We start from the raw sequence: 72089 nt of genomic DNA, 5'->3' as shown, positions 1-72089 counted from the left end.
TGGTCATTGTAGGCCACACTTGTACAAATGTAATATCGTGCCCCAAAATGTTATATCCACGTATATTTTTGAGGACGCCAGGTCTCAATTATTATTATTATTATTTTTTATATTTATTTTTAATTTAAAATAAAACAAAAAAGAAAAATGAATGAACATTTTAAATGAATAAATAGAATATTTGGGAACCACGGACAAGAGACTTGTAGTTCTTAAAAGATAAATGTTAGTATGAGTTATAATTAAAGATGTCCCGATCAATCGATTGGGTCCGTGGTCCGATCATGTCATTTTTAAAGTATCGGAATCGGCAAAAAAATATCGAACATGCCTTTTTAAAATATATATATATATATATATATATATAGATATATATATTTTTTTAAATTTATTTAAATCGTCTTCTAATTGTATTTAACGTTACAGACAAAATGTCTTACACTCATCCAGAGTAGATTTGGCTTAAAGTAGGGCTATCAAATTTATTGCGTTAACAGCGGTAATTAATTTTTTAAAATTAATCACGTTAAGTAATTAACGTATGCGCTGCACGACCCACTCACGCATTGTAGCGTTCAATCTATAAAGACGCCGTTTTACCTATAGATAGCGCTAAAAGGCAGCGTATAATGAGTAAAGAGAATTTTGACAGCCTTTAGAGCCCTTTTTTATGTCGCTAAAGCCTTACAATACCTCTCTCAGCAAATAAAAATAACATGGGAGGCAATGTGGGGAAGAAAGGTTGTAGTTGATCATTTTCTTGACACCCTATGTTCTTTCCCAACACAGAGAAGATATATCAATTGGTGCCCCTACGCACAGTCATGGTTGCACTTCCCATCATGCATTTGGGCAGAAGTTAAATGGCTGCAGTATCATTTACTGAAAGCTCAACAAATACACTAGATGGCAATATTTAGTTGCAATATACAAAGTCACATTTATCCTTTAAGAATTACCAGTCTTTCTATCCATGGATCCCTCTCACAGAAATAATGTTAATAATGTAAATGCCATCTTGAGGATTTATTGTCATAATAAACAAATACAGTACTTATGTACTGTACAGTATGTTGAATGTATATATTCGTCCGAGTTTTATTCATTTTTTTCTTAATGCATTGCCAAAATGTATATGATCGGGAAAAATTATCGGGAATGATTGGAATTGAATCGGGAGAAAAAAAAAAAAGCAATCGGATCGGGAAATATCGGGATCGGCAGATACTCAAACTAAAACGATCGGGATCGGATTGGGAGCATAAAAGCATGATCGGAACAACCCTAGTTATAATAATTTGATAGTCAAACCCCTCTTAATGTTTTCATTTTTATAAAATTAGAAAAATTTCTTTAACTAGTAGGTTGCCATTGTTGTTGACGACGCAATGCATTTTGGGCGGTGACATCACTGAGCAGCGTTGCCGTACTTCCATAGTGTCACTCCTTAGCTACATAAACATGTCGTCGGTTCTGCCCTTCCAATTTGAACTCGAGTGGAAAAGGGATGAGCAGGACAGCACTGTCGAAATTTCACAAAACGAGGAGCAACAGCAATTAAATTAAGGTCTCCTGTGGGGTTCAAACCCGTGTTTCCCGTGCGATATACGAGCGCATAGACCAAAGGTGTATACTTTCGCGTGACTTCATAGTCATAATTATCCTTATCAAGCAATCGCAACCCACATGCGTTGTGTTGCCGTGCGGTAAAACCTGAAAAGGAAACACAACTGAAAAGAAAGTACGGCTGGCTTGACCACAGAATTAGAAAATGTGGCTCACTTCAGACAGCAAGCTGACAACAATAACATAGGGATTGTTTAAAAGGGTTTTACTGAACACCTCTCCGAGAGTTTTGGAGTTTTTCCTTGCCGACATGGAGGGTCGAAGGATGGGGGATGCCCAGGACTTGACCTTTATTTATTTGATCTCTATTTATTTCATCTGCTGTTTCTGACTGTGTATCATATTGCCTCTGCAAAGCCCTTTGAGACAACCTTGTTGTGATTTAGGGCTATACAAATTAATTGAACACACAAAAAAAAAACATGTGACTGCGAAAAGGTAGACAAAAAAAGGGTCCGTGACAGTAGGTCGGGACCCCCCCCCCCCCCCCCGAAAAAAAAAAAAAAAAAAAAAAAAAAACAAGGGAAAACTGCGGTGAGAGGCAGACAAACGGAAAAAAACAACAAGGTAACCATACAACTAGCAACGAAGGTATATACAAACTGTCAAATGGCAGCAAGTCAATATCTAGGCAAGCCGCCTAGCATCGGTTTCAAGAAACTGCTGATGAGCTGGAATTGGATGCAAGTACGACGTTGGGAACTCATCCCACAGCTCTGGAACAAAACAATCTGACCAGCAGCAGAATGTAACAAAATCAAGCCAGTCGTCATATTAGCTTCGCTTGCTAGCTAGCAGAGCTATTCTCCCAGTCCAGCCCAACCGTGTCATAACCCCCAACGTGCCCTACGTAGGTTAAAACAAGTACTAAATATTATAGATTTTTAAATCAATGGCAATAATATATGTTTTTAATAACATATTTTATAAAGTAAAAGAGAACAATTGTGGCTTATTAAAGCCTACAAGTCTTTCAGTCCGAGCTTCCCTTTCGATGAATAAATATTTGCTGCTTTATCTTATCTATTGAAGCTAGTTAAAAAATATGAAATATTATAAAATAATATTTTCTATTATCCCATTGCCTGCATATGACAGTGATAGACATTTAATTCATTTAAATTGGGAGTACTGGCTTTGAATTAGGGCTAAAGTTATCCATTATTTTAGTAGTCAATTAATCTATCACCTAGTTAGTTCAAATATTCGAGTAATCGGTTTAGGGACATTTAATGCGTTGCAGAATAAATTTTAGGAGATGTAAAACAAAGGCTTGCTCAGAAAATGATCATTAAATGCGAGTACAAAATAAAATTCCCGAGTTTTATTAAACTACGCAGAATTGCAGATATCAAATCGTTCAAACACATAGTCCTACAAAAAAATAAAAAATAATGGCTAAATATACCCATAAACTAAGTGATGAATGCATAAATAAAACATATTAGCTCAAACGAAAATTAACCATATGTTGGTCTTAACAGGGAGCAGCTGGATTCAGCCATGTTAAATCAGTTATGTCGTATTCACTGCTGCCACTAGAAGTCAGTGTATCCACCCAAATCAATAAAACTAAATGCAAACACTTTCAAAACAAACCATTACAACGTCACTCTAAAACCCGAAAAACCAACATTTGATTCAAAGCTTATTTCTAATCAAATTACTCAGGTTAATCCATAAATCATTGCAGCACTATTTTGAATGTGATTTTTTTTTCAGTGCCATTGCAAAACGTCCAGTCCATTTTGACTGGGATAGTTGGCAGCAGTCATTCACCGCCACATCGTCGATGAAAGCCATTGAGCTGAATGATTAAAGATACAATGTAGTATGTGTTAAATATCCCGTTATATCATTTGATAAAGAAATGCATGGTATGATGAGCATTTGGTGCCTCAATATGGCGCCTCAGCACATGTGTGCGCGCGCTCTCGCCCTTCTGTCACACACCCGATGCAACCACGGTTTGTTCAACACCAAGGCTTTGTAGACTCATGTTTCTCCATTAATTACACAATAACGTGTTTGTCAGGCCTGAGAGGAGTCAACAGTGCGGCCGATGCTTCAGACACATTCCACGTGTTTAAGATGGTGCTGATAATTTGTAGGAACTCACACGTACAGTGTTGGTTCATAGGGGCGATTACATGCTGGAATGACCAGGACAGGAAAAAATGATATGGTTAAATGCCATGAGAATGCGACTTTGTCATCCACATGTTTCAGTGGAATAGATGAAGCGAGAGGCGATACAGTAGAAGTAGATGACCACTATTATAATGCTAACGTTTACAACAATTAGCCATCTTGCATAGCAAAATCCGCTATGCATGTTTATTTCATAATACATGCGGTATTTTATGCTCCTGAATGAAACGGACCGCTTGGATGTGTGTGGAAGCGATCGCTAGGGCTGCAGCTATCGAATATTTTCGTAATTGAGTAATCGACTGAAAATTCTATCGATTAATCGAGTAATCGGATAATACAAATATATTTTTAGGTGAAGAGCAATTATAAATATACATGAGAAAACAAGACATTTCATCTAATCTTGAACCATTTTCAGTCAATCAATGTCTTTATCTTCGATGTATATTGTTGAAAACAGCCAACAATTGCATCTCAGATGTAACTAGAATTAAAAAAAAAAAAGACTAATTCACTGCTTTCACTCAAAAAACTTTTAGATCTTAAGAAAACAAAACAAACAAACAAACAAACAAACAAACAAAAAAAATATATATATATATCTTACCTAAAAATGCCGTTACGCTTGATAACACACATCACTTAAAAGTTAGGATTTTTTCCCCATGTGTTTCAATTGAATTTCGATTTGTGTCAAGCCATTTTTAAGTTCTAGTTAAGTTTTAAGTTAGTCTAAACTGTAAGTCCTGATAGGATTTCGAGTTTTTGCAGTGTTCAAAAATAAATGTATGATACAGACTGTATTGGAGCACATTAGGGACCAGTGCTACTTGGTGTTTTATCCAGTAATGACTACTGAGCTAAAATTGATAGTTAGCATTATTAAGTTTTTATTTTACACCCTCATCACTCCACAACTCTATTTTATGTTAAAGCTAGGGCTGTCAAACGATTAAAATTTTTAATCAAGTTAATTACAGCTTAAAATTTAATTAATCGTAATTAATCGCAATTAATCGCAATTCAAACCATCTATAAAATATGCCATATTTTTCTGTAAATTATATATATATTCTGTAAAATAAATTGTTGGAATGGAAAGATAAGACACAAGATGGATATATACATTCAACATACGGTACATAAGGCGTGTATTTGTTTATTATAACAATAAATCAACAAGATGGCATTAACATTATTAACATTCTGTTAAAGCGATCCATGGATAGAAAAACTTGTAGTTCTTAAAAGATAAATGTTAGTACAAATTATAGAAATTTTATATTAAAACCCCTTTTAATGTTTTAGTTTTAATAAAATTTTTCAAAACATAAACTAGTAGCCCGCCATTGTTGATGTCAATAATTACTTACACAATGCTCATGGGTGCTGAAGCCTATAAAATCAGTCGCACCCAAGCGCCAGCAGAGGGCGGCAAAACTCCATAAAACACAATTAACAAGTGGGCATTTCACTCTACTGTCATTTAAATCTGTCTGAGCGGGACATGTGCGTTAATTGCATCAAATATTTTAACGTGATTAATTAAAAAAATTAATTACCGCCGGTTAACGCGATAATTTTGCCAGCCCTAGTTAAAGCATCTATGTAAGACACGTTAGCCACGCATCGACAGTGGTCATAATTAATAGAAACCTAGCCCTCCGCAGGGCTAACGTTACGTGAGCTAGTGACAGTAACGTCAATCTTATTTATTAGCGCTTAGCGCTCTACTGCTTTAAGATGGTGGCTGTTTACCAACGCCGCTGACTGTCATTTCGCGTCTAGTTCGACATACATGTGATCTCTATGAGACGCATCAGACACTACCTGCTACCAACGTAGCATCGTGCGGGCTAGTATTTAGCAACGTCGGCGTCGTTTGTAGCGGCTGTCGGCTGCAGTAAGTTTTTTTTTCTTTGCTTCTTCCTCTACGCACGTGACATCAAGGCGCTGTCCCGCATTAAAAGTAGTCCGTGCAAAACATGATGCTTAGAGCTGGCAAAATAAACGATTACTCGTGGTAAATAAAATTACTCAGATCAGTTTTTAAATTCAAGTTACGCGAGTTGCTCGAGTATTCGTTTCAGCTCTACTATATTTATACAGTTTTTTTAATCCCGCGCCATGAAAATGAGTGACTTCCGCCAACAGTCTCGAGTTGAGAAAGAGGGCGCTGTGACGTGTACAGAGGAAGGAGTCCTCTTCACTATACAGCCCTACTGTTGTATAAGAAGGACTAAGGATTCCTCTGATTTTGCGGATTAATACGTTTATTTTTCGCATCACGCCAGCCAAACGGCTGCAGAAAAATCTTGCTGTAGGAGGGAGAGGCGTGTGCGCCTTTTGGGGGTTTCAAAAGGTTCCCATTCACCAATGGATATTGGCCAAAACAAGCCCTACTACTGTGGGACCATGGGACTTACGAGGAAGTGAGTAAACATCGTGTTTTGTATCATGTCAAATACTGGGATCATTTTAATATGTAGGTGGCTTGCATTTCGTGACATGCTCCTTGTCCCCTTGGCCAAAGACCGGCGGCTTGTCGCCATCCCCCCGCCGGGAGAGCACTACTAGTATATTTGGCTTATTCCCCTCTGCAAGTGCCCGGTGTTCTGTCAAATTTTCCGACCGATCAGAAATTGCAACTTTGAGTTAAAAATAGCCGTGAATACAGCGATTACAAAGCAAACACTGCAAACTTTCTTTAAATAAAGGACCACTCACGTTTGATCATAGGTTGGCATGTAAATGTTTAACGGTCATTGTCCAGCTGCTTCCCCGATGAGCTCTCCTGTCTGTATTAGCAGGGGAACGAGCTGTAAATTGCTCTCCGCCGGGCGGTTTGCCGATCGGCGAAGACAATCGACAACCCAGTCGTCATGTGAAATGATCCGGGCTAGTTATGTGTGATTTTCCGCTTCGAAGACTTTGAAACATCACTCGGTTCGGGTTAGCATGTCGGCTAGCTGTCACGCCTCTTGGTTTGTTTACATTCTCCGAAGCCAGGGAAGGGAAATGACATAAGCCCGATTTAGGTGGCATAAAATATCGTTCGGGAGAAGCGACAGTAAAGGTGAAATCGACAGTTTTGACCATAATGGAGTAATTTTGCCATGTCGTCTTGAATAAATGCATTTTTATTATTTCATATTCCATTTAGCGCAAGACTGTTATTTGTCATGACCATGCCATTTATTTAGCTATTGGGGAAGAATACTTGGATAAAAAAAAGAATATCCTGTAAAAATATTGGAGTAGAGACACTGAAACAGTGACATTTTGCATCTCTCTTCGTCATGTTTTCCTCGTTCTCTGAATAATTACCCCCCCAACAGGTTGACTGGTCCTTCTCAAGCCATTTATTTAGCTATTGGGGAAAATACTTGGAAAAAATGAATATCCTGTAAAAATATTGGAGTAGAGCAGTGCTTCAATTATTTTCTGTTATGCCCACCCCCAGGAAGACGTAGACGTTCCGCGCCCCCCCAATTCTGCCGCCACTGTAAACATACTGTAGCATCATTTGTATATAAAATTCCTATTATTTAAAGTACACCTCTGCATAACACTGTGTTCTTTTTAATATTAAAGAAAAAAGTAATATAGATGAACTTACAAAAGAGTAAAAAAAAACAAAAAAACATCCATACTGTAAAAATACACTCAAGATATTTTTTTGACCGTTTTATACTAAAAAATAAAATTTAATAAAATCAAAAAAATAATTATTTCAAATTGATTAGCAACATTAGCTCAAATAATTAGACCGAAAAAACAAAAAATTAATAGAACAAAAACGGCAATGTCATTGGGCAGTGGGACAGTTTTTTATTTTTGCTGCAGGCAGTATCAGCTCCTTTCCTTTGCACTGAGCAACTTGGTATGCAACCTTATATGACGTTGATAGTGCTCGCTAGCTTACTGATGTAACACTGACAAAGCGGGAGGATTGTTGGCAATATTCAGCACGTTTTCACAGAAAAAATAATCCCTGCTGTCCGCTGCAAACATTTTTAGACAAAGTAAACAGACTGGCCTTTCGTCGTCTCCCACTGTACTAAAAGTCAAAGCCAAATGCTACATACGCTTCGACATATTTCCTTGTCCTAGCTTTTCATGTCTCCATTGCTCTTTGCTGTGTGCTTTTGTTTGGTTAAAAAATATTGCACACACGCTGAAAATGAGGGCGGCACAGCCACCCACTGAGTGGATGTGCAATTACACTTTATTCTAGTACGATAAAAAAGTATGTTCCCCAAGGTCACATGTGCCACCCCCAGCATCGCTCTGTGCCCCCCTGGGGGGGCCCGCCCCACCATTTGGGAAGTACTGGAGTAGAGAGACTGAAACAATGACATTTTGCGGCTCTCTTCGTCGTCTCGTTTTCCTCGTTGTGAATAATTCCCCCTCAATGGGCTGCATACTAAATCAGATGGAATCGTGACTCCGCTGACGTCATCTACCTGTTGGGGACGCTAGAGCCCTATAATGGTAGGCGTGGCTAACCGGCAGATTAAAAGACTAATTTCTCATCATCTGCGCTTTGCTAAATTGTTGTATATAGTCAAATCTTCGCAAAATATGATTCTAATTCACATAATAATCCTATTTAAGACTTTTTTTCTCGTGTCGTACGCACTTTAAATGCTATATGCTAATCTCTAAACAGTTGGCTAACGTGCAAAGCAAAAGTCTGCTATCTTAAATGCGAAAGAGGCATTAAATTCGGTTCTTCATTCATTCATTCAGTTTCATCATTATCTTTTTAAAAAATCATTACTGTCGTTACCCTGTCTGCATATTTTACGTATTTCCTGTGGGAATAACAGAACCTTCTTTCTTTATTCTTTTGTTAAAAATCTCCCACAGGTTCAGCCTAGTCTTTAAAGTGCGTTGCATTCAGTTTGACATCGAGTGGTATTTACAGCCTCTAATGTGTCAGTAGGTTAAATAAGTGTGCGTGCCAGATCTAATGAAGGATGGCAGCCAGGGGCTCAATCAGAGGTCAGAGCCGCAAAGCTGTGTTAGTTCAACCTCGTCGATCCCCGGACCGGCGGTCCTCGTCTCCCCACGGCGGAGACGTGGGTGTCCTTTGTTTGTCTTCCCCGGCTACAAAGCCTTCACCGGTGACTGATCATCACAGGGAGTCCTCCTCGAGTGCGGAAAGGTAGAATTACACCTTTGCCAAACATGGCTGGATTTTAACTGCATGCTTCATCAAGTATTTAATCAATCAAGTCATCAATCAGGGGTCAGAATAGATCGAAATCTTAGCTGTTAAAGCGACACTTCCTCTAGTTCAGTGGTTTTCAAAGTGTGGCTTGAGTACTAAGGATGCAACGATACAGTTAAGTCACGGTTCGGTACGATTTTCGATACGAGGGACACATTTTACATTGAATACCCATTTTACATTTAATGCTGTGATACAAAAAATACAAGTTTTTTTTAATTTTTTTTATTTTGCTAACAAGCTAAAATAACAATGCCATCATATAAACATACATTATAGTGCATAATGTTTATGTGCTTACTTCTTACTGATATGAAGAAATTTTGTATCAAAGTGCTGAGAACAATCTTTACTGTTTGTAAAGTGAGGCGGGGCACTGTATATTGCTATTACTCTCTTATGAGAAAAACATCCCATTTGTGGTCCGAGTCCATCTGTGTTACGTACTGAATTAACAATATTTGCAGCATTATCTATAATCACTGGTATGGATTGATTTGGCCTGCTTAACTTCCATTCAGTCATGGCGGTTTTTAATTCATCCATATACAGTGCCCTCCATAATTATTGGCACCCCTGGTTAAGATGTGTTTTTTAGCTTCTAATAATTTTTTTTTAATTCAAATAATATGTGACCTTAATGGGAAAAAATGATAATCCAACCTTCAATACAAGTGCATTTATTCAGTGGGGGAAAAAATCCCACATAAAGAAATAATTATTTGACATCAAATAATGTGTGTCACAATTATTAGCACCCCTGGTGTTAATACTTTGTACAACTCCCTTTTGCCAACAAAACAGCTCCTAATCTTCTCCTATAATGTTTCACAAGCTTGATTTTGTGTCTGGTGAACCATTTCTGTGTAGATTTGGCCATATGTTTAGGGTCATTGTCTTGCTGAAAGACCCAGTGACGGCCCATCTTCAGCTTTCAGCCAGAGGGCAAGAGATTTTGATTTAAAATGTCCTGGTATTTCAAAGCATTCATGATGCCATGCACCCTAACAAGGTTCCCAGGGCCTTTCGAAGCGAAACAGCCCCACAGCATCACTGACCCACCCCCATACTTCACAGTGGGTATGAGGTGCTTTTCAGCATGCGCATCTTTCGTGTCACGCCAGACCCACTTAGAGTGTTTGTTGCCAAAACGCTCAATCTTGGTCTCATCTGACCAAAAGCGCACTTCAACTGGTCCCAGGCTTCAACTGGTCTTGGTCACCAAGAACAATTGGCAAACTTGCATAGCAAAAGTCCGTTAGCTTAAATGCTATAAAATGCTAAAGTTTTTTTTTTATTTATTTATTTTTTTATTATTTTTTTTACAGTGCTCGAAATGAATCGTTCAAAAACATATTCCCACCAAAAATGACTGAATATACTAAAATAAGAATACATTAAAAAAAACATTATCTTAAAAAAAAACTGACCTTATGTTGGTCTTAGCTGAGAGAAGCTAGATTCAGCAATGTTAAATGAGTTATGTCATATTCACTGCTGCCACTGGAGGGCAGTGTATCCACCCAAAAGAAATAAAAGTAAATGCAAACACTTTCGAAACAATAGATTTCAACGCCACTCTAATAAAACGAATCCTCGAAGCAGCAAAATTTGATTTGGAGCATTTTTCTTATCAAATCACTCAAGTTAATCGATTAATTGATTAATCGTTGCAGCACTAGTCTTGAGCAACTGCCACTGACTGGTAGGCAAAAGACTGACTGAATGAAATGTTAACCAATTAATAATGTGCAGTTGACTTCTAGTCAACCACAACTGAATACTCATGTTTCTAAGCCATTATTGACGATCGACGTCAAATCAGTCGAATTGAATTGGCCGTCTCGTTTTGTCAATGGCAGCCAATGAATTGACTAACTTCAGATGAATTTTATTAACATCACCAAATTTCACATTGACTCAGTAAATTGAGACATGAGCGTCATTATCAGAACACAGTATGCAATTTCTATATGTCCAAGATCTCTTTTTAATTGTTTCAGTGTCCCAAAGATGTTTTTTTTCCATAAAAGACATCTCTGGGTTCTGATTCAACTGAGCTCCAAAGCACAAAGCTGAAAATCCATTTTAAAGCAATAAAACTGGCCACTGGAGGGCAGTAGCGTATTTGGTAAGACCTGCAACCCGATTCAACGGCAACGAACGACCGGGCCGCACGGCCGGGGCGCCGCCGGAAGGATGCCAGGCGGCGGAGGACCGAGCAGAACAACTGAAAGGACGCCCGGGATGCCAGGCGCTGGACAACCGAGCAGAACGACCGGGACCACCAGTGCGGCGGACAATGTCTTTGAGTCCGTGCTGCTCGCCGAGCAGACCCCGCAGAGACAAAAAAAAATCCATCTTTATGAGACAGGTGGTGATGGAGGAAAAGTTTACCTGGCTGTCGCGGCCACAACAGCGTCATCTCTCAGTTAGTTTTGTGTAAATAAATTGTTACTTTGCTATCAAAATCTCTATTTGTCTTGTTGTTTATGTTATTTTGGAAAAGGAAAACATTATTTAGATGTTTGGGATGTAACTAAAGCAAAAAATAGCTGTGTTAAAATAAACGTTATGTTTGAAATGTATACTTTCACAAAAAGCTCAATTTCTCTGTTTTTTCATCAGAAATTGGAAAATTGCTCAAACTAAGCTATTTTCGAATGCTGATTTCTAAAGAATGGAAAAAGATATGAACTAACTTTTTTTCCTGCTGAAAGAAGAGTCTAATCTTTCTTTTGGTGGGTTCCACGTCTATATAGCAATAGAACAGAATTTTCTGTGGGCCTTGCGAAATCAGTCAAAATCCAGTAAAACGGCCGGGAGCGAATGAGTTAACTCTTATATTGACCGCAAACTCGTAAATTGGTTCCTTCGTGATTCGAGATACCATTAAAAAAAGTTGGTCAGTGAATGTGAGAATTGAACGCAAGAAAATGTTTGCAGATTCCTGCGCATGGCGGGGGTCCAAGGCAGACACAAGTAGCTGGATTTAACAGCAGGGGAGACGGGTCAAAGGTGCCTTCAGGTTCCACATGTGTGACTCTGCCCGGATCCTGTCGCCGCTGCCGTCAAAGTGGGCAGCGGCCCGCGCGCTAATGTGTATTAGCAAGACAAAAAGAGCGGCGAGGGCTGGCCGGGAGACGGGCTTTGATTCAACCCCAGATTTATAGGCGTGATGAAATCAGCGTTGAATAAAGCGGGGCCCGCCCTTTTTCTCAATCGTTTAGCCACTTGTGAAGTCCTCCGGGTCGGTTCCGGGGGAGAGACGGACTCCCTCAAAACCAACAAAGACAACAAATCTGAAGAGAACACAAGGGAAGGCGAGACGAGGGCGTGAGTTTTCTCTGAAGTCCTCACATGTCACATTCAGGGGAACCATCAGCTGGCGCCATTGTGTGCTCGGCCGTACCTTCACCACTGGAACCAATTCGGCCGACGCATCGATTGGCTAGGCAAGCATAAAAAAATACTACGGCCAAAATGATACTGCATTTTAAAAATTGATAGAGGATTTTTCTCCGCCTCGGGGAATCATTTAATTTCACCAGCTCTAAGCATGACATTTTGCCCGGTGCCTTTCTCTTCGCTCTTGTTGGCTACTTTGTCATTATGTTACTTCTACTGTATATTAATGCATGGTTGAAATCAAATATATCCGCCGCCTCTGTCTTCTTCCTGTACGTAAATTGTATCACAAAAGTGAGTACACCCCTCGCATTTCTGCAGATATTGAAGTATATCTTTTCATGGGACAACACTGACAAAATTACACTTTGAAGACATGAAAAGTAGTCAGTGCGCAGCTTACATAATAGAGTTCATTTATTTCCCCCCCAAAGTAACTCAAAATATAGCCATTAATATCTAAACCCCTGGCAACAAAAGAGAGTACACCGCATGGGAATTACGTACATCCCTAAATGCCCAAATTGAGTACTGCTTGTCACTTTCCCTCCAAAATGTCATGTGACTCGTTACAGGAGTGCTGTCAGCATTGCTGCAGAGATTGAAGAGGTGGGGGGTCAGCCTGTTAGGGCTCAGACCATACACCGCACTCTAATCAAATTGGTGTGCATGGCTATCACCCCAGGAAGAAGCCTTTTCTGAAGACGGTACACAAGAGGCGCTTTCGCACTGTTGTAACTATACGCAGTTCCTCGACCCTTTTGGGGGTGGATGACGTCATTTTGTGTGTTCGGATATGTAGGAACCTAGGACGCGGACCTCGTCTTCCGAGCTACATTTTAGCGCCGACTCTGAAGTGAGTACTTTCCGCGGGGCCGCAGGAACGATATTACGTAGCTCTTTGGTGATTCGCTGAAATCAGCGCAAACACGCCCCTTACTTTTCGCGCATCACGTGAACACTTACATCCTTAGTAAACACGTCAAATACATTGTTTTACACTTACCCGTAGCCTCCTTTGTCTTCTACGGTCGTCTGCTACCCTTTCGGTCTCCATGAAACGAAGAAACATTGCTTGCCTTTGGCTCTGTTGTCTTTTAATGTGCGCTACCAGTCTCGTCGTTAGACGCTGGGATTGCTCGCTGATGGAAACGATTCCCTTCAAACATGCAAGAATTGCTGCGGTGTCTTCAACGGTCTCCATTTCGTTGTCTTCCGTTTAGCTTATGCGCCGCTGCTTGGTGTGGCGACTGGCGAGTAAATAATGCGTCACTGGCGCAGACTAAAACGTCACAGCAGGTCAAATTGGGTGTAGTACCCCATGTGCGAACATGACTGCTTCGCAAAGGATAGCTCCTCGAACTACAGGAGGGCGGGATAGTTAAAGGAGCCAAGTACTCAAATTCCTACAGTGCGAAAGCGCCTAAGAAAGCCCACAAACAGTTATTGGAACCATGCCCTATGACGAAGATTAATTTATTTGGTTCCGATGGTCTCAAGCATGAGTGGTGGCGACCAGGTGAGTAGTACAAAGATAAGTGTGTCATGCCTACAGTCAAGCATGGTGTTGGAAAATGACCCCCACCTCTTCAATCTCTGCAGCAATGCTGAAAGCACTCCTGTAGCGAGTCACATGACATTTTGGAGGGAAAATAACAAGCAGTACTCAATTTGAACATGAAGGGATGTAGTTTCTAAGGGGTGTACTCACTTTTGTTGCCAGGGGTTTAGATATAAATGGCTATGTTTTGAGTTATTTTGAGGGGAAAATAAATGAACTCTATTACCGTATTGGCCCGAATATAAGGCGGTGTTTTTTGCATTGAAATAAGACTGAAACAAGTGTGAGTCTTCTTTTTTTCAGGATCTAGACCAGGGGTGTCCAAACTTTTTGCAAAGGGGGCCAGATTTGTTGTGGTAAAAATGTGGGGGGCCGACCTTGGTTGACGTCGTTTACGTAGAACGATATATTTGAGCAAATTTTAGCAATGTTATGACCCTGTGGTCATTCTGTGTGTCACATTTGCTTTATTATTGTTTTTAATTAATAATATCAACAATCTCGCAACTAGCCTTTGTGGTATTCTCTTTCGATTCTCAGGTTCTTGCGAAATACTGCTGCTGTGAAATTAAACTAGCTTCAAGTTGCTTTAATTTCTCGCTATGTATCTTCCCTGTAATCTTGTTGTACATGTCGGCGTCTCTTGTTTGGTAATATCGCCTCACATTGAACTCTTTAAAAACAGCGACTGTCTGTTTGCAAATGAGGCAGACACAGTTGTTGCGTATTTTAGTGAAGAAATAGTCCAATTTCCACCTATCCCTGAAGCGTCGGCCGTCACAGTCAACTTTCTTTTTTGTGTTGATTGTCACCATTTTAGAAAATTGGGAGTTAAGGGTCACATGGGGTAACGTGGTTGAAAGTGCTGCTGCCTTTTAGTGGGTAAATGAGGAGCAGCATTTAGTGTGTAAGCTACTTCATATGATGGTAGCAGTACTGCTGATTTTATGACAGAGGCTGGGGGCCGGATGAAATTTGACCAGGGGCCGCGTTTGGCCCCCGGGCCGGACTTTGGACATGCCTGATCTAGACATTATACCCATTCACGAAGCTAGATGGCGCCAGATGTCATTGAAACGAATGCTGAACTTGAGTAATGTTCTGTCATGACAGATCTCAGCTACTCTCAAGTTGACCCAGTTTGCATTATTTTGTTGCAATGTTTTTCCTTATTCAGATTTGTTTCGAGACTACAGTTAAAGTTAGACCTCACTTTGATGGTTAGTGCAGTTATTGCAATTTTGTTGTTTTATCACAATAGATTTAGGTTTATTTACATTTCAAAAACTAGAAGCCATTCATTTACAAATGTGATTGCACTTTAGTTTACATATTTAAATGTTCAGATATTAGGATTTGAATGAGGCAAAATAACATGCTTTTTCTCTCAAATATATTGTTATAAACATTTGTTTCAGATGTACTGTAATTATTTTCAGTATAAAAAATAATTTGGTGTTCAAAAAGTCTTTTTTCAAACTTGAGTCTTGAAAAAGAGGGGGTCGTCTTATAATCAGGGTCGTCTTATATCCGGGCCATAGCGTACTCGAATTATTTGAGTAATTGTTTCAGCTCTAAAAATAACTATCGTTATGAATTGTAGCTAACCAAGCAGCCTCTCCATCTCTTCGCCGCGCACCCCCATTGTGCACGTCCCAGCAGTAAATGCTGAGTGCCCCCCGGTGACCCTCCAAGTGATAAATAACTCTTAAGGTTAACTACGTTTGAAATGGAGCCGTGAGGCCATTATGGTTCTCTAGAGTTTTCCTGACACAGCCAATATGTTATGGGCTGCTCCTTTTAGGTGTGCACGCAAGAGAGGTGAGGCGTGCAAGCAGCCTACAGTGAGCTTGTGGAAAACGCAGCATCGTGTGTGCACAGATGGCTGATGGGAAGTCGCCGTGTTTATCTTGCTTCTCTCCGATTTTATTTATTTATCTCGTGACTGTCGGAGACAGAAAAAGGGGATAGTTCTGCTTTGGATGCAGGGGAGGAAACTACTATTTGTTTGAATGAAAACACTGACTGCCATTGACGGCGATAGACGTCCAATTGGATGGAGCGTTTATCGCCATCAATGGCCTTGCAACATCATCATGGTTACCTTCAATGTATTCCTATTTCTTCACACTTAATTCAGCCTTGCATCTAATTTTGTTCCATAGCTCAAAACTCTCCAAGTTTGTCTGTGATGCTCAAAAGTGTAACACATCTAAAAAGTGCTTTTGATCACAGGCAGAATCCTCTTTCAATAATCCACGCTGATGCCAACTTGTGAGCGCCAGAGAGAGGAGATTAATGTCATTTTACTTCAGTGTTATTGTGCGTTTTCAACAGGAAACCCGTTGTGGGAATATGTAAAATGTTTTAGAATGGATATGGATATGAGAGTTGAAAACTTGTAAAACCTGTTTTTTTCTTTAAAATATTTGGTTAATCAAGTTTCAAAAATAGCTCAGGGTTAATTATGAGTAAATATAAGTTGTTGGCACTCTCTAGTGGCTAAAACGCCTCATTACGTGTAAAAAGGAGGATTATAAAGCAAGGTCCTCGGTTCACGATGGATTTCCGTCTTTAACTCGGATTTTGCAACTAGTTTCAAACTGATTTAAAGCGGGGGTTTTTTTTGTTTGTTTTGTTTGTTTTTTATTCAAACGAAATAAAAACAACATAGGTTTAAGGATGACGATTTAAAAAAAAAAAAAAAAAAAAGTTCTTTTACTACTTACCAGTTGCCCAGTTCCTTTAAAACTTCTAAAAACGTCTATAAATCGAGGCCGCTCTGCTTTAAATCCAACTGTTGTCGTCCAATCAACACTATAAAAAAAAACAAAAACAAAAAAAAACGATGTTTGTACACTTAAAAAGGTAAACATACCAGCGATAATCATCGATTTTGGACAATAATTGCTAACAGGACGCCTCTGCTCTTCTTCATGTTTTTCTTTGATGGCACCTGTCTTCTGTGAAAACAGCGACATCAAGTGTCAAAAGTAAGAACTACGCCAAGGTGAACTACATGTTTACGTCAGTCACAAATATGAACAATTATAATCAGATGTGGGTGGAGTAGCCAAAAATTTTACTCAAGTAAGAGTAACGTTACTTCAATATAATTTTACTCAAGTAAAAGTCGTCGTCGAAAAATTTACTTGTAGAAGTAAAAAAAAAAAAAAAAAAAATTGACAAGGATAATCACGTAATGAGTAACATTGTGAGTAACTGCTTACATTGCCTGACGGTTTATATATATATATATATATATATATATATACATATACACATACATATATATATATATATATATATATATATATATATATATATATATATATATTTACCCCTTTAAACGTTTTTTTTCTTCCAATTTTTCTTTGTTTGTATTGATTATTTATCATCTAACATATCGGAGAAAGTACGACAGTAACAAAAAAATACAATTAAGCGATAGTTAAGAGGTAGATATCGGTGACTTTTTTACAGACGCCATTTTTTTCATTGGTACGTCATTTGTTTAAAAGTTTAAAATATGTGAGAGAATGATTTTTTTCTCTTTAAACTAAATATTAGACATCAATTAATGATTCTCAGCTATATATATATATATATATTTTTTTTTTTTTTTCTTTCTCAGCTTTCCTCATCTTATGAACTGTTATTATTAAACAGTGCTATAACCTAATAGATGACCATATTTTCCCAAAACGATGACACAAAAACTAACCCTAAAAAATTTCAATTCAGACCACAATAACACTATGATAAAATACCGAGATACATGACGCCTTCTTATCCCGGAAGCCCAACGCGTGCGTCATGCAAATGACGGACCAAGATTGACGCTGACAAGCCCATGTCTGCAATCAGTTAACCCGGAAGCATTTATTCACAAGAATTTTCAATGGAAAAAGCTCTTTGTTAACATATGGCGGCCGCTAATTTCCTTACTGACTAGCTTCATAGTTCGCAATATTTACGTAAAATAAATGCTACCTGCACGTTTTTTTGCTTTTAACCATGAATCAAGAATGTTTTATGTCCATTTCTATAAAGAATTCAGGGATTTAAGCATTTATACACAAGAATTTTCAACGGAAAAAGCTCTTTGTCTGTGTTTCCACTGTGTCAGCTTTGACGGAGATAGGCCCCCCTGTGAATCTACATTATGAAGTCTATGGTTAAGGTTTAAGTTGATTTTTCTTAAATTTACTAAAACATTTAAGACAGCATCACTCTTTGAACCAAGAAGAATGTGTGTTTCTAATCAAGTGAATGTTTATTAAGAAGAATACTGACAAGACTTGAAACTTCGTGCTTACACGGAGCGAATAAATCGCGTGTCATGACACATTTGCAAAGTAGCTACACCGACACGAAAGAGACTATACATTTTTAAGAATAGTAACAATAAAAAGCACCGTTTTATCAAAACTAACACAAAAAAAAAAAAATAAACAAGACACTTCATGATGTAATTGCTATGCGTTCCTTCGGGAAGTACACTTTTTCAAAGCTAAGGCACATTATTCAAAGCATTTAAAAAAAAAAACACACAAAAAAGATTAAGCTGAATATCTTGGCGGACAAAGCGAAACTTCTTTGGCACAGCTGCATGACGTGTGAAAAACACACACACTCCGGGAAGACAATGTTAAAAACACTATGTACAACACGTAATGTAAAAATGCTATAAATATGTCTAAAAACCACAGACGCTATGTACATCTTTGTACTCTGGAAAGCGAAGCCAAGTTCTCATTGCGCTTCGGTGATGTCAGTCTGTTTGTTGTTGGTCTGTGGGCAGTAGGCACAGTGCGACGCCTCCTCTTCTACCTCCTCCTCGCTTCCTCTTCCGCATTCCTCTCCTCCGCCGCCATTATTCCTTCTTCCTCAGCACGATGTAAATGAGACCACTAATGAGGCTGAGAGGGAACGCCACCCAGGCCAGCACGTAGGCGTAGCCGAACTGCGACTCGGGCACGTCGTCCGTTCTCATCACCGTGTAGATGATGGCGCCGCACATCACGAACAGACCTGGGGATTGTCGGGAAAGGTGACTTAATCTGCGAGATTCCTCAGCGCACGCCGCCCGTACTCACTGGCCAAAATCTGGAAGATGGCGGTGAAGAAGAAGCGTCCGCCTTTCACTAGTTTGAACAACTGGAACACGAACGCCACCAGCGAGAAGAAGCAGAAGAGCACGGCCAGGATCATCAGGGCCTGCACTGCCTGGATCCAATCTACATAGAAAGATAATGACATCATCAAGATGTACCGTAATTTTTGCACTATAAGGCAGACCTGAATATAAGCCACCATCCACCAAATGTGACATGAAAATGGGATTTGTTCAGAGATTAGCCGCACTGGACTATAAGCCGCAGCTGTCCTCACTGTATTATAGGATATTTAAACCAAAATATATTAACCGGTAACTAGAGATGTCCCGATCGATCGGGATCCGATCACGTCATTTTCAAAGTATCGGAATCGGCAAAAAAATATCGGACATGCCTTTTTTTAATATATATATATTCTTTTTAATTAAATCGTTTTCTAATTGTATTTAACGTTACAGACATAATATGCTACACTCATCCAGAGTCTTTAGTTTAGGCCTAAGGTAGGGTTATCTAATTTATCCCGATAACGGCGGTAATTAATATTTTTAAAAATGTATCACGTTAAAATTAGGGCTGTCAAAATGATCGCGTTAACGGGTGTTAATTAATTTTTAAAATTAATCACAAAATATTTGACGCAATTAACGCACTCCCCCCGCTCAGATAGAGTTAAATGACAGTACAGTGAACTGCTTGTTAATTGTGTTTTATGGAGTTTTGCCACCCTCTGCTGGCGCTTGGGTGCGACTGATTTTATAGGCTTCAGCACCCAGGAGCATTGTGTAAGTAATTATTGACATCAACAATGGCGGGCTGCTAGTTTATTTTTTTGATTGAAAATTTTACAAATTTTATTAAAACAAAAACATTAAGAGGGGCTTTAATATAAAATTTCTGTAACTTGTACTAACATTTTTCTTTTGAGAACTACAAGTCTTTCTATCCATGGATCGCTTTAACAGAACGTTAATGTTAATGCCATCTTGTTGATTTATTGTTATAATAAACAAATAGTCCTTATGTACTGTATTTTGAATGTATACATCCATCGTGTGTCTTATTTTTCCATTCCAACAATACTTTACAGAAAAATATGGCATATTTTATAGATGGTTTGAATTGCGATTAATTGCGATTAGTTACGATTAATTAATTTTTAAGCTGTAATTAACTTGATTAAAATTTTCAATCGTTTGACAGCCCTAGTTTAAATATTTAACTCTATTATTGCATGCGCTGCACGACCCACTCACGCGTTGACGCGTTCAATCTGTAATGGCGCCGTTTTACCTATATAGAGAGCTAAAAGGCAGCGTAAAATGAGTAGAGTGAATTTTGGCAGCCTCTGGAGCCTTTTTTTAATTGGCTAAAGCCTTACAATCCCTCTCACTACGATTACAAATTTTGTGGGAAGCAATGTGGGGAAGAAAGTTTGTAACTGATCTTTTTCTTAACACCCTATGTTACTTCCCAACGCAGAGAAGATTTATCAATTGGTAGCATAACGCAGAGTCATGGTTGCACTTCCCATCATGCATTTGGGCAGAAGTTAATTGGCTGCAGTATCATTTACTGAAAGCTCAACAAATACCCTAGATGGCAATATTTAGTCACAATATACAAAGTCACATTTAACCTTTAAGAATTACAAGTCTTTCTATCGGTGGATCCCTCTCACAGAAAGAATATGAATAATGTAAATGCCATCTTGAGGATTTATTGTCATAATAAACAAATACAGTACTTATGTACTGTATGTTGAATGTATAAATTCGTCCGAGTTTTAGTCATTTTTTTCTTAATGCATTGCCAAAATGTATATGATCGGGAAAAATTATCGGGAATGATTGGAATTGAATCGGGAGCAAAAAAAAAGCAATCGGATCGGGAAATATCGCGATCGGCAGATACTCAAACTAAAACGATCGGGATCGGATCGGTAGCAAAAAAACATGATCGGAACAACACTAATCGTAATTAATTGCAGTTCAAACCATCTTTAAAATATGCCATATTTTTCTGTAAATTATTGTTGGAATGGAAAGATAAGACACAAGACGGATATATATATTCAACATATGGTACATACTGTAAGTACTGTATTTGTTTATTATAACAATAAATCAACAAGATGGCATTACCATAATTAACATTCTCTTAAAGCGATCCATGGATAGAAAGACTTGTAGTTCTAAAAAGATAAATGTTAGTACAAGTTATAGAAATTTAATGTTGAAACCCCTCTTAATGTTTTCGTTTTATTCAAATTTATAAAATTTTCAATCAAAAAATAAACTAGTAGCTCGCCATTGTTGATATCAATAATTACACCATGCTCACTCATTGTGCTGAAGCCCATAAAATCATTTGGGCCCAAGCGCCAGCAGAGGGCGCCAAACACCAAAAAACGAGTAACAAGCGGACATTACACTGCTGTCATTTTATTCTGTTTGAGCGGAGCATGTTCGTTAACTGCGTCAAATATTTTCACGTGGTTAATTAAAAAAATTAATTACCGCCCGTTAACGCGATAATTTTGACAGCCCTATATTATAGGATATTTAAACCAAAATATATAAACCGGTAACGCTTTATTTGACAGCGGCATCATACGACTGTCATGAGACCAAATGAACCAATATGAAGCTTTGAACCAATTGGCTGCAAAGCTTTACTTGAAGAAGCTTCATTTGCCCATCGCTGCTCCCTTGGGGGAGACGGTCAACCTCTTCTGCCACCTGCTGTCAACACTGTTGTTTTCCAACATGCCTCCTAGCATGCATTGCAGCGCTACAGATGTAAATAACAATTATTTATAATTATTTATTCAGTTACTGTTCCAGTTGTTTCATTAATTGCTAATTAATTACACTTTATTTGACAGTGGCACCATAAGACAGTCATTAGACAATCGTTACTATGACATGACACGGTCAGGAGGATTAATGAATGCTTATAACAGATGTCATTTAGTAGGGGTGTAACAGTACACAAAAATCTCGGTCCGGTACATACCTCGGTTTTGAGGTCACGGTTCGGTTCATTTTCGGTACAGTAAGAAAACAAAATGTAAAATATAAATGTGCTAGTTGTTTATTACACACATCTGTGCTTTCAACAATCGGAACATTCGCCTATACAAAGCTAGAATTCTGTTCAAAAAGTAGCGAGTATTTAAAGATAATAATCCAACAACAATTTGCCATTCAGACCCCGCGTATTGGTCAGCTTTCTTTCTGAAGGAAAGAAGAAAAAAGAAGTCCTGTGCTAAAGAGAAAAGCAATCCCAATGACAAAGATTTTAACATGTATTTTACAAATGAAATGCCTCAATGAATCATTTTTTCCCCTTATGAACGGTTTTCAAAAGCTTTATTGGTGGATTTTCTCAAGTTGAAGCGCCACACAGAAATCAATCAATTTAATTGTGTAAGCAGGATCTATTATTCTATTATAATTATAGGGTGTATTATTCTTATTATTTAATTACAGGTGTTTTAGCTCATTTATATTTATTTTATTTAAATGGGCTATCATTTTTTAATGTTGTGTTTATATTGCAATTAGGGCTGTCAAAATTATCGCGTTAACGCGTGGTAATTAATTTTTGTAATTAATCACGTTAAAATATTTGACGCAATTAACGCACATGTCCCGCTCAGACAGTATTCTGCCTTTTGGTAAGTTTTACAGCAAGGCTTTTTGTGCTAACAGCGAACTCTTGTGGTCGCTTTGCGACATGGTTAATTTTTTTCTTGCCAGTTCAATATGGCAGCACGACGTCTCGGGCTGACGCCTACGTTGTAATGTTGTGCTTATATAATCCTTGGACAAGATTTGTCCATAAGTATGGTTGTTGTAAAGAATGTACATATTATATTTGTAAGCGAAATGTTCTATTTTTTGTATGAGACGCTTTTTGTTTATGTTTAGTGAACCTGTATAGCGTGCTAAGCTAACGTTGTTGCTAATGCAATGCTTGTGTACTTTTTTTTTTTTTTTTGTAGTTTTATGACGGTCTAAAGAGGACAATGGTTGGAGGCTATTTTATTAATAAATCAGATAAAAAAGGAAGTCTGATTACTAAGGCGTCGTTCAGTAGCTGTCTAGCTTTGGAAAAAGTAGACGTTTCGGAGTGAGGACAGCATAGACAGATTTAAATGACAGTAGAGTGAAATGCCCACTACAGTCCTTATGTACCGTATCTTGAATGTACAGTGGGGAGAACAAGTATTTGATACAATACTTGTTCTTCCCACTGTATATATCCATCTTGTGTCTTATCTTTCCATTCCAACAATTTATTTTACAGAATATATATATAATTTACAGAAAAATATGGCATATTTTATAGATGGTTTGAATTGCGATTAATTGCAATTAATTACGATTAATTAATTTTTAAGCTGTAATTAACTCGATCAAAATTTTTAATCGTTTGACAGCCCTAATTGCAATATTACAAATGTGATGTAGTATTGATTTTAGGGCTGTCAAAATTATCGCGTTAACTCGCGGTAATTAATTTTTCAAATTAATCACGTTAAAATATTTGACGCAATTAACGCACATACCCCGCTCAGACAGATTTAAATGACAGTACAGTGAAATGCCCATTTGTTAATTGTGTTTCATGGTGTTTTGCCGCCCTCTGCTGGCGCTTGGGTGCGACTGATTTAACAGGCTTCAGCACCCATTAGCATTGTGTAAGTAATTGTTGACATCAACAATGGCGGGCTACTAGTTTATTTTTTTGATTGAACATTTTACAAATTTTATTAAAACGAAAACATTAAGAGGGGTTTTAATATAAAAATTCTATAACTTGCACTAACATTTATCTTTTAAGAACTACAAGTCTTTTGATCCATGGATTGCTTTAACAGAATGTTAATAACGTTAATGCCATCTTGTTGATTTATTGTTATAATAAACAATAGTCCTTATGTACCGTATGTTGAATGTATATATCCACCTTGTGTCTTATCTTTCCATTCCAACAATAATTTACAGAAAAATATGGCATATTTCAGATGGTTTGAATTCTGCTTAATTGCAATTAATTACGATTAATTAATTTTTAAGCTGTAATTAACTCGATTTAAAATTTTAATCGTGTGACAGCCCTAATTCATTTATATTGCATATTTTATGTTGTATAACTTTAGTTCCTATGTGAATATTAGTTCCTACTTGTTTTGTTGTGGCAGGAGGGTTTTGTATTGAACACGGGGCCGTGTTGGTTATTATTATAGCGGAGAAGACAGCAGTAAATCAACAAAGACAAGTCAACTGTGCCCCGATCTACCACTCAAGAGATCTGATGGACTCAAAAAGTGGGTTACGATTGCATATTAGTTTGAAAATCGACCGGATCCACCGTATTTTTACACGAGTAACTTCCGGTCTGCCCGATTCTACGTGCCGGTAGTAGTATTGACGCAGGAGGGTCGCGTCTCGCGTCAAATAGTAAATTCTGCCGTTCTTTTCGCGTGCGTCGTGTTGAGCCGCTTCTGGGACGCGTCTAACACGCGGCCGCACTGCGACTGGTGTGCATTGGCTGATTGACTTTAAGGCCCGCGTTTCACTGCGTTCTCCGTTCACGTTTCTGGGTTATACTGTCCTACCGTGTTGGTCCTCATTATAGTAGAGAAGACCGAGTAAATATAATTTGCACAAAGAAACTGTAACCCGATCGACTCACAGCCTCGAAAACTAAGGGTTACATTACGTCAGAAACCCGTTCAGTACGCCTCCGTTTCGAACCTAGCACCACGTACCGAAACGGTTCAATACAAATACATGTACCGTTACACCCTTATCATTTAGTGTTATCCGGAAATTATCTTATTTTGAATGGATGTAAAAGATCCGAACTGGAAATAAATGGAGTTAGTAACATAATTTTTCGGATCACACTTAATGACATCAGCATTTAGTAATGCCCATGATAGTGTCATGTCATAAATATGACCATCTTATGACGCCACTGTCAAATAAAGTGTTATTAAATACCATAACAAGCAATTAATGAAACAACTGGAAAAGTAACTGGATAAATAATTAGGACAGAACATGTATTTTGATTGTTATTTACGTCTGTAACGCCGCAATGCATGCTCGGAGGCATGTGATGCCTATTAACCCAAATAAATCAATAAATAAGACACACTGGACTATAAGCTGCAGGATTTAAATTAAAGGCAAGGCAAGGCAAGGCAAATTTATTTATATAGCACAATTCAACACAAGGCAATTCAAAGTGCTTTACATCACATGAAAACCATAGAAATCACATTTAAATCAACGCAACGTAAAAACCAAGACAAAAGATCGCATTTAATCACAGAATAAAAATAAATAAATAAAAATAAAACAAAAATAGAAATAAAGCAAAAACTACTACTACTAATAATGATTGAAATCAGCAATGGAGATAAGCACAAGAGGAATAGAAGGCAGGTAGATTGAAATATATAGACAGTTATGGATAAGCAGTGCTAAACAAAAGCGTTTTTAGCCCTGATTTAAAGGAGCTAACAGTTTGAGCATACTTCAGACGTTCGGGTAACTTGTTCCAGAGGTGAGGAGCATAATAACTAAATGCTGCCTCACCCTGCTTGGTTCTTGTTCTTGGAACATGCAGAAGACCCGTTCCAGACGACCTTAGGGGTCTAGATGTCTCATAGGAATCTAACAAGTCAAGCATGTATTTTGGTCCAAGGCCATTAAGTGTTTTGTAGACGAGCAGTAGTATTTTATAGTCTATCCTTTGACTCACTGGAAGCCAGTGTAGCGATTTCAAAACCGGTGCAAAGTGGTCCAGCTTCCTTGTATTTGTGAGGACTCTGGCTGCAGCATTCTGTATTAGCTGCAGCTTCCTGACTGATTTTTTATCAAGACCTGTAAATATACCGTTGCAGTAGTCCAATCTGCTGAAAACGAATGCATGCATAAGTTTTTCCATGTCTTGTTGAGTCAGAAGCCCCTTAATTCTGGTTATATTTTTTAGGTGGTAATAAGCGGATTTAGTGACGGACTTTAGATGGCTATCAAATTTTAGGTCTGAGTCAATAATTACGCCAAGGTTTCTGACTTGATTTGTAGCTGTAAGTGACATTGTGCTAAGTTGGCTGCTTATCTTTGACCTTTCCTTTTTTGGCCCAAAAATGATCACCTCTGTTTTCTCCACATTTAACTGGAGAAAATTCTGGCACATCCATTCATTGATTTGATGAATGCATTTACTCAGGGAGACTAAGGGACTATAATCATGTGGGGACCCAGAAATGTACAGTTGTGTGTCATCTGCATAGGCGTGATAGGAGATGTCATACTGTTCCATTATCTGAGCTAACGGAAGCATATAGATGTTAATAAGGATAAAGGAAAAAAGTAGCGGCTTATAGTCCGAAAATTACAGTAGACACTTTATCTTTGCAATTAAAGCGTCAAACCTTCATTGCTGGCCTGAGTGCACTGGTATGAGACGTCAGTGGTCAAGCAGTTGTACCACAGGTCCTTGCTGATGTCGGCACCTACAGTCCAGGCCTATACAACACAACAACATGAAACAGTAAACACACTGCACACATTATTGCACATTATTAACAGAGGTGGGCAATGTTCCCTCTAATTTTTCATGTGTATGAGCAGTTACACAAGCACCCTGAGCACACTGTGGATCACTGTGAGCAACATCAGATGTGTACCCTGTTCAAAACCTTGCACCATAGTAAGTTACATGGCTTATTAAAAGAATCAAATTACAGCAGCAATTTTCTTTTGTTTACTTTTAATATACAGGTAGTCCTAAGGTTATGACGTACCCGACTCACGCATGTCGTTTCCGCTGTTTTATTTATTTATTTATTTATTTATTAAAACATGTAGCAGTGTCTCGTCCGCCACCTCTCAGCATTGATCGTAAGTATAGGATATTATTTGTCATTTAATTTTGTTATTTATTATGTCTAATGAATCTTAAATGGTGGAATTCTACAGTAATTGCCATGCATATCTGGTATTTCATTATACTATGGGTCGGGGTTTGTAAAGCAGCACATGCTGGAAATTATGACAACATTTAGCGCCACACAGTGTTTAAAATGCTGTGAAATTTTTAGAGTCACTTTTTTTTTTTTTTTGCACATTTACAACATTATTTAGCGACTTAAATATTTATTTTAAATAAGAAGTTTTGGACCTGATTGTTTAAATCCAGAACTAAATATTTAATTTAAATCTTAAATTTATATCCTATATCTAGGGGTGCACGATAGCCATTTTTAAAAACTGATATCGATAACTTCCTTCTCATCAAGGTACCGATACGATAACCGATATTACCATAATTTTCGCACTATAAGGCGCACCTGACTATAAGCCGCCACCCACCAAATGTGACACGAAAACGACATTTGTTCACAGATAAGCCGCACCGGACTATAAACCGCAGCTGTCCGCACTGCATTATGGGATATTTAAACCTTAAGATATTAACCGGTAACACTTTATTAGACATCGGCATCATATGACTGTTGGAAGACCACATGAACCACCATGAAGCTTTGAACTAATTGGCTGCAAAGCTTCATTGCTTTAAGAGGCTTCATTCGGCCATCACTCCTCCCTTCTGCCACCTGTTGTCAACACTGCTGTTGTCCAACATGCCTCCTAGCATGCATTGCAGCGTTACAGATGGAAATAAAATTGAAATTCATGTTCTGTGTTAATTATGTATTCAGTCTGTTTCAGTTGTTTCATGAATTGCTAGTGATGGTATTTGGTAACACTTTATTTGACAGTAATGCCATAAGACTGTCATTAGATTATTATCATTATAACATGACACTGTCATGAGCATTAATGAAGGCTTATAACAGATGTCATTTAGTGTTATCCAGCAAATGATCTCAATTTTGAATGGATGTAAAAGATTCCAGGTGGACATAAATGGAGTTAGTCACATAATTTGCCAGATGACACTTAATGACATCTTAATGACATTGATAGTGTCATGTCATAATTATGACTGTCTTATGACAGTCTTATGACGCCACTGTCAAATAAAGTGTTACCAAATACCATAACAAGGAATTAATGAAAGAACTGGAACAGTAACTGAATAAATAATTAGCACAGAACATGAATTTTGATAGTTTTTTTACATCTGTAGCGCTGCAATGCATGCCAGGAGGCATGTGTTGCTTATTAACAAAAAATAATTCAACAGATAAGCCTTACTGGACTATAAGCCGCAGGATTCAAATTGAAGGAAAAAAGTAACGGCTTATAGTCCGAATATTACGGTATGTATAATTTTTCAATGTATATTCACCCAGTTTTTGAACACCTGTAGATAAAAAATACTAGTGGCTGATTCAGCATAGATTTGCCTTTGACCGAACCATAATCTTCATGACGTCATGAACATCATTATAATGAACAAAACAAAGAACAGTTTTGACTTCAATAAAACCATAACACTGTAAGATGCAAACATATGCTAATTGCCATAAAAAGGTTTATAACTCAGTGAAGGAAAAATACGGCCTCTAGAACAATAACCAAACTTTGCATACTGGCAAAACAAGAGTGGAAACAAACGCACACATCCCAATCAGACACCGTGTCATAAATATTATTGATAGGCCCGATAACATGTTGTTATCGGATTCATTGGGATGACATCACAATTCCCATTATCGGACCGATAATTATCGTGCAACTCTACATATATCCTAAATGTTAAATCAGGAAACGGTCGGAACTAAATATTTAGCTTAATATGCAAATTCACATGACTGGAGACCGGAAGTAACAAAATAAAAGCTGGTGGAGCAGCTCAGACTGTCTGTTACGTTGCTTAAAATTTAATAAAACCTACTCAACGGTGGCAGTGTGCTCTTGGACATGGGTCATTGTGATAATAACAATATATAGGTAAAATACATATTTAGGAGAAACTATTTAAAGAGTAGTTTGTGTGCTCCAGCTTTTATTTTGTTACTTCTGGTCTCCAGTCATGTGAATTTGCATATTAAGCTAAATATTTAGTTCCAACCCTTTCCAGATTTAGCATTTAGGATATAGGGTATAAATTTATGATTTAAATTAAATATTTAGTCATTGATTTGAACATTCAGGTCCGTAAAAATGAATATTTAGGTTGCTAAATAATGTTGTAAATGTGAAAAAAAAAAAGTGACTCTAAAAATTTCACACCACGTTTTCAACACTGTGTGGCGCTAAATGTGAGAAAATGTCGTAATTTTCAGCATGTGCTGCTTTACAAACAGCGCCCCATATTATACTACAGTATATGTGCTGTCTGCTTTCCTTTGTTGCACTCAGACTTGTATGATTTCACGCCAGCGCTATTTTGTCAGTTTCGAACGTTGCTTTCACGTTGATTTGTTCAATCAGAGCGGCGTTGTGATGGTTTGTTTTGAAAGTGTTTGCATTTAGTTTTCTTGATTTGAGTGGATACACTGGCCTCTAATGGCAACAGTAAATATGACATAACTCATCTAAAATGGCTGGATCCAGATGCTCCCTGTTAAGACCAACATAAGGTAAGTTTTTGTTTGAGCTAATATGTTTGTTTCTGCATTCTGTATTTAGTTTAGAAGAATATTTAAGCTTTAGTTTGAAGTTACCCAATTGTTCTTTTGTTGCACTTCAATCCTCATTTATTTTTTATAACCATTCAGGTTAAGCCCAGGTATTTTAACTTACGTTTTAAATAGGGGTGTGACAAAATATCGAAAGGGTGACATATCCTGATACTTTTCATCCCGAAAGGTTATTGATACATTCATGCCAACAATTGGAATATCGTTTTAAAAAGGTGTCAATTTAAAAAACAAAACAAAAAAACTATTATTTACGGGGTGTTTACAGGTCACGTTCTGTTCATTTTAGGACATTTACAGTTAGGGTTGGACATCGTTTACATTTCAACGGTTCCGATTCCATTTTTCGATTACGGTTCCAAACGATTCTTGATTTCGATTCTTTTAATAGGCAGGGTCAAAAAAATCACATAATTGATATTAATTTCTTAACTTCTCGATTATTTTTTAAATTATATGAACTTTCAGTTAACTTTGCTATGAATTTCTCACAGAGCTATCTTTAACTTGTATATAATATTAGTCTTTGAACTTGAATATGATGAAGTTTCTTTCCACAGGAGTGCACTTTCACAAAGATGTTTATTTTTCAAAAGCTCACGGAGAAAACATTTACACATAGTCTTTTGCCTATGTTTTGGAGCGTCTTGTGCTGCAAGCATTTATTGTATTGCATCGCTTGTTTTCAGTGGTATTTCTACAAGTTAGTTAAGGGCTGACATCTAGCAGATGGGGCGGGGAGTATTCTGTCCTTTGATCTTATGTTGACTACTTTTTAAGTTTGATTTCGTTCTAAACTGATATATTGTTCATCCGTCCACAAGGTGTCACTGTTGTACCTCCGGACTCTACAGTTTTACTTTGGTTTTGCTATGTGCGCTTGGCTTCCCCTAGTGGTGACTTACGGAAAGCAGCAGGCAAAAAGAACATTACTTTAGTTGGAAAAGAATCCTTTAGGTGTACCGACGCTACCCACCTCCTCTGCACTACACATCATTGGGAACCCTTGATAAAACAAAATCTGAAATGCCCCCAAATCAACAGTAAGTGACTGAAAATAACAGGTAATGTCCTGAAATGGCCCAAAATGACGTCGTTGCCTGGCATTGGATGCTACAAACGGCCATAGAAGTGGGAGGGGCCCATTTGAAGAGGGAGGGGGTTTATTCGCTGCCACCTTCCCAGTTTAAATGGATTGGACGTCTCCTAAATTTACAGCATAAAGATGAAGATAGGTTGTTTTTCTGTTTATTAGTTGTTTTGTAATTATTTCCTGACCCACAGTATGTATCGATAATCTTTTGTATCGTCATACAGTGAGATCATCGTTATCATGAGATTTGTATCGCAAATCGTATTATATCGTGAGGTACCAAAAGGTTCCCAGCCCTATTTGAAATTCTAAATATCCATCTTGCCTCCTCAGGTGTAGTTTTGGCTCAGCAAAGCAAAGGACTCTAAAGCAGGGGTCCCCAAACTTTTTCCTGTGAGGGCCACATAACTTTTCCCTTCTCTGATGAGAGGCCGGGGTCAGTTTGTAACAGAAAAAGTGTGACTATTGTAGGAGTGCCTAAATGTAAAAATTTATTGGTTTTCAGAAAGCCACAATCAAATAACTCTTTCTGGATTCTTCACGAAACATAACTAAATAAAATAAAATAAAAATGATAATAATATAATATAATTAGGGCTGTCAAAATTATTGCGTTAACGGGCGGTAATAAATTTTTTAAATTAATCACGTTAAATTATTTGACACATTTAACGCACATGCCCCGCGCAAACAGATTAAAATGACAGTAAAGTGTCATTTCCACTTGTTACTTGTGTTTTTTGGTGTTTTGTCGCCCTCTGCTTTTATGGGTTTCAGCACCATAATTATTATTGACATCAACAATGGTGTGCTACTAGTTTATTTTTTGATTGAAAATTTTACAAACTTTATTAAAACGAAAACATTGAGAGGGGTTTAAATATAAAATTCCGATAACTTGTACTAACATTGATCTTTTAAGAACTACAAGTCTTTCTATCCATGGATCGCTTTTACAGAATGTTATTAGTGTTAATGCCATCTTGTTGATTGATTGTTATAATAAACAAATACAGTACAGTGGTACCTCTACATACGAATTTAATTCGTTCCAGGACCTTGTTTGTAAGTCGAAATGGTCGTATGTCGAGCAGGATTTTCCCATAGGAATACATTATAATTCCATTAATTCGTTCCAAAGCCTAAAAACATACACTAAATTCTTAATAAATACTGCTGGCACTGTTACAAATGGCAATTAAACATAGAAAAACAAATAAGTTATAAATAAATAATTCAGAATAATATAAGAAGAAGAAGAAGAATTAATAATTATTCCTGAAAATAATGTAACGAATCGGATTCTAATATGGCGGACACTTTTTACTGTCCCTGAACGCACCGCGAAGGTGACGTCTCCAGTGAGATAGGTCGGTGCGGTAGAGATAATACTTTCGTTTTCCTGAGAGCAGTCAACTGCTTAAGACAATGAGCGTTTTGTGTTGGATAAGTTCTTAAATAAATGATAAAAACGTGACAAAGCTGGCGATTTCCTTGGCAATGTTACCACAATAATAATTGTCACCTTAACTTATAAATAGTGGCGAACGGTGGTCATAAGAGGACCATGGAGCTGTATCGTTGAGCCAGTTCAGGGACGCGCACCCCAAGCTCATATTTTTCTATAACTTGCATCTTCATTTCAAAGGTAAGCATCACTTTTTTCCTTGTTTCTCCAACTGTATCAACTTTTTTTGAAAACTGTGTTGATTTCTCACATGAGAAAATCCACCGTGGGTTCGTTTGCAGTGCTGTCATGTCGTCGTATTTCGAGCAACTCGTCGGATGTAGAAACAAATGGCGGCTCAAATTTTACGTCGGATGTCGAAAAGATCGTGTGTCGAAGTGATCGTATGTAGAGGTACCACTGTACTTATGTACAGTATGTTGAATGTATATATCCGTCTTGTCTTATCTTTCCTTTCCAACAATAATTTACAGAAAAATATGGCATATTTTATAGATGGTTTGAATTGCAATTAATTACGGTTAATTAATTTTTAAGCTGTGATTAACTCGATTAAAAATTGTAATCGTTTGACAGCCCTAAATATAATATAATATAATATAATATAATATAATATAATATAATATAATATAATATAATATAATATAATATAATATAATATAATATAATATAATATAATATAATATAATATAATATAATAATAACACTATTAAGTAAATAGATAATAACCAAATAACCCTCTCTGGGTTCTTCACAGAAAAAGCCAGGAAATAAATAACACAAGTAAAAAAAAAAAAAAAAATTTTAATTTTCAGGGGGCCGGACCACATGTGGAGGCGGCCCGCGGGCCATAGTTTGGGGACCCCTGCTCTAAGGTGTTAGTCACATGATTGGTTCGAAAAATAATTTGACTCATTATGAAATACTTTGTAGAATCTTGTACATTTCATTCATTTTTGTTGTTTGTTTTATTGCTTTACAACTTTATAGTCAACGTTTTAACGGCTTGGTCTTTATTTTAAAGGGGAAGTTCAAAATTTTTGACATTGGGTTAATCTTCGAGTTTGCGTGGGTTTAATTAGTCGGTGGAGTTGATTTTAAAAAATTCCATGCAGTTTGTCAGTTATTCGTTATTTTCAGGGCAGTGTTGTTTTTGGTAGCCATTTTAATTTTCATCTTAGTTTTCGTCTTTTGGACGATAATGCTTAATGAGTATTAGTCATATTTTAGTCATTTCAAAATGTGTTTGTCTTTGTCTAGTTTTTGTTGACGAAAACTCGAGACTAATTTCGTCTAGTTTTAATTAGGGCTGTCAAAATTATCGCGTTAACGGGCGGTAATTCATTTTTTTAAATTAATCATGATAAAATATTTGACACGCACATGCCCAAACAGATTAAAATGACAGCACAGAGTCATGTCTACTTGTAACTTGTGTTTTTTGGTGTTTTGTCACCCTCTGCTGGCGCTTGGGTGCGACTGATTTTATGGGTTTCAGCACCATGAACAATGGCGAGCTACAAGTTTATTTTTTGATTGAAAATTTTACAAATTTTATTAAGAGGGGTTTTAGTATAAAAATTCTATAACTCGTACTAACATTTATCTTTTAAGAACTACAAGTCTTTCTATCCATGGATCACTTCAACAGAATGTTAATAATGTTAATGCCATCTTGTTGATTTATTGTTATAAAAAACAAATGCAGTACTTATGTACAGTATGTTGAATGTATATATCCGTCTTGTGTCTTATCTTTCCATTCCAACAATAATTTACAGAAAAATATGGCATATTTTATAGGTGGTTTGAATTACGATTAATAAAGATTAATTAATTTCTAAGCTGTGATTGACTCGATTAAAAATTTTAATCGTTTGACAGTCCTAGTTTTAATCAACGTTAACTCAATATTTTCGTCTGTAAAATTTCAAAGTTTCACTCCCAAAATAAGTAAGAAAAAGTATCCAATAACCATTGGCAGACGAGCAAATATTGTAGTATCTACAAATCTGTCACATGATAATACACACTCAGCAGGAAAACAGTAGGCTACATTATTTTTAATTAGTTATACCCGGCTGTACGCCACGGACTGTATCTAAAAAAAGTTGTCCTAGAGTTTAGGAGGACGCTCGGCGTTAGCAATAACCTAATGCTAACGTGAATGCTATGCTAACGCTAAGAGTTACATTTAGCACTCAGCACGGACCTTTAAAGGCTAAAACAACATTGCATATTCTCTCTTGCCGAGATAAGACGACAAATAATACCGCGTGTGTCTCAAAACAAGCAATGGGGAGACTGGAGAGGTGAGTGGTAAGTTGGCGGTTTGCAGCACGTCACATGAGTGACACAACCAGGCAGGCTAACTGCACATAAAACGTTGTTAACATGCGACGAAACCTGGCGCATTTTCATCTTGTTCTCGTCTTGTCAGACGAAAATTGGCATTTGTGTTTTTCAGTTTTAGTCTCCCAAGATATGTTTTTAGCTCGTTATCGTCTCGTCATCGTCATGCAAAAGTTCGTCGACGAAATATTTTCGTTATAGTCATCGTTGACGAAAACAACACTGTTTCAGGGTTTCGGAGTGGCTAAGTTAGCGCGAGTCAATGGGGCCTACTTAGCATGCCAATTATAAACAATATTAACAGATGTGATATAGACAAATAAATTTAAAATGCAGATCACTGTTTGAAATACCCATGCGGCCAAAACAACGTCATACCAAATTGCCGTAATTCACTTCATTCTGCAGGACTATTTTTTTTAAATGCATAATGCGACCACATTAGTGACCAGTGCTTTTGCCACTCGCGCTCAGTCTGCAGGGGAGTCCCTTTCGTTCCCACAAAAAAATATATAGATATCACTCCGCCCTGTTTGCCTAGACATCCTGTTCCATGTAGAGCTGCTGAATTACAAATGTTGCTGTTCATACTACAATTATTGACATACAATAGTAAGTTTTAATAACTTTATCATGAAAACATACACAACACTATTGATTTCATGGGTATCTATGATTCTCTTGCGTGTATATGTTCTGATTTTTTATTGGTATGCTAAGCAGGCACCATTTACTCGTACTAGCATAGCAACTCCGGAGCCCTAAAACTAACAAATTGCACGGAATTTGTTAAAATCAATTCCACCAACTAACTAAACCTCCGCCAACTCGAATATTAAGCCTTATGTCAAAAATTCTGGGGGTTGGGGGGGCGTATTTGACCTGATCAATAGATTAATCGATTTCTTAAATCATCAATAGCTGCAGACCTAATAGTACAGTATAATTATAACAGTTTATATAGATTTAAAAAATCAGACACTGTAAGCAGTTACTCACAATGTTACTCATGACTTGAGTCTTCTTACCAATAAATACTTTTTTTTTTACTTATACTTGAGTACATTTTTTGGATGACTACTTTTACTTGAGTAATATTATTTAGAAGTAACGCTACTCTTACTTGAGTAGGATTTTTGACTACTCTACCCACCTATGATTATAAGTTAAAACTTCTGTAATATTTAAAAAATTTTTTTTTTTTTTATGTAAGTGCAAACCCACTTAAGTACACATAATGCAGTAAAATATGATGTATAAAATATAGGAGCAAACAAATTGAAAAGAATGTGTACTGTATAAAATACATAGAAAGTGTACATATTTCATATGGTGATATTATATCTAATAGCATAACAATAAAAAAAAATGTATTTAAAAATGAAAATACACCAAAAAAATGACAGAAGAGTGTTTTTTTTTTGTTGTTTTTTTTTTTTAATCCTATTAACACTTTCAGTGCCATTGACGATGATCAATGTCCAATCACATGGCTCTTTTCAACCTTGTGCTGTCAATTTTAAATGAGTTTGTCACTACTAGACGGCCAATCCATTTGAACTAGGAGGGGTGGCAGCTCATTTGTTGCCAGCCAGACCATTGAGCGCCATCAGTGTCAGCCAATGAGATAACTGATTTTCTAAAGTGTGTTTTAAAGAACAGAAACTAAATATTAAACCCTAATAAACAGTGTGTAATATAAGAGCAGCAATTATAATTGTTTTATTATTGTATACAGTATATTGTATTACTGTGATAATATATAATAATAATGTATACACGAATAGAAGAGAAGGAATAGGGTCTAAAAGATTGCAAACAATACAGTGTGTATTGTATCTTTTGAAATAACTCGGGAACAATGTAATGAAATGTAATAGAATTAAAAATTGTTAAATATATAAACTTACACTTGCTGCTGTGGACACAATGAGAAGGATGAGGATGATGAGGTGCAAGATGAGCACTCCAAGTAGGATGAGCAGCATTTTCAAGTATTTCTACCAATAAACAAACAAGAAAAAAAGAGAAACGTGACATTACAACACGTGCACAAAAATAAACGGACATGCACTAGCAGTCTTTCGACGATAGATGGAAACATTTCCTCATTTTTGAAGCTCGACCGCAATGTTTACTTCTCCCAGTTAGTATCCTCTTACATCCCCCACATAAAAAGTGCAAACTACAAGGAAATATCCCAGCTTAAAGTTTTGCTTTCCATCCTTTCTCTATGGTCGAGGTAGGAAAATGTGATCATGTCGTTAAGAAATCAAAAAAGTAGCTTTAAACCATGTGATATCCAAGTTTTCGAGCGGAAAAAAGTGATGGCGCCCGCCAAAGAATCAGCATGGAAATACGACACCGACGTAGATAACTCAAACATTCACTAGATGTATACATAACTATAAAAGATCGCCTTAAATCATCCGTTTGGTGTTTAAAGGTCCTCGAGTTAAAAGTCCTGGAAAGGAAATTCCTGCTGTTTGTGGTAAAGAGACGGAAAATAATAGCAAATCAAAACATGGTCGTAAAACGAGACAAAGCGTCCTAAAAGTAGTCCAAACTTACAAAAAGTCAACGATTCCGTAAAAGGGCAAAAGAGTGGAAAATGCTCGGCTTCTTAGCTCCTCTCGAAGTCGTCCTCCGCGCTCGCTACAATTCCAGATGTGGCTCTCACGCCCCAGTCGGACTTTTTCTGGGCCGCAGAACACCGCCCTGCAGGGGCTTGCACGTCACCACCAAGCCCACTCCACTACTTTTTTTTTTTTTTTTTAAAGAAAAAAAAAAATTCCCGCCCGTGCAACTCATCTGGATAGCACTCAACATGATCTGCGTGTTCCTCCATGTACTCCATTATTGCACTTCCATTAAAAACACATTTACATGAGTCAAACTGTCACATTCCAGTGTTATCAGTCATGCATATTAGGTACACCCCTTTCGAACTTTAAGGAGGGGGAAAGAATCCAATAAATCAGCTCCGGACATCAGTTTAACCTCTTGACATGTAATTAGTTGGGCTGTCAAACGATTAAAATTTTTAATCGAGTTAATCACAGCTTAAAAATTAATTAATCATAATTAATCGCAATTCAAACCATCTATAAAATATGCCATATTTTTCTGTAAATTATTGTTGGAATGGAAAGATAAGACACAAGACGGATATATACATTCAACATACTCTACATACTGTAAGTACTGTATTTGTTTATTATAACAATAAATCAACAAGATGGCATTAACATTAACATTCTGTTAAAGCGATCCATGGATAGAAAGACTTGTAGTTCTTAAAAGATAAATGTTAGTACAAGTTATAGAAATTTTATATTAAAACCTCTCTTAATGTTTTCGTTTTGATCGAATTTGTAAAAATTTCAATAAAAAAATAAACTAGTAGCTCGCCATTTTTGATGTAAATAATTACATTACATTATGGTGCTTAAACCCATAAATTCAGTCGCACCAAAGCGCCAGCAGAGGGAGACAAACACACAAGTAACAAGTGGACATGAAACTGTTCTGTCATTTTAATCTGTTTGAGTGGGGCATGTGCGTTAATTGCGTGAAATATTGATTAATTTTTAAAAAATTTATTACCGCCCGTTAACGCGATAATTTTGACAGCCCTAGTAATTAGGTACCTAAATAAGGTACACTTACAGTAAAATACTGGCAGCTGTAGTTATCAGGATTGTAATGTTTAAAGAAGAAAATGCAATTTCTGGAAAAATTGCGATAGCAGCTTTGCTTTCACGGGTAAACCCCTTGAGCATAGACTTCATAACCTATAGATGCAGTCAGTGTGATGTCACGATGACGTCATCTCGCATAGCAACGGGTTGCCATTTTGAGATGGGGGCACGCACAGGTAAACAGCAGAAGACAAACGTCTGACATTCATATACAGTGTTGTCAGTTTCTGATTCATTTCTTTAGTAACGAGTAATCTAACACGTTCATTTTTCCAAGCCAGTAATCCGATTAAAATTAGTTTCCCTAGTGCCTGTGCGTTACTATTTTGTTTTTGCCTCATAATGTATGTAGAATGACAAATACTGTAGTCATGTACGAAGAGCATTTCTCATCGGCGGGTTTGGGGGGGTCACGTGTATTATGATGCTGTTTGAGGCTGTCTGCCACGGCAGTCAACGACATAGCATTCATAGCTAACAGTGAAAGGCAGGATCTATAACGCAAATGGATGCCTTTGCTCACTGGAAATACAGCCATTACTTCACATTTCTGTCCAGTAAAGATGACAATATCTCCGTGCGTTGCAAACTTTACGCTGGCTGAAAAAGACTGTCGGCCACTAAAAACTCTACATCCAATTCAACAAGGAAGCACTTGGAATTACAGGACAATGCGACAAAACTCGAAACAAAGCCTACAGGTACAAGACAGCCAGCACTTCTACAGTTTGTAACCAGCTTTTATGCACATTTTATTGTCAGTGTTTGTAACCATAGGCGGAGTTTTACTTTTGTGGGGCTGGGGGCAAAGCATGTTGATGACGTTGAGGAAACAAAAGTCAAAAGTTTGGACACACCTAAACATTTTTACGTTTTATATATTTTCACTACTATTGTAAATCCTCTCTGAATACATCAAAACTATGAATGAACATGTAGAATGGCAAAAAAGTGAAATAACTGAAAACAGGTTTTATATTCTACATTCTTCAAAGTATCTACCTTTGAGGTGTCGCCAAACTTTTGGCCAATACTGTATATATACATATATATAAAACTGTTCAAGCTCAGTTGTTGGTTGCGCTTGAAAAAAAAAAATCGCGTTAACGGGCGGTAATTAATTTTTTGAATTAATCACGTTAAAATATTTGACGCAATTAACGCACATGCCCCGCTCAAACAGATTAAAAAGACAATACAGTGTAATCTCCACTTGTTACTTGTGTTTTTTAGAGTTTTGTCGCCCTCTGCTGGTGCATGGGTGCGACCATTGGCATTGTGTAATTATTGACATCTACAGTGGTGGGCTACTAGCAGTGTTGTTAATCTTACTGAAAAAAAGTAATTAATTATAGTTACAAATTACTTCTCCCAAAAAGTAATTGCGTTAGTAACTCAATTACCTGAATGTAAGAGTAATTAGTTACTTGGCAAAGTAATTGGTGATAATTACTTTTTTTTTTTCTCAAAAAAAAAAAACAAAAAAAACATTGGCCACACAGGTTTTTTGTGGAGGTTTTTGGTACAATTGGCCCAAGCCCAATTATTTACCCTAATTTACCCTGAATCAACTGTTAAAAGTTGTTAAAATTGCTCCCATTATTGCATTAGTTCCCTTCTCTCTACTTTTGACATATGAAAGTTTTAAAACTGTTTCATCATTTAAAGATAGATTCAAGTCAAGATTTTGCCGATTTAGAAGTAGATAAAAAGTTACTTAGGTTCGCTAGGAAGGTTCTCTACAACAGAGCCGTCCTAAAAAGCCTACTGCTTTAAGATGGCGGCTGTCTACTAACGCATTTAGTGCCATGTCTGTCATTTTGCATCTAGTTATATCTATATATACAGTACATGTGATATCTACCATGTCTACCATATCTACCATAACAAGCGGGCGTAGTTTGTCGGCTATCGGCTACAACGTGTATTATTGGAGCTACCTAGCATCGCGTTTGCTTGGCGTCACAACTTTCTTGCTTCCTCCCCGCTCCTGCTCTGCTCTGTCGTCTCGGTGAGTCCGTCTCCCTCAGACTTTTCGACCAATATAGTAACGCATAGTAACGCATGCCTTTCCGTCCTCAGTAACGGTAACGGCGTTGCCAAGATGAGAAAAGTAATTAATTAGATTACCCACTACTGAAAAAAATAACGCCGTTATATTGTAACGCCGTTATTAACAACACTGGCTACTAGTTTATTTTTTGATTGAAAATTTTACAAATTTTATTAAAACGAAAACATTCAGAGGGGTTTTAATATAAAATTTCTATAACTTGTACTAACATTTATCTTTTAAGAGCTACAAGTCTTTCTATCCATGGATCGCTTTAACAGAATGGCAATAATGTTAATCCCATCTTGTTGATTTATTGTTATAATAAACAAATACAGTACTTATGGACCATATGTTGAATGTATATATCCGTCTTGTGTCTTATCTTTCGATTCCAACAATAATCTACAGAAAAATATGGCATATTTTATAGATGGTTTGAATTGCGATTAATTACGATTAATTATTTTTTAAGCTGTAATTAACGCGATTAAACATTTTAATCGTTTGACAGCCCTAATATATATAATAATATAGTGTTTAAATTAGGGCTGTCAAAATTATCGCGTTAACGGGCGTTAATTAATTTTTTAAATTAATCACGTTAAAATATTTGACGCAATTAAGGCACAAATACCCTGCTCAAAGAGATTGCAGTGACAGCACAGCGAAACGTGTACTTGTGTTTTTCGGAGTTTTGGCTCCCTCTGCTGGCGCTTGGGTGCGACTGATTTTATAGGCTTCAGCAACAACGGTGGGCTACTAGTTTATTTTTTGATTGAAAATGTTACAAATTTTATTAAAACGAAAACATGAAGAGGGGTTTTAATATAAAATTTCTATAACTTGTACTAACAGTTATCTTTTAAGAACTACAAGTCTTTCTATCCATGGATCGCTTTAACAGAATGTTAATAATGGTAATGCCATCTTGTTGATTTATTGTAATAATAAAGAAATACAGTACTTAAGTTCCGTATGTTGAATGGATATATCCATCTTGTGTCTTATCTTTCCATTCCAACAATAATTTACAGAAAAATAGATGGTTTGAATTGCGATTAATTACGATTAATAAGTTTTTAAGCTGTAATTAACTCGATTAAAAATTTTAATCGTTTGACACCCCTAGTTTAAATGTTAATGTTGTCTGGATGGGCCTGCAAAAAAATTGCCATTTGCATCCCACACACACCGAACGATCGTCTTGATGGGCCTGCGAAAGTGTGGAGGGGCCTGCGGATAATTGTCCCCAAGCAACCCTGTTGGACGGTCCACTCAGGGGGTCCCGTTTGTGCTCACTGCACCCGGGCCCTGTTCGCATTTGTTCCGCTACTGCCGGGAGGGCTGGCAACGCCTTCCAGTCTCTCTCAGTCAAAATGAATTGGACATCCATCACTGTCAATGGCATGTAATGAGTTAATGTAATATAATACGTATAGCTCATTCAGAAAAAATGTTAGTAACACCTAAAGAGTAGAGCTCTCGTGTGTGTTTGGCTTGTGGCGGTGACTCCTCCGCCTTTATCGAGCACATGTCCAGCAGGGAGGCCCTTCAGAGGCCCCTGTGGAATGCCCAGAACGCCTTGTTGCTCCCTCCCCGAAAAGGAGGCAGTGTGCGCCAAAAAAGGTGGAGTTAACCCGGCGCGTCGTTTTTTGGTCACGCCACAAGCTAGTGACACTGTCAATCCTCAGCGCGTTCCGCGCGTTAAGGCCTCATAAGAAAACTACTAAGAACTAAAATAGTCTTTAAAGTCTCGCGAGCGTTCGTGTCTCTCCAATTTGTAACTCTGGCTCATCAGGTGGATTCCTGCGGTGTGTATGTGTAAACAGAGGAGACATGCGAAGCGCTGCCCAGACTCATTTTGGGTTGTCGGGTCGAGACGGTGCCCTGTGACCTGGAGGGGGCATGTTACATGATGTAACAGTGGGTTCCTGCTATGCTTCCAATGCACTGATGCAATACAAAAGACATACAGAGAAGAGGGAAAGAATGCAAAAACAATCGGTGTACAGTGTAACACAGACTGCATTATGCAGGGGTCTCAAAGTCAGTTAATCAGGAGGCCGCTGGTAATAGAATCTGGAATTCCCCAAAAATGGGAATGATGTTGCTAATTTATTTCGGCTAACTTGTTGGTAATAAAACACCTCCATGAATTATCATTAGCTTAAGCCATGTAAAGCTATGAGAGATTTATGAAACAAAAACAAAACAGGCAAAATATCCACGAGGCCACACTTTTTCCAAAATTTATGCATTTATTATTCATTTATAAAATTCAATACCATTTGTTTTTATGGCAACCAGTTCAGGGTGTACCCTACTTCCTCCTGTTTTAAGCTGGGATAGGCTCGAGCAACCCTCGTAAGGATAAGCGGTTCGGAGGATGAATTTGTTGCCCCTGGTGTTAATACTTTGTACAACCCCCTTTTGCCAACAAAACAAAGTCTGGGGACTGAGGTGGCCATGGGAGGAGCTTGATTTTGTGTCTGGTGAACCATTTCTGTGTAGATTTGGCCATATGTTTAGGGTCATTGTCTTGCTGAAAGACCCAGTGACAACCCATCTTCAGCTTTCGGGCAGAGGGCAAAAGATTTTGATTTCAAATGTCCTGGTATTTCAAAGCATTCATGATGCCATGCACCCTAACAAGGTTCCCAGGGCCTTTGGAAGCGAAACAGCCCCACAGCATCACTGACCCACCCCCATACTTCACAATGAGTATGAGGTGCTTTTCAGCATGCGCATCTTTCGTGGCACGCCAGACCCACTGAGAGTGTTTGTTGCCAAAAAGCTCAACCTTGGTCTTACACAAAAATAGAGATGGTCAGATGACCATGGCCAAATCTACACAGAAATGGTTCACCAGACACAAAATCAAGCTCCTCCCATGGCCATCTCAGTCCCCAGACCTTGTTTTGTTGGCAAAAGGGGGTTGTACAAAGTATTAACACCAGGGGTGCTAATAATTGTGACACACATTATTTGATGTCAAATATTTTTTTCTTTATGTGGGATTTTTTCCCCACTGAATGAATGCACTTGTATTAAAGGTTGGATTTTTCTCTTTTTTTCCATTAAGGTCCCATATTATTTGAATTAAAAAAAAAAAATTAGAAGCTAAAAAACACATCTTTTTCAGGGGTGTCAATAATTATTGAGGGCACTGTAGAACTAGATGCAAAATGACAGACACGGGGGCGTTAGCAACATGTACAGTATAGGAACTAGATGCGTTAGTAAACAGCCGCCATCTTAAAGCAGTAGACTTCTTAAGAAGGCTCTGTTGTAGAGAACCTTCCTAGCGAACCTAAGTAACTTTTTATACCCCTAAATAGGCAAAATTTTGACTTGAATCTATCTTTAAATCATGAAACAGTTTTAAAACTTCCACATGTGAAAAGTAGACAGAAGGGAACTAACGCAATAATGGGAGCAATATTAACAACTTTTAACGGTTGATTCAGGGTAAAGGGTAAATTAGGGTAAACAATTGGGCTAGGGCCAATTGTCCCAAAAACCTTTTACACTTCACATAGTGTGACCTAAGTGTGTTTTTTTTTTTGTTTTTTGTTTTTTTTTTTTGAGGGAAAAAAAAAAAACATGAAAATTATCACCAGTTACTTTGCCAAGTAACTAATTACTCTTACATTCATGAATAAGCAATTTGTAACTATAATTAATTACTTTTTTAAAGTAAGATGAACAACACTGTTCCTTACTGTAGTCTGATCTCTTGCCAAAACGTCAGTAGATGGTGGTAATTTCCCATGAAAAAAAGGGTAAACTGCCAACAAAAAAGAAGAAGAACATCTACTCCTTCTCCCGCCCCTACTAGTAGGAGCCACGTCAACACAGGTAGGCGCTGCCACCTAGCGGCCGGAGGGGTTCTCTTCAAATTGGTCCCATGAAAAATCATAAAAAACGGACATTTTCATGAATTTATGAAATCCGGCCGGACGCTCCGGAGGGCACATAATAAAAGGACTTGTCCGGGCAAAAGAAGACGTTTGGTCACCCTAAAATAATGTGCTCTTTTCCTGCGGAGTGTGTTTTATAATCATGAAAATGCTGATGTCCTCATAGACTCCACAGTTATGTGCTCGTCTGTCATGTTCATACGAAATTGTTGGAAACCTTTTATTTATTAATTTATTCATGGACTAAAACTTTTGAAGTTTATAGACGAAAACATTTTGAGAATTGTTGACTAAAACTAGACGAAGTTTTCGTTAAAACTAAAACTGGACAAAGGCGAACACATTTTGAAATGACTAAAATATGACTAAGAATAATACGTTTTTTGTCTAAAAGACCAAGACTAAGACGAAAATTACAAATTTAATACTTGTGTTAATTAAAAAAAAAACCTTGAAGTTGTTACATTTATCATTAAAGCATCCAGAGGGGCATCACAACACAATTAGCCATAATATTCTCAGTCCACAACCGTATAATATATAGTAGGGTTGTTCCAATCCTGTTTTTTTGCTCCCGATCCGATCCCGATCATTTTAGTTTGAGTATCTGCCGATCCCGATATTTCCTGATCCGATTGCTTTTTTATTCGCTCCCGATTCAATTCCACTCATTCCCGATAATTTTTCCCGATCATATACATTTTGGCAATGCATTAAGAAAAAAATGAATAAAACTTCGACGAATATATACATTCACCATACAGTACGTAAGTACTGTATTTGTTATGACAATAAATCCTCAAGATGGCATTTACATTGTTAACATTCTTTCTGTGAGAGGGATCCACGGATAGAAAGACTTGTAATTCTTAAAGGATAAACGTGACTTTATATGTTGTGACTAAATACAGTGCCTTGCAAAAGTATTCGGCCCCCTTGAATCTTGCAACCTTTCGCCACATTTCAGGCTTCAAACATAAAGATATGAAATTTATTCTTTTTTGTCAAGAATCAGCAACAAGTGGGACACAATCGTGAAGTGGAACAACATTTATTGGATAATTTAAACTTTTTTAACAAATAAAAAACTGAAAAGTGGGGCGTGCAATATTATTCGGCCCCTTTACTTTCAGTGCAGCAAACTCACTCCAGAAGTTCAGTGAGGATCTCTGAATGATCCAATGTTGTCCTAAATGACCGATGATGATAAATAGAATCCACCTGTGTGTAATCAAGTCTCCGTATAAATGCACCTGCTCTGTGATAGTCTCAGGGTTCTGTTTAAAGTGCAGAGAGCATTACGAAAACCAAGGAACACACCAGGCAGGTCCGATATACTGTTGTGGAGAAGTTTAAAGCCGGATTTGGATACAAAAAGATTTCCCAAGCTTTAAACATATCAAGGAGCACTGTGCAAGCCATCATATTGAAATGGAAGGAGCATCAGACCACTGCAAATCTACCAAGACCCGGCCGTCCTTCCAAACTTTCTTCTCAAACAAGGAGAAAACTGATCAGAGATGCAGCCAAGAGGCCCATGATCACTCTGGATGAACTGCAGAGATCTACAGCTGAGGTGGGAGAGTCTGTCCATAGGGCAACAATCAGTCGTACACTGCACAAATCTGGCCTTTATGGAAGAATGGCAAGAAGAAAGCCATTTCTCAAAGATATCCATAAAAAGTCTCGTTTAAAGTTTGCCACAAGCCACCTGGGAGACACACCAAACATGTGGAAGAAGGTGCTCTGGTCAGATGAAACAAAAATTGAACTTTTTGGCCACAATGCAAAACGATATGTTTGGCGTAAAAGCAACACAGCTCATCACCCTGAACACATCATCCCCACTGTCAAACATGGTGGTGGCAGCATCATGGTTTGGGCCTGCTTTTCTTCAGCAGGGACAGGGAAGTTAAAATTGACGGGAAGATGGATGCAGCCAAATACAGGAACATTCTGGAAGAAAACCTGTTGGTATCTGCACAAGACCTGAGACTGGGACAGAGATTTATCTTCCAACAGGACAATGATCCAAAACATAAAGCCAAATCTACAATGGAATGGTTCAAAAATAAACGTATCCAGGTCTTAGAATGGCCAAGTCAAAGTCCAGACCTGAATCCAATCGAGAATCTGTGGAAAGAGCTGAAGACTGCTGTTCACAAACACTCTCCATCCAACCTCACTGAGCTCGAGCTGTTTTGCAAGGAAGAATGGGCAAGAATGTCAGTCTCTCGATGTGCAAAACTGATAGAAACATACCCCAAGCGACTTGCAGCTGTAATTGGAGCATAAGGTGGCGCTACAAAGTATTAACGCAAGGGGGCCGAATAATATTGCACGCCCCACTTTTCAGTTTTTTATTTGTTAAAAAAGTTGAAATTATCCAATAAATTTTGTTCCACTTCACAATTGTGTCCCACTTGTTGTTGATTCTTGACAAAAAATTAAAATTTTATATCTTTATGTTTGAAGCCTGAAATGTGGCGAAAGGTTGCAATGCTCAAGGGGGCCGAATACTTTTGCAAGGCACTGTATTGCCATCTAGTGTATTTGTTGAGCTTTCAGTAAATGATACTGTAGCCAATTAACTGTTCTGCCCAAATACATGATGGGAAGTGCAACCATGACCGTGCGTAGTGGCACCAATTGATATATCTTCTCTGCGTTGGAAAGTAACATAGGGTGTTAAGGAAAAGATCAACCACTATCGTTCTTCCCCGCATTGCTTCCCACGATATTTCTAATTGTTGAGAGAGGGATTTTAAGTCTTTAGCCAATTAAAAAGAGGCACCGAAGACCGCCAAAATTCTCTCTACTCATTTTACGCTGCCTGTTAGCTCTATATATAGGTAAAATGGTGCCATTACAGATTGAACGCGACAATGCGTAAGTGGGTCGTGCAGCGCGTGCGTTAATTGCATTAAATATTTTAACGTGATTAATTTTTTAAAAATTAATTACCACCGATTAAGCGATACATTTGATAGCCCTACTTTAAGCCAAAACTAAAGACTCTGGATGAATGTAAGACATTTTGTCTGTAACGTTAAATACAATTAGAAAAAGATTTAATTAAAAAAATATATATATATATTTAAAAAAGGCATGTCCGATATTTTTTTGCCGATTCCGATACTTTGAAAATGACGTGATCAGTCCCGATCGATTGGGACATCTTTAATATATAGGAATCGGTTTGATATCGGTATAGGATTTTTGGAGTTAGACAACATTGGGTTATCGGTTTAAAAAAATCATTATCGGTCAACTCTACTTCCTACACTTCTCACGGCTGTTTTTTTCACTTGGACTGAGAAGGACTGGCATCAATCAAACCATCCCATTGGCACTGAAACACGATCATTAACTATGCAAGATTGACAACATAATTTGCTGCTAAAAAACTATTGTTAATGTCTTCGGTTGCCGTATGAAAAGTCTCGTTTCTCCCCCAACCCCAATGGCTGACAACACAATCGCTCCAAAGCCAAACAAGTCTGGAAGTAACTAAAGTCCAAGTCATTGTGCGGAGAAATCCGAAGCCGACACGCCTTAACTTATTGTGGGATTCGGGCGGACTGTTTAGTCAGTTGAACAAACTGCTTGTTGTATGTCACGCAAAGACGACTTTCTCTTCCTTTCTTATTGAGTGTTTGTGCAAAATTGCTTTCTGTTCCGTTGAAAAGATTACCTCAAGCAAAACAGCTGACCCAAACCAAAGCACGTCAGCGTTATCTGATGAAAGTCCACATTGTATTCTGATAAAAAAGCCGTACCGTGCTATTACTGGAATTTTTAGAAATGTACAGAAAGCTAATGAAAAGGCAATTTGAGTTTGTTCTGGCTGATTTTAACTTGTTAACATCCCATTGACTGCACTCTGGGTTCATGCGAAACCACCGTTAAGTCAACTGTGGGAATCCTGTCAAGTACACGGGTCTGGCGTCATTCCCTCAGGCTGGAGTCTCCACCTGCAGTGGGTCCATATGAGGTTACTGGATGCGGGCCTAGGATAAGATGCGCTGAGGAAGTCTTGAGCTAAACAGCTGGACTGGAGATATTAAGAAATGACAAAACGCCCCAGTTAAGCTATCGATAGTGTCCCAGAGCAGTCACTCATGGGTCATGGACGCCCTTGTCCGAATGGTGTCTAAAGTTGGGACTTGGTTTGCATAGCAGGGCTTAGATTCTTGCTTTTAAGACAGTGTTGTTTTCGTCAACGATAATGATAACGAAAATATTTAGTCAACAAACACTTTTTTCATGATGATGACGAGGCCCTATCAAGCTAAAGATGTGTTTTGGGTGACAAAAACATAACGAGATAAATGCCCGTTTTCGCCTGACGAGACGAGAACTAGACGGAAATGCACAATTCCGTCACATGCTCACAATGTGGGACATTTTTATGTTAGTTAGCCCGCATCATAGAAGTGTCCATTTGTGTCACTCATGTGATGTGCTGCGCTCCCCCACTCACCAGTGCAGTGTATTCTCCAGGTTTGCACACATGGTAAGATTTCTTATCTTGGCCAGAGAGAATATGCAATGTTGCCTTTAAAGGTCTGTGCTGAGTGATCATTACACACTAAATGTAACTCGTAGCATTAGCTTAGCGTTAGCATGAGGCTAATGCTAACGGCAAACGTCCTCTTAAACTCTCGGACAACTCTTTTAGATACAGTTCATGGCGTACAGATGGGTATAATTACCGTATTGGCCCAAAGACGGTGTGTTTTGCATTGAAATAAGACTGAAAAAGAGGGGGTCGTCTTATATTCGCGGTCTAGACGTTATACCCATTCATGACGCTAGATGGCGCCAGATATCCTTGAAGCGATGTTCTGTCATGAAAGATCTCAGCTACTCTCAAGTTTAACCAGTTTGCATTATTTTATTGCAATGTTTTTCCTTACTCAGATTTGTTTCAAGACTACAGTTAGTTAGACTTCACTTTGATGGTTAATGCAGTTATTGCAATTTTGTTGTTTTATTACAATAGATTGGTTTATTTACATTTCAAAAACCAGAAGCTGTTCATTTACAAATGTGATTGCACTTTTAGTTTACATATTTAAATGTTCAGATAATAAGATTTGAATGAGGCAAAATAACATGCTTTTTCTCTCAAATATATTGTTACAATCCTTTGTTTCGGATGTACTGTAATTATTTTCTGTATAAAAATTAAATGGCTGTTCAAAAAGTCTTTTTTTAAACTTGAGTCTTGAAAAAGATATAATAGGGCCGTCATATATTCGGGTTGATACAGTAATTGAAAATGATGTACTATTTTCCTTCTGAGTGTGTATTATCACCAAGTTGGCGTTGTCCTTGAAGACGCTACAATATTTGCTCGTCTGTCAATGTTCTTTCGAAATAGTTGGGGTGTGTGTACGGCGTACTTCCGGGTTCATTTGTGTGTTGATTTTTGTGCAGTCAATTTGTATTGTTTTATATTGGCACTGATATGCTGTTAATCCTAAACTGTAATCCAAAATTCAGAATTTTTGACATTAGGCTTAAACGTCGAGTTAGCGGGGTTTAATGAGTCGGTGGAGTTGATTTCAACTAATTCCATGCAATTTGTCAGTTATTTGTTAGTTTCGGAGTGGCTAAACTGGCGCGAGTCAATTGTGTTTAAAATCAACTCTATCGACTGATTAAACCCCCGCTAACTTGAAGATTAAGCCTTATGTGAAAAATTCTGATCTTCCCCTTTAAATTCAATTATCGTAAAGTAAATTCCATGGATGACAGATTTCTGTTGTCATTCTTATGTTGAGGCAAAGGGAGAAAATTGATAAAAATTAATAGATAAATTACTTTTAAAGTAACTTAGTTATTTTGATAATAAAGTAATCGGTGAAGCATTCTCGTAGGCAACGTCTAACTGTTTGCATTATTCTAACACGCTTAATATAATCAATCAGGGAAAAGTATCTTTTCTCGTATTTACCGATCAACTGTTTGTATTACTCTAGCACACCCACTATAAAATAAAAAACACTTATACCATAGTTTTAGGAAAACAAGCAGAATATTGGGCATAAGAGATACATGACGCCTTCTTATCACGGAAACCCAACGTGTGCGTCATGCAACTTACTGAGCAAGATTGACGCTGACAAGCCCATGTCTGCACCACCATCTCTCGCAATTAGTCCAAACAAGTCAGTCCAAAACAAATGGTGGGACGCCCTGTCCCAACACAAGAAACACCAGAGAACACCCAATATCCAACTGATAACACGACTGATAAAGACTCCTTGAGCCCATTTGACGCTGAGGTGTCAAAATACACAACTGTCATTGCCCTGACAACAGTTACTCCCGAATCCTCCGGTCCAATCCACAAACAGACAATAATCTTAAACAACACCCTTCGTCCTGCCCACGGCCTGCCCAGCAAGAGCCTTCAAAAGACTGAATGTTTAACTAAGCATTGTCATTTTTTTCTCAGGAACCCTATGCTGACTCATGATATGGAGACCCTGAATCATCGCCTGGGTCCCTATGTGCCGTATGATTGCTATTGACTCAGAATAAATTATCAACCGTGTTTCGAAAACTTTTTCCAGCTTTAGAAATAGAGTCAGCACAAGGGGTTAAGACTAAATGAACGCGCGGAGTTTGGCCTTTTGGCCGGGTTTTCGGATTTCTGTCAGCCCGGATCGTTGGAGCTGCGCCAGCGCGGGTCCGGCGGTTCGGCTGGTGTGATTCCTGCAATCTGGCTAAAAGGTCAGATTCCTTCATCAGTAAAGTAACTAGATTACTTTTTTGAGGCGTAATCAGTAATCAGTCATTATATTACTTTTTCAAGTAATCTGTGACAACACTGACTATGGGTGGCAGCCGGGGTTCACCCTGAATTGTTGGAAATCTTTATCTATTTATTTATCTATCTATCAATTTTTGGAGTAATTAACAACAACAAAAAATTCCAGTTTTTGTCAACGTCAACCAAAACTAGACGAAATTAGTCTTGAGTTTTGGTCAGCAAAAACTAGACGAAGACATACACATTTTGACATGACCAAAATCTGACTAAGACTGATAAGTATTATTGTCCAAAAGACTAAGACGAAAATTAAAAGGGTTGCCAAAAACAACACTGGTTAAAGGTTACGAGTAGGTTTTCAAAGTGGTGTAACAAAACGTGCTCCCGCAGCCCAATAAGGTGGCAAAAAAAAAACTCAAGGTTCCGTCACGTTGTAGGGGCAGAACTCTCCTGTTCAGAAAGCACCCCCTGGACTGTGAGCAAGAATTACAGCTTTTGATCCGGTTTCCACCTATGGGAGGATTACTGAGGCTGCAGGACTGAAGTAGACAGTTCAACTGGGCTTTGAATGAAGGCCTAACTGAGCTCCGCTGAACAGCTGGACTGAGCTGTTTGACTTGAGGGAATACAAAGGAATGATGGAACGCCCATTGAGCCAGCATCATTGGTTTCACTGTTAAAAATCCCAAATGTTTAGAAATTCCAGACTGGACTCTCGCTTAAATGCTTAAATTGTGGGGAGAACTGAGTTTTCACCTGTAATGGGCAGGCATTTATTACATTTTGTCAAGAATTTTGGTGTATTTCTGGGTCTTGATCTGCACGAGTTTCCTAATACGGTCCTTTAGGGAATTGAGTAGACAGTTTGGAATTGCCTTAGCAGAACAGCTGGGAATGAGAAAGAATGACGGAACGCCCCGGTGATCCTTCACCTGTGGAAACCCCCTCCAAGGGGAAATTGGGTCACTCACGGGTCATATCGAAACGCTTTGACTTATTTAATGCGTTGGAGGCTAGCAAAGTGTCGCATGCTCTGAGATACGACAGGACAGTCCGAGTCTGAATCCGAGTTAGCTACGAATTCTCCGTGAGGGAATGCGTTAAAATTTGCAACTGAACTTTGGACGTAGTTGCAGTGTCGAACCTGAACAGCTGGACTCGGCTGCACCAGTTAAGGGAAAAGGAAAGAATGAGAAAATGCCCCAGTGACCCTTCACCCATGGAAGCAAAATGCGCCTGCGGAATTGGCCATTTGAATGGATTTGGGGGGAGTTTCCAAGTCATTTTCTACATTGATGAAGACATTCCAGATGTGTTCTCAGCTTTCCAGTGTGTGTTTAAGGGTCTGTCGTGACCACATCGTAGCTAGCTATGGTTTCCTTCGGAGGGTCATTATGTCAGTCAGCCTATAGAAATATTTAACTCATTGGCTGCTATTGACTGTGCAAGATAAAGGGTCTGTTGTGACCACATCGTAGCTAGCTATGATTTCCTTCGGAGGGTAATTATCAGGGGTGAAAGTGGGCCAGAACGGCCAGGAATTCAGTTCCGGTATAAGATTCAGGGCCGGAACGCTGTTCCGGTATACGGTGCTTTGATTCCGAAAATATGACGGCAACTGTCAAAACGCGATGTAAAAATAAATAAATAAATAAAATACAAAGCTGCCACACATACATTTCATCTCCAAGAAGAAAACAATCTACCAACATCCGATTTAACGACACAAGTGTCAACAACAAGCATACTAAAAGGCTTCTGTAGCGTAATCCGTTTCCACCGATAATATTTTATTTAGGGTTGTTCCGATCATGTTTTTTTGCTCCCCATCCGATCCCGATCGTTTTAGTTTGAGTATCTGCCGATCCCGATATTTCCCGATCCGATTGCTTTTTTTTTTTGCTCCCGATTCAATTCCAATCATTCCCGATAATTTTTCCCGATCATATATATTTTGGAAATGCATTAAGAAAAAAATGAATAAAACTCGGACGAATATATACATTCAACATACAGTACATAAGTACTGTATTTTTTTATTATGACAATAAATCCTCAAGATGGCATTTACATTATTAACATTCTTTCTGTGAGAGGGATCCACGGATAGAAAGACTTGTAATTCTTAAAGGATAAATGTGACTTTGTATATTGTGACTAAATATTGCCATCTAGTGTATTTGTTGAGCTTTCAGTAAATGATACTGTAGCCATTTAACTGTTCTGCCCAAATGCATGATGGGAAGTGCAACCATGACTGTGCGTAGTGCTACCGATTGATATATCTTATCTGCATTGGGAAATAACATAGGGTGTTAAGAAAAAGATCAATTACTACCTTGCTTCCCCACATTGCTTCCCACGATATTTCTAATCGTAGGGAGAGGGATTGTAAGGCTTTAGCCAATTAAAAAAGGCTCCAAAGGCGACCAAAATTCACTCTACTCATTTTACGCTGCCTTTTAGGTCTCTATATAGGTAAAACGGCGCCACTACAGATTGAGCGCGACAATGCGTGAGTGGGTCGTGCAGCACATGCATAAATTGCGTTAAATATTTTAACGTGATACATTTTTAAAAAATGAATTACCGCCATTATCGGGATAAATTTGATAACCCTACCTTAAGCCTAAACTAAAGACCCTGGATGAGTGTAACATATTATGTCTGTAACGTTAAATACAATTAGAAAACGATTTAATTAAAAAATATATATACATTATATTAAAAAATGCCATGTCCGATATTTTTTTGCCGATTCCGATACTTTGAAAATGTCGTGATCGGACCCAATCGATCAGGAAATCTCTAGTTATTGGTGTTTGTGGTAACTTTTATTTTGCAAATCATTGAAAACATACAATTTTGAATGAAAATCAGTGTTTGTGTGTGTTATAAAAATAACTGACCAAAACAGTTTTCTTTGCATTTCAGTAGTTTTGACCCCCTCCCCCCCCAAAAAGAAAATAAATAAATAAAATTTCTAGCTCCGTGGCGACCTTCATGTTGGGGAGTTCCGGCAAGAAATGCTAGCCACTTTCACCCTTGGTCATTATGTCAATCAGCCTACAGAAATATTTAACTCACTTGTTGCTACTGACTGTGAAAGACGTCCAATTAAAATGCTAGCAAGTCCAATCCAGCCCCCTGGCAAGGCTGTTCTGCCTGACAGGCACGTTGTAGCTTACTCATACCGTACATACAAAATCACATGCTTTTATTTTGACGTTGGCGCTGTAAAACTGTAGGTTTGTGATTTGTGTGATCGAGTACGTGCACTACTGCACTTGGCTCACTTTCATCTCCGCATTTAAATTTGTCCATTTGCCCATCCCAGTCAAAATGGGTTGGACATCCAGCACTGTCAATGGCAGCCAGTGAGTTAACAAGGGAACTGACCCCAAAAATGGCCCCAAACCAACAGGAAATGATCCAAAAATTGCAGGAAGTGACCCGTTTCAATCAATCAGTAAATAAACTCTTGTGGTTGGGGCGGATATTACTGAGTCTGTTAGCTTGATCGCGGTGGATCAGCTTGTGTACCTCGATGATCCTGAAGGCTATGCTGGCAGGGGCTCTTACAACCCGGTAGGTTTTACCAGGCCGGACACACGGATGAGGAGAGGTCAGACGAAACTCAGACTGCAGATTGTTCAGACAGGAACAATCAGGTCTTTGGAGATGGACTTGTAGCCTTGAGATTGCCCATGCTTCCTCCAAATTTTGCTTCTCAAGTCCTCAGACAGTTCTTTGGTCTTTTTTCCTTTTTCCATGCTCAATGTGGTACACACAAGGACACAGGACAGAGGTTGAGTCAACTTTAATCCATTTTAACTGGCTGCAAATGTGTTCTACGTAGGTATTGCCATCACCTGTTATGTGCCACAGGTAAGTACAAGTAGGGCTGTCAAACGATTAAAATTTTTAGTCGAGTTAATCACAGCTTAAAAATTAATTAATCGTAATTAATCGCAATTCAAACCATCACTAAAATATGCCATATTTTTCTGTAAATTATTTTTGGAATGGAAAGATAAGACACAAAATGGATATATACGTTCAACTTACTGTATTTGTTGATTATAAAAATAAATCCACAAGATTAACATGAACATTCTTTCTGTTGAAGACATTTTCTTTTCCTCTGCAAGAACAAACACACAACAGAGCCTGAGAACAGTATCACAAACACTATTATTTAGAATGTTTGCAAAGTGTGTGTCGTGTACACATAAATGTGGCCCTCTACTCATCCTCCAGCCAGTCGCTGAGGCAAACCAACTTATTTACATTTTCTGAGAGTTGTTCCATCTATATTCTTTTTTAATTTGAATTCCCCACCCAGAAGGCCAACCTGCTTTTCTTTTCTTTCATGTTACCCACGCTGCTCACTGCACTTCTGAGTGGTGCGATGGCCCTGGCCGTTTAATTGTTATCTTTTTTGAGCCAGCTGGCTGCCTCCCCTCCCAACGTGACGTACTCTGATTAACGCCAGACGGGCAGACGACGTCACCGTCGCTGATGAGCCACCCGAGGAAGGGGGCCAATGTCAAAAACTACCCGCTGTCTGTCATGTATCCATTATGCAGCGCTTTGTTTACATTTGCGGCAATACCGACACTTGCTTTATGGCAGCTAAGCCGATACACGGTAGTACTATTAGGCCGTTTTGAGCTCGCATCCCCACGTGTGTTGTATTGTGCCTGAGTCTCGTTAACCAAATAAAGGCAGCGTTAACAAAAGTCATCTGACGTCTGCTCGTCATTTTACAGTCAACACTCTGAGAGTTAGCATTTGACAGCATACGTGCCGCGTACTTCCTCGCCAGCTGTTTGCTCGCCATTAATTTCACCTGTGCATTTGCATTCCGCGCTTGCGTTAAATGCGTTAAATATTTTAACGTGATTAATTAAAAGAAATTAATTAGCGCCCGTTAACGCGCTAAATTTGACAGCACTAGTTACAAGTGCTGTTAATTACACAAATTAGAGAAGCATCACATATTTCAAAAGGTGCCAATTCGGGCTGCAGCTATCGAATATTTTAGTAATCGAGTAATCGACTGAAAATTCTATCGATTAATCGAGTAATCGGATAAAACAAACATATTTTTGGGTGAGCAATTATAAATATACATGAGAAAACTAGACATTTCATCTAATCTTGAACCATTTTCAGTCAATCAATGTCTTTATTTTCGATGTATATTGTTGAAAACAGCCAACAATTGCATCTCAGATGTAACTAAAATTAAAAAAAAAAAGACTAATTCACTGCTTTCACTCAAAAAAACTTTTAGATCTTATTTAAAATATATATATATATATTTATATATATACCTAAAAATGCCGTTACGCTTGATAACACACATCACTTAAAAGTTAGGATTTTTTTCCCACGTGTTTCCATTGAATTTCTATTTGTGACAAGCCATTTTTAAGTTCTAGTTAAGTTTTAAGTTAGTCTAAACTGTAAGTCCTGATAGGATTTTGAGTTTTTGCAGTGTTCAAAATAAATGTATGATACAGGCTGTATTGGAGCACATTAGGGACCAGTACTACTTGGTGTTTTATCCAGCAATGACTACTGAGCTAAAATTGATAGTTAGCATTATTGAATTTTTATTTTACACCCTCATCACTCCACATCGCTATGTTATGTTAAAGCCTGTATGTAAGACACGTTAGCCAAGCATCGACAGTGGTCATAATTAATAGAAACCTAGCCCTCCGCAGGGCTAACGTTACGTTAATCTTATTTATTAGCGCTTAGCGCTCTTTATTAGCGCTTAGCGCTCGACTGCTTTAAGATAGCAGCTGTTTACTAACGCTGCCCAGACGCGGCCGAGTCTGTCATTTTGCATCTAGTTCAACATACATTTGATCTCTATGAGACTCATCAGACACTACCTGCTACCAACTAGCATCGTGCGGGCTAGTATTTAGCAACGTCGGCGTCCTTTGTAGCGGCTGTCGGCTGCAGTACGTTTTTTTCCTCTTCTTCTTCTTCCTCTACGTACGTGACATCAGCGCGTCCCGCATTAAAAGTAGTCCGAGCAAAACGTGATGCTTCGAGGTGTCAAAATAAAAGATTACTCGAGGTGAATAAAACTACTCGGATCAGTTTTTAAACTCGAGTTACTGGAGTTGCTCGAGTATTCGTTTCAACTCTAGCTGCCAATACTTTTGTCGGGCCCATTCTTTGAGTTTTGTTTAAAATGATGCCCTAATGCCAATACTTTTGACCAGCAGTTTAAATGAATTGAAGAAACACCCGAGTGATTCTTTACACAGAGAAGCCTGTTCTCACTCACCAACACCAAAATGGCCGACCTGCAGATCTGCACACCGGCCTTAAAGCAGAAATGTCAAACGTCAGTGTTTGGAAGTTCGCAAATGAGCCGCGACAGCAAGAAAAGCTCTCGAGCAGGTCGGGCGTTGAATCAGACGGACAAGTCCAGTGGGGAGTGGCTTTCATTTCTCTCCGCTGAGCAATGACGGGCTCCTCCCTGCGAGGCCGTGACAACACAATAAATCACACGCATACGCCTTGACCGCCTCTTACGTTATGTGGCACCGGCCTGATCCCGAACATGTGCTGGTCATTAGCCGCTGGCTTCCCGTCGGAGGCGATGTCATCCCGACGGGCCCGGCCAGCTCGTGACCTCACGGTCCGCCGAGCGCCTGGGAAGGAGATCCGACAGAATCAAAGCGGGAGTGCGGGCTGTTTGGAATTCCTCACCAAATTGTTTTGAAACTGACACCTTAAACCTAACAACAACTCCCAGGAGAGAAAAATCAACTCTTGTCAGCTCGTTATCAGAAGTTTTTTGTTTTTTTTTCATTCCAGCGCCATGTCTTCCTTTGACAGCAAACAGCCACGAATACATACCGTAATTTATGAACTGTAAGCCGCTACTTTTTTCCTTCATTTTGAATCCTGCGGCTTATTTGTTGATTTATTGGGGTTAATAGGTAACACTATATTTGACAGCGGCATCATAAGACTGTCAAAAGACCATCAGAGCTAAGACGTGACACTAGCAAGTAGGAGTGGGAACCTATTGGTACCCAGTGGCACCACCAGGGGGTGGCCAGGGGTGGCCACGGCCACCCCTATAAATTGGTTGGCCGCCCCGCTTGCCAGTATATCGTTAGATTGTTGTAGCATCAGTTATGCATTTCATCCCAAATGAATGCATTTATTTTGTTTTGTTCAATGCAGGGCTGTCAAATTTACCGCATTAACGGGCGGTAATTAATATTTTAAAATTAATCACGTGAAAACATTTATCGCAATTGATGCATTCGAGGTACGACTCATTCTCGCTTTGCCGCAAACAGCCTACAATGGCGCCGTTTTACTTATATACAGAGATAAGAGGTGGTGTCAAGTGAGTGGAGTAGATACAAGCATTCATTGGGGCCGTGCTTTTAATTGGCAAAAGCTTTGTCATCTCTCCCACAGCAACTATAAATATTGTGGGAAGCGAAGTGGGGAAGAATGACAGGAGTTGACATTTTTCTTAATATCCTGTAGTGTACCCAACGCAGAAAAGATATAGCATTTGCAGCCACCACACACAGTCATGGTTGCACCACTTCCCATCATGCATTTGGGCAGAACAGTTAAGTCGCTACAGTATCATTTACTGAAAGCTCAACAAATACACTGGCAATATTTAGTCACAATATACAAACTCACATTTATCCTTTAAGAATTACAAGTCTATCTATCCGTGGATCGCTTTCACAGAAAGAATGTTAATAATGTTAATGCCATCTTGTGGATTTATTGTTATAATAAACAAATACAGTACTTATGTACAGTATGTTGAATGTATATATCCATCTTGATATATCTTTCCATTCCAACAATAATTTACAGAAAATTATGGCATATTTTAGAGATGGTTTGAATTGCTATTAATTACGATTAATTAATTTTTAAGCTGTGATTAACTTGATTAAAAATTTTAATCGTTTGACAGCCTTAGTTAAATGTACACCTTATGCCTAATATATACATACCACGATAAAACAGAATTGTTGTGGAACTCAAAATGTTGACTGGACAGTTATGGACTATGCACATTAAATCATTAGTAACATCAAATATTACACAATACACCAAAGTATATCAGTAGCCGTGTCCTTAAGTCTTTCTGATAGTTAAAATGTTAAATCAATGGCAATATTTTATAATATTTAGTCCATATTTTGACTGTTAGTTGGCGCCATGGTTTGCGGGCTCGCAGTGATGACGTCATTGGGATCTTTCCAAATGTATAGCGTGTTCAACAATTGCTTATTGCTGCCTAAACTCGCCAAGTAAAATGCCACGATGTGCTGCTTTTGGATGCAATTTCCAGTCAAATGGAAACAAGGGGAGTGAAGTGAGTGGTCAAGGTGGAATTATTATTTTTAGTGAATAAATGTGCATAAGTGGAAGCTTCTCCCCCTTTTTGGTCCCTGTATGCACGTATCCTACGCGTTATAACTGGCGCCCGAACATTTTTCCTAGATCCTCAGTAAAGTAAGGGATCCGTCTATTTTCTGGATCCGACGGTCCCACCGCGTCTGCAATATTGGTTTCGGATCTGTCCATTTTTTGGATTCGTCGGTCCCACAGCAGCTTTTCGGATCGGTCTATTTTGTGGAATCGTCGACCTGATCGCGGCTGCGACATTGCCGTGGGATCGGTCTAATTCCTGGATCTTCGAGTGAGTAAAAACTTGTATTTGGATTACTATTGCTATCTTTTTTGTTGACGATTCTTCATGGGAGTTTTCCCCAAATCATACTAAATAATTAAAGCACTATGGCACGCTTCAGTGACGACAGTGACTCTGACGTGGACCTTACAACAATGTTGGAGTTCGTCAGGGAACGCGTGTTTGCGTACCGCTGAGCTCCCGAGTGAAGAGTGGTCAAGGTGGAAATATTATTTTTTGTGAATAAATGTGCATAAGTGGAAGCTTCTCCCTTTTTTGGTACTTTTATACACGTATCCTAGCTACCACACGTTACAATGTACAAGACATGGATTACACAAGGTGTGCTCTTTGGCCTGTACTGTATGTAAAACACACGGCAGCTCTGGATGCTAACAATCTACATAATTATATTGGGATAAGTTTGAAAACGCAATATGCTTACCTTGAATATCTGCTAATAAACCGGAGTTCCCAGCACGACTCTCTCGCATCACCAGTTTTGCCCAACTTTTGTCTTATCAGGTATTTGCTGCACGGATTTTCCCTGAAGCTCGTCTTGTGAACGACCGACAGGACTGTCCTGCTCTTCACTTTTCAGATCTGGTTAAACTAGGAAGGGTATAACCGACGACATGTTGGGAAAGCTAACGAGTGACATGCTGGAATTACGGAAACAGGACCGGTGATGTCACGCACTGCGATGTAACAAGAATGGCGACCTATCACTCAAAATAATTTTACAAATTTATTAAAACAAAAACATTAAGAGGGGTTTTAATATCAAATTATTATAACTCATATTAACATTTATCTTTTAAGAATTACTTGTCTTAAAAATAGAGGATCCCTTTAAGGTCTCACTGGAACAGCACTAAACAAAAGTTCCAGCATCATCACCTTATCCAATGCAGATTCTTGACTCTCGACAAGGTGATGATGCTGGAACCTTTGTTTGGTGCCGTTCCAGTGAGATTTACAAAGATGATTGCCTGAAGAAGACATCAAAATTCCCTCAGTCCTTGATGATATGGGGCTGCATGTCAGGCAATGGCACTGGGGAGATGGCTGTGGTTAAATCTTCAATAAATGCAGAAGTTTACATTAACATTTTAGACAGCTTTCTTATCCCTTGAATTGAAAATATGTTTGTCATTTTCCAAGATGACAATGCATCATGCCTCAGAGCTAAAACTATTAAAGCATTCCTTGGAGAAAGACTCATCCAGTCAATGTCATGGCCTGCAAATAGCCCTGATCCCAACCCTATTGAGAATCTGTGGTGGAAATTGAAAAAAATGGTCCACAGCAAGGCTTCGACCTGCATGGATGATCTGGCAACTGCAATCAGAGAGTTGGCACAAAATTGATGAAGAATACTCATCAAGTCCATTCCTCAGAGACTGCAAGCTGTCATAATGCTGTCTAATGATTCCATATTTTTTCCCTTAGAATGGAGTAATTCCATATATATTTGCCTACACTTGCTCTAAAAAATTAACATTTACTGACCACCACAATGTTTTTTTTAAAAAATTAATTTCTCTTAGTGTTTCTGAATGCTAAAGAGTTGCACTCTTAAACTAATTCATTATATTTCAAGCTTTTGAACTGAGTTTGTGCTACATGATAAAATGTCTGTTTGAGTGCTCATCCGAGACTGGTGATTGCATACTTTTTGCTCGGGGTTGTATTATGGTGGAAGATTTTGACAACAATTTGTTGGTTCCTTTTTAATTTTTTTTTATATATGTATATATGTATATATATATATATATATATATATATATATATATATATATATATATATATATATATATATATATATATATATTTTTTTTTTTTTTTTTTTTTAAAACATTGACACCTTTTTAAAACGATATCTTGATTCTTGGCAGGAGCATATCGATAGCCTTTTGGGATACAAAGTATCACAATATATCACCATTTGGATATTTTGTCCCACCACTACTAGCAAGGGCATTACTGAATGCTTATGACAGATATCATTAAGTGTATTCTGGCAAATTATGTCATTAACATACATCTGTTATAAGCATTCATTAATGCTGATGGCAGTGTCATTTCACAACTATGATTGTCTAATGACAGTCTTATGCACCACTGTCAAATAAAGTGTTAGAAAATACCATAACTAGCAACTGAAGTAATAATTAGCACAGAACATTGAATTTTGATTGTTATTTACATCTGTAGCGCTACAATGCATGCTAGGAGGCATGTTGGACAACAACTGTGTTGACAGCCAGTGGCAGCAGAGTTTGACTATCTCCCCCAAGGGAGGAGTGATGGCCAAATGAAGCTTTTTGAAGCAATGAATTTATGGTGGTTCATTAGGTCTTACAACAGTCGTATGATAGCGCTATAAAATAAAGTGTTACCGGTTAATATCTTTTTGTGCAAATATACCATAATACAGTGAGGACAGCTGCGGCTAATAATCCAGTGTGTCTTATCGATGAAAAAATGTCATTTTCGTGTCAGATTTGGTGGGTGGTGGCTTTTAGACAGGCACGCCTTATAGTGGGAAAATTACAGTCATTCAGTAAAAGTACAAAAAAGTACAGATTGACAAATGGACTTGGTAGTATTTTTGCGGTAAAGCTATGACTTTTGTAGATAAATATGAAGTTCCCACAAGCAAACTTGTCAAAATCCTTGAAAAGCTAACAATTAGTAGATGAAACATTTCGATTTCATGAACAAAAATGGCATACTGTATATCAACATTTGCCTGTATCGTCACACCTCTAACCACAATGGGAGTACAGTGATCCCTCGCTATGTCACGTTTCAACATTCGCGGCCTCAGTCCATCACTGATTTTTTTTTTCAATTGAAAAATAAAATAAGTACAGATAAGATGTCCCGAGCCGATCATGTAGTTTCACTCGCCATCCTGCTGCTCTTTGTTAGTCAGGCAGTGCACTGCAGTTGCTAATTAGAGTTAACAATGATTGACAGACGTTTGGGTTTGATCTTGCCAGAGATGTGAACTTCAAAGCTTCGCATGCGTCAATCATCGTTTAACTTGTTAAACAGTTGCTGTGGCAACTCATAGTGTGTTAGTGAGCAGCTGGAGTGGATTTGAGTGAACTCTTTCAATGAAGCATTTAATGAAGGCAAGCATTTTTCTACTTCATTCTTGTTTAAAAGAAGATAGCCAAAGGAATACCAATATTCAAAACTGGGGACCAATTATAGACCGATATCTTTATTACCTCAATTTTCAAAAATACCTGAAAAACTTTTTAACAAGAGATTAGACCAGGGGTCCCCAACCTTTTTAGCACCATGGACCGGTGTGATTAGGGTCTTTTTTTCACAGACTGGTGTCCTGTCAAATTTTGCACCCTTATAAAATTCTGCTCCCAAAGCTTTCGTGGCGGTGAAAAAAGCCCTCTTTTATATTCAGTTGGACTCACAATGTTATCCAGTGATGCTAAAAAAACTATTTACATCACAAACATACATGTGCAACACGGAAATGGCGTAAATGAATGCTTAACGACACGGCAAAGTCGTTAAGTGAGAGGGCTACGTGCAGTTGTTGTGTGCGTCTAACATGGCAAACGTAAGTTAATATTCCTTTCTTTAAAGAAAGTTTGTAGTGTGTACTTAGGAATCGTCAGCGCATGCCAACTTTGTCAGAACCACCGCAATGTGCGGCAGAAAAATACAGCAAATATAAAATAGTATTTGTTTTTAGCCCCGTCGTGTTAAGTGCAGGGAAAAAAATACAACTCACCCGTTGAATCAGTGGGAGCCCTGAGTTTGTTTCGTTGAGACGAGATGGTCCCGAGATGGGAGAGTGAGAGAAGCTAGCATCACAAATACACGATGTTGGAAATTATAGCACAGTTTTCAGCGCACTCCTAGCGATGTCAGGATATTCCGAAATGACTTTAATCCAGAACTTCGGCAGAGTTGTTGTCTCAAATGTACGTTTAAGTCGCCGTGATTTGCGATCTCTTCAAGCTGATATTCCTGTTCCTGACATGCTCGAATCACTCTGGTTATTCACATACGGGTCACGAATTCACTCCTTTGCAGTTCGTGGGTCTTTAGTGATTGGGAAGTAGCATGAATTTTGTTTTCTTCGAGGCTGTAGGCGCATCTTCTAGCTCGTCAGGTTCCCTTTTCCCCATAAAAAGTCTGTCCAAAGACGTCTGTTATTCAGTCATTCTAGTGTGGGGACTAATTATTTCCGGGAAGAAATGTGATTGGCGAGGACCTACGTCATACGTTATTATCGAGTCCAAGCGCGCATAGATATACAAAACGAGATTTAGTGCTAACAGCCCAATCAATGCATTTCTATGACGACCTCCTATCCTGTAGTTGTATATCTAGAGTAGACAGGGATATTGGTGTGTTAAGCGGCACAGACCAAAGTCAATTGGCCAGAATGCAGTCGTTAATAAATTATTTATTATTTCTGCGCGGCCTGGTACCAAATGCGCCACGGACCGGTACCGGTCCGCGGCCCGGTCGTTGGGGACCCCTGGTTTAACGTGTTAAACAGTTGCTGTGGCAACTCATTGTGTGAAAGTGAGCAACAGGAGCAGATTGGAGTGGACTCGCTCAATGAAGCGTTACTAAACGCAAGCATTTTTCTACTTTATTCTTGTTTAAAAATAATTCAGTGGGACAATAACATATTTAAAACTTATCATAGTTATTATTTGAAGGGCTTGAAAACATTTATTAAAATATCTATATACATCAGCTTTTATTATACTTTGGGAAGAAAAAGTAAAAAAAACTAGGGCTGTCAAAATTATTGCGTTAACAAGCGGTAATTAATTTTTTTAAATCAATCACGTTAAAATATTTAACGCCATTAACGCACATGCCCCGCCAAACAGACTAAAATGACAGTACAGTGTAATGTCCACTTGTTACTTGTTTTTTGGTGTTTGGCGCCCTCTGGTGGCGCTTGGGTCCAACTGATTTTATGGGTTAGTACCATGAGTGAACATGGTGTAATTACTGACATCAACAATGGCGAGCTACTAGTTTATTTTTTGATTGAAATTTTTTTTAAATTTTAATAAAACAAAAACAATAAGTGGGGTTTCAATATAACATTTCTATAACTTGTACTAACATTTATCTTTTAAGAACTACAAGTCTTTCTATCCATGGATCGCTTTAAGATAATGTTAGTAATGCTAATGCAATCTTGTTGATTTATTGTTATAACAAACAAATACAGTTCTTATGTACCGTAATGTTGAATGTATATATCCGTCTTGTGTCTTATCTTAACATTTCAACAATAATTTACAGAAAAATATGCCATATTTTAAAGATGGTTTGAATTGCGATTAATTACGATTAATTAATTTTTAAGCAATAATTAACTCGATTAAAAATTATAATCGTTTGACAGACCTAAAAAAAAAAAAACATCTTATGTGTATCTCTGTCCAATGCTAAATCTGATCAAATACATTGAACAAACAAAAAAAACAAAAAAAAACAAAAAAAAAAATGGGGGGTTGGGATGGGGGCGCTACTTCACGGTAAATTGCAAACATGTAAATTAACTGTTGTTCGGTAAATATAGTGCTTTCCTGGAAAAAAGCTCAATTTTCTCCATTCAAATTCCTGGAAATTGGTTTCTTTTCTTTTTTTGCATGAGATTTACACCTCTCTAACTAAGATGGCACGGTATTTTCTCAGCATCCCGCCTACCCACACACAAAGGCACAATGCCACCCCAGTGTGTGGATGCGTACGGCAGCATAGATGCATTCCATTGCGGGGGTGCAACAACAGCATCAGTGTTTTTCAATGAGCTGCTACTTTGATACAGTGCTTTTACTACCTCCTCATCTTGTTTATCAACACAATATCTCTCTGTTTAGATTATACCACACACACACACCCCTCTTTCCCTTTCCCTGAACTTTTATGAGGGTGAGATAAGGTGTTTTCTTACAATTCAGTATAAATTTGTTTATTTAATTTCATTATTTTTTTCAAATGTTGAAAAATAGGTTTCATATAAGCAAACAGGGTGAGTCCATCATTTTGTAAGCAAAGTATTTCGAATAAAAGGAATAAGTTTGCGTTTTGGTGACCAAAACATGTTTTCGTGGCAAAAAAATGGCATGTGATTTATGTCTGTTTGCGACGAATAGGGAATGGGACGTACTACGTCACTGTTTGGCTAGGCCGCCATGCTGGTAATATCCTTACTTCCGGTCCAGCAGACTCAACGGGGATTGAAAAGTGTGGTAGTGCTAAGCTAATTTCTTCGGTGTATTAGAAAGAAAATATGGGTGTTTATTGTTGTGTTACCGGGTGCAACAGTGTCTCCTGCGACAAAAAAAAGGGCGAGGAAAACTGGACTCACTTTTCACCGTTTTCCTGCATGGAGGACCAAATATCAGATCACGAAGGCACGACGGATGGCTGGGTTGCAGCGGTTCGTCGGAAAAGCATTTCATTGATCATATTTCTGCTGGAATGAGAGTGTGTTCCCGTCATCTCTACTCTTGTAAGTTGAACGATTTATCCACTGTTTTGGTTTCAATACGTTTTTTTTTTTGTTTTTTTTGTTTTTTACCGTTGTGTAAATCTGCCTCGGTAGCAATGCTCACCTACTACGACTCACCTACCTGTTGTGTTCCTAGGTAAACCTGCTGACAAGACATCCCGATTGGTCACCATCTCCCTTCTTGGATTATTTGACAAAGAAAATTTGTTCAATTGAGTGGTTAAATTGTCTAATTGGATTAGAAAAAAAGATTCGAATTAAATTTTGGTGCTTCGAGTATTCGTTTAATTAAACTGGTGTTGTAATGGTTTGTTTTGAAAGTGTTTGCATTTATCTTTATTGATTTGGGTGGATACACGGCCCTCAAGTCTACCTCATTTCACATCTGCTCCCTGTTAAGAACAACATAAGTTTTTGTTTGAGCTAATGATTTTTTAATGCATTTGTAACTTAGTTTAAAGGTATATTTAGCCATTTTTGAGGGAATATGTGTCTGAGCCATTTGTTAAGAGCATTGTAAAAACGTGTTAGCATTTTATAGCATTTAAGCTAGCGGACTTTTGTTATGTAAGTTAGCCAATTGTTATTTTGCTGTACATACAGTGCCTTGCAAAAGTATTCGGCCCCCTTGAATCTTGCAACCTTTCGCCACATTTCAGGCTTCAAACATAAAGATATGAAATTTAATTTTTTTGTCAAGAATCAACAACAAGTGGGACACAATCGTGAAGTGGAACAACATTTATTGGATAATTTAAACTTTTTTAACAAATAAAAAACTGAAAAGTGGGGCGTGCAATATTATTCGGCCCCTTTACTTTCAGTGCAGCAAACTCACTCCAGAAGTTCAGTGAGGATCTCTGAATGATCCAATGTTGTCCTAAATGACCGATGATGATAAATAGAATCCACCTGTGTGTAATCAAGTCTCCGTATAAATGCACCTGCTCTGTGATAGTCTCAGGGTTCTGTTTAAAGTGCAGAGAGCATTACGAAAACCAAGGAACACACCAGGCAGGTCCGAGATACTGTTGTGGAGAAGTTTAAAGCCGGATTTGGATACAAAAAGATTTCCCAAGCTTTAAACATCTCAAGGAGCACTGTGCAAGCCATCATATTGAAATGGAAGGAGCATCAGACCACTGCAAATCTACCAAGACCCGGCCGTCCTTCCAAACTTTCTTCTCAAACAAGGAGAAAACTGATCAGAGATGCAGCCAAGAGGCCCATGATCACTCTGGATGAACTGCAGAGATCTACAGCTGAGGTGGGAGAGTCTGTCCATAGGACAACAATCAGTCGTACACTGCACAAATCTGGCCTTTATGGAAGAGTGGCAAGAAGAAAGCTATTTCTCAAAGATATCCATAAAAAGTCTCGTTTAAAGTTTGCCACAAGCCACCTGGGAGACACACCAAACATGTGGAAGAAGGTGCTCTGGTCAGATGAAACCAAAATTGAACTTTTTGGCCACAATGCAAAACGATATGTTTGGCGTAAAACCAACACAGCTCATCACCCTGAACACACCATCCCCACTGTCAAACATGGTGGTGGCAGCATCATGGTTTGGGCCTGCTTTTCTTCAGCAGGGACAGGGAAGATGGTTAAAATTGATGGGAAGATGGATGCAGCCAAATACAGCAACATTCTGGAAGAAAACCTGTTGGTATCTGCACAAGACCTGAGACTGGGACAGAGATTTATCTTCCAACAGGACAATGATCCAAAACATAAAGCCAAATCTACAATGGAATGGTTAAAAAATAAATGTATCCAGGTGTTAGAATGGCCAAGTCAAAGTCCAGACCTGAATCCAATCGAGAATCTGTGGAAACAGCTGAAGACTGCTGTTCACAAACACTCTCCATCCAACTTCACTGAGCTCGAGCTGTTTTGCAAGGAAGAATGGGCAAGAATGTCAGTCTCTCGATGTGCAAAACCGATAGAAACATACCCCAAGCGACTTGCAGCTGTAATTGGAGCAAAAGGTGGCGCTACAAAGTATTAACGCAAGGGGGCCGAAAAATATTGCACGCCCCACTTTTCAGTTTTTTATTTGTTAAAAAAGTTTAAATTATCCAATAAATTTTGTTCCACTTCACGATTGTGTCCAACTTGTTGTTGATTCTTGACAAAAAAATTAAATTTTATATCTTTATGTTTGAAGCCTGAAATGTGGCGAAAGGTTGCAAGGTTCACGGGGGCCGAATACTTTTGCAAGGCACAGTAGATCCTCTTTTTTTGATACAGTGGGGCAAATAAGTATTTAGTCAACCACTAATTGTGCAAGTTCTCCTACTTGAAAATATTACAGAGGCCTGTAATTGTCAACATGGGTAAACCTCAACCATGAGAGACAGAATGTGGAAAAAAAACAGAAAATCACATTGTTTGATTTTTAAAGAATTTATCAGAAAATCATGGTGGAAAATAAGTATTTGGTCAATACCAAAAGTTCATCTCAATACTTTGTTATGTACCCTTTGTTGGCAATAATGGAGGCCAAACGTTTTCTGTAACTCTTCACAAGCTTTTCACTGTTGCTGGTATTTTGGCCCATTCCTCCATGCAGATCTCCGCTAGAGCAGTGATGTTTCGGGGCTGTCGTTGGGCAACACGGACTTTCAACTCCCTCCACAGATTTTCTATGGGGGTGAGATCTGGAGACTGGCTCGGCCACTCCAGGACCTTGAAATGCTTCTTACGAAGCCACACCTTTGCTGCCTTGGCTGTGTGTTTGGGATCGTTGTCATGCTGAAAGACTCAGCCACTTCTTATCTTCAATGCCCTTGCTGATGGAGGGAGATTTTCACTCAAAATCTCTCGATACATGGCCCCATTCATTCTTTCCTTTACACGGATCAGTCGTCCTGGTCCCTTTGCAGAAAAACAGTCCCAAAGCATGATGTTTCCACCTTCATGCTTCACAGTGGGTATGGTGTTCTTCAGATGCAATTCAGTATTCTTTCTTCTCCAAACACAAGAACCTTTGTTTCTACCAAAAAGTTCTATTTTGGTTTCATCTGACCATAACACATTCTCCCAGTCCTCTTCTGGATCATCCAAATGCTCTCTAGCAAACTGCAGACGGGCCTGGACGTGCACTTCCTTCAGCTGGGGGACACATCTGACAGTGCAGGATTTGAGTCCCTGGCGGCGCATTGTGTTACTGATAGTACTCTTTGTTACTGTGGTCCCAGCTCTCTGTAGGTCATTCACTAGGTCCCCCCGTGTGGTCCTGGGATTTTTGCTCACCGTTCTTGTTATCATTTTGACGTCACGGGGTGAGATCTTGCACGGAGCCCCAGATCGAGGGAGATTATCAGTGGTCTTGTATGTCTTCCATATTCTAATAATTGCTCCCACAGTAGATTTCTTTACACCAAGCGTTTTACGTATTGCACATTCAGTCTTCCCAGCCTGGTGCAGGTCTACAATTTTGTCTCTGGTGTCCTTTGACAGCTCTTTGGTCTTGGCCATAGTGGAGTTTGGAGTGTGACTGACTGAGGTTGTGGACAGGTGTCTTTTATACTGATAGAGTTAAAACAGGTGCCAGTAATACAGGTAACGAGTGGAGCTTCGTTAGAAGAAGTTAGACCTCTTTGACAGCCAGAAATTTTGCTTGTTTGTAGGTGACCAAATACTAACTTTCCACTCTAATTTGGAAATAAATTCTTTAAAAATCAAACAATGTGATTTTCTGTTTTTTTTCTTCCTCCACATTCTGCCTGTCATGGTTGAGGTTTACCCATGTTGACAATTACAGGCCTCTCTAATCTTTTCGAGTAGGAGAATTTGCACAATTGGTGGTTGACTAAATACTTATTTGCCCCACTGTTGTGAGGCTCAGCTCAGGTATTTAAATGTTTTATGTTCCTTATCCGATTACTCAATTATTCAAACTAAATAGTTCATTGATTAATTAACTACTAAAATAATCAATAGCTGCAGCCCCTATTTCGAATGAACGAAATGGATTGGGCGTTGAGCACCATCAATGGCAGCCTTAGAGTTAGCAACTTGTTGCCCCCCCCCCCCCCTTTTTTTTTTTTTTTAAACATTGACACCTTTTTAAAATGATATCTCGTTTCTTGGCAGAAGCATATTGATAACCTTTTGGGATACAAAGTATCACGATATATCACCGTTTCGATATTTTGTCACACCCCTAGAGTTCAATGAGTGCCCTATAAAGCTTTCAGAGGAGGCTGCCTTCTACTGAGCGCTTTTGTGTTTTGACTGTAAACACTCAACGTGGAAAATAACAGTACAAAGTATGGGAAAATGTTCATATTGTCTTTAAACTTTAAAGCGTAAACAAAGCATCTGTCGGCGTTCATCATTCAAGATGAGTCCAAAAGGCCCATAAAAGAGCAGATGTTGCACATCATCACCTATGAAAAAAAATTGGCGCCCGTGAACTGACATTTCCAATGTATACATTGACTAGTGTACGTTGTGTGAGAAGACGCAACAGCTGGACGCAAGCGTGCGCACATTTCGGATGAGTCGTCGTGCACTCCCACCCTCTCCGGCTTGATGAGGGATGCAATGTGACGCTTGATGCATTCCAGATGAGACCTTCCCCCGTTACCCCACCCAACATGTGTCCCGCTTAAGTTCCTCCGAGGAAAAGGGTGTGGCGTTCTTGAACGCATCACGTTGCAATAAAGCGCTGAGAATCACGGAATGCGGCAATCCTCCCACTTAAGAATGTACGGCAAATTCCTCACCATATGTTATGTATATTTACTTGTGAGTGTGTCTTTCTAGATACAGTATAGTGAGCGAGGCGCCACACTGACGTGTGGGGGATGGTATGGAAAAATTGAAAGCAGCAAGTGTTGTTTTAAAGTTACTCTTGGGTGATAATTATAAAATCAAGCAGAAACTCTCCATCATTTCATTTTCAATTGACAAAAACTGTTTTGCAGCCCTAAAAATTCTTTGGATAAACTGAAGGCACAAAATCAACTGAGATGAGTCCAAAAGGTACACAGCACTATGAAATAATATTGAAATATTTCACATATTTATGAGTAAAAAACTGCAAGTGTAACTTAAATTTAATCTTTCAAAAAGGAGAAAAGTCATGAAAAATGTTTTTAGGGGGAAATATATAACGTACATTTCGCACTATAAGGCAGGGGTCCCCATCTGCCGGGCCGCGGACCGGTACTGCGCATTTGCGACCGGGCCGCACAGAAATAATAATTTAATAACCACCGCATTCTGGCCGAATTAACCCTGTGCCCCTGCTTAACACACCAATATCTGTCTACTCTAGATATAATACTACGGGATAGATTTCATTGTTGTCATAGAAGTCCATTGATTGGACTGCTAGCAATACATCTTGTTTGTGTATATAATATATCTATGTGCGCTTGCCCTCGATAATAGACCCTACCCACCTACGTCACAAAACCACGTGCTCGCTGTATGGTTCCGCCCACTTGTCCGTCATTTTGACTCTGTATTAGCATTGTTTTCAATTGATGGCGGAATTTAAAATGCATTTCATGGAAGACCCGGTGCTTTCTGATGCCGCAAACTCACTGGATCTGTTGCATAAAAGGCGTTATGTGGAAAAGCTTCGTTCTATACAGTCGCCAGATCCATATTTGATGCCTAAATCGATGATTTTTGACCGGCTGCCTTCACCGTCTCTGCCTGACCCTGATATTTACAACAATCTTGTCCACACAAAATCAGCCTATTCTCAC

At 38.4% G+C, this 72089-nt stretch overlaps 1 protein-coding gene across 2 annotated transcripts; it reads right to left on the bottom strand.

The window, feature by feature from the left end:
• Positions 1–18238: 18238 nt before the first annotated feature.
• Positions 18239–57639, bottom strand: LOC130904892 (peripheral myelin protein 22-like). Of its 2 annotated transcripts, none has more exons than XM_057817990.1 (5): positions 57432–57639; positions 36568–36657; positions 26565–26658; positions 19085–19225; positions 18239–19019 (listed from the first exon to the last, which is right to left on the bottom strand). In XM_057817990.1, the coding sequence occupies exons 2-5, from the start codon at positions 36643–36645 to the stop codon at positions 18862–18864; spliced, it is 471 nt and encodes a 156-aa protein (XP_057673973.1). In that variant the 5' UTR covers positions 36646–36657; positions 57432–57639; the 3' UTR covers positions 18239–18861. The 2 variants fall into 2 exon arrangements, with proteins under 2 accessions (XP_057673973.1, XP_057673972.1); XM_057817989.1 differs by lacking the exon at positions 57432–57639 and adding an exon at positions 37229–37387.
• Between the last annotated feature and the right edge of the window lie 14450 nt (positions 57640–72089).

This window comes from Corythoichthys intestinalis, chromosome 16, assembly GCF_030265065.1.
Source record: "Corythoichthys intestinalis isolate RoL2023-P3 chromosome 16, ASM3026506v1, whole genome shotgun sequence".
Classification (NCBI taxonomy): Eukaryota; Metazoa; Chordata; class Actinopteri; order Syngnathiformes; family Syngnathidae; genus Corythoichthys; species Corythoichthys intestinalis.
Note: the sequence above shows the minus strand (reverse complement) of the source record. Positions and strands in the feature narration are given on the sequence as shown.

What these genes read in the sequence shown, in the direction of transcription:
- LOC130904892 (XM_057817990.1), bottom strand. Translation starts at nt 36,645, where the DNA reads ATGCTGCTCATCCTACTTGGAGTGCTCATCTTGCACCTCATCATCCTC. An exon ending in CACTCAGGCCAGCAATGAAG is followed by an intron (nt 19,226 to 26,564) that starts GTTTGACGCTTT and finishes CTTTCTATGTAG; the next exon opens with ATTGGATCCAGGCAGTGCAG. An exon ending in CATCTTCCAGATTTTGGCCA is followed by an intron (nt 19,020 to 19,084) that starts GTGAGTACGGGC and finishes GACAATCCCCAG; the next exon opens with GTCTGTTCGTGATGTGCGGC.